Source organism: Canis lupus, chromosome 15, assembly GCF_011100685.1.
Source record: "Canis lupus familiaris isolate Mischka breed German Shepherd chromosome 15, alternate assembly UU_Cfam_GSD_1.0, whole genome shotgun sequence".
Taxonomy (NCBI): Eukaryota; Metazoa; Chordata; class Mammalia; order Carnivora; family Canidae; genus Canis; species Canis lupus.
This window is the reverse complement of record NC_049236.1, coordinates 30991173-31063261: the sequence shown is the minus strand read 5'-3', so window position 1 is coordinate 31063261 and position 72089 is coordinate 30991173. Positions and strand designations below refer to the sequence as shown.

The 72089-nt window shown below is 38.6% G+C and overlaps 1 long non-coding RNA gene across 2 annotated transcripts; it reads right to left on the bottom strand.

Annotated features, from left to right (window-relative positions):
- Nucleotides 1-26836: 26836 nt before the first annotated feature.
- LOC102154128 lies at nucleotides 26837-50611 on the bottom strand. 2 transcript variants are annotated; one of them, XR_005369950.1, is made up of 3 exons: nucleotides 50546-50611; nucleotides 28908-29049; nucleotides 26837-27842 (listed from the first exon to the last, which is right to left on the bottom strand). It is a non-coding gene; the product is annotated as an uncharacterized LOC102154128 (long non-coding RNA). The 2 variants fall into 2 exon arrangements; XR_005369951.1 differs by lacking the exon at nucleotides 50546-50611 and adding an exon at nucleotides 39043-39248.
- Between the last annotated feature and the right edge of the window lie 21478 nt (nucleotides 50612-72089).

The following is a 72089-nucleotide window of genomic DNA, read 5'->3' as shown; positions in this document are numbered from 1 at the left end:
GGAACAAAGAGAAATAAAAGAATCCCGGGGGAAAGTTCAGGATAAAAAAATCATCAAACGTGATCATTTTTCATGTGATCCAATGACTTAGTTATAAATTTAACTGGACACTAACGAAGCTTTAAACCTGATGGCAGGTCATTTTTATTCAGCCTTTAGTGATAGCTGGAGTTGTTGTTTCTCTTTTTCATTCTATGAAGTATATTCCAGATGTAAGTAAATGAGTTTTTAATTTATCTAAGCACCCTTTCAGCTTTCAAACAAACAAACAAAAAGAAATGTAGGTCTTGCTCCAATTTAATTTAATTTTAGAACCATTACAGTGTAAGTGTTACCAGTTAATAGAAAAGGCAGTCAAGATTTTTTTTTTTTTTAATGGGAGGGGGGTACTATTTGAGAAAATAGGACTTGTATGGCTATTTCTCAAGTCACTCTTTGAAATCTAGAATCTTTTCACAACTCCTACTTAGAACCCTGCCACAGTCAAAATCACAATGGTCCACGCTGCATCGTGAGACCTAACATCTTCCTGCACCAAAGGGGATGAAACTTTATCTAAGGCTGGGCTGTAAATGATACCTGCCTCCCTGACTTAGGATACAGCTTTACTGAACTGTTTTCTCTGTTTGAGTATGACACACACTGAAGGATAAAATTGATTGGTAGCTTACAGGAGAGAGATATAACTTTCAGATTGCTTGACCAAACCTCAGAAATTCTCTCTGGAAGACAAATCCCCTTTCATAGCCTCAGCTACCAATGATTAGCTGGAAAATTAAGATGGTAATAGGTTGATCCTGGAAGACCAATTAAAATGGTATTTGTTTTTCCTTTCTTGTCCATTAAGCCAAAAGATAAAAATGGTTCATTTTAGACTTTTTTTCCACAGAAAGAATCGTTATAATATTTTCAATATATTTTAAATATTTTTAAGGAAGTACCCAAAAGAATATGAATATAGCACACATACTGTATATAATATCAGATAAGTTCCATAAAGCAATACCTGTGTAATGATGTCAAAAACACACTGCGTCTTGTCCCCAAAGAGCAAATGAGAATAACCTCCAAACTTTTTAGTAGAGTTTACAACTCCCTGCTTATTTTGGCTTTAGTCTTTGCAGCTTTGTGCTTTATTTCATGCTTCATTCCTCCTCTCCCTATAAAATCCTGCCCACTGCTCTCTCATTTCTGCAACCACCTGTAACCCTCCTTTTACCCTTCTGTCTTCCTGGAATGCTCACCTTTCTTGTCTTTGAATGGTGGGTTACTCACCTCTTGGCACTCGGCTTATGTACCCCCTTCCCAGTCTTGGGCCCTTCCCAATAATTTATCGAAAGTGGGAACCTCCCTGGTTGGCTTCCATTTCGGCCTCTTGTTTCTGATTTTCTTAACACTTACCATAACACGTCGTTCTTCCATTCATCTGTTTCATCCAATGACATGCTCCACGGGAAAGGAACCCAAATGTCTTGTTCTGTACTGTAGCACAGGCATCTATCCCTGACCAGGCCCTTGGAAAATTCTGAATAAACATTTGTTCGAGGATACCGAAAAGAAGGTCATAGGAGGGAAATGATTTTTTTTTTCTTTATGTTGAGATGCCATTTCTTTTTTAACTTGAAGGCTAAATGTTAAATGGTGGCTTCTTTCATCTCCATAAAAACTAAGTCCTTCTGATACCATTCATTCCACTCATAAAGTTAGTTGAAACTCTTTCAGGGACTCCCTCTCACCAATGAAATGAAGTTTGAGTTCCTTAGACTGGCACAGGAGGCCTCCAGAACCTGTCTCCGCAGCCCTACCCAGGGCTGTTCCACTCCATCCCCTGGTCCCCAAGTCCTGCTCTGACAACAGCAGGCTGTGCCAAGCCCTGTGCCTGGGACACAATGGGTACTCCACAAATATTTAATGAATCAATTGCTGGCAGCGCCCTGCACACACCTGGCTCTTTGGGTGATGTCGGCTGAACCAGAGAGCAAGTCAGAGGTCAGACCTCAAAAGATCCCTGCGTGACATGTGGGGGATTAAAGTCTTTAAAGCAATGAGAAGCTGCAGAGGGGCCCTGAGCAAGGCAATGACATCACGGAAGGACTGCTCCAAGGACAGTGGCACAGTGTCATGCGCATCCCTCCTGTGTCAGCATGACTTCGCAAGTCTATGTGATGGGCTCGGAGGGTGACTTAGCCCACCATGGGGGTCAAAGAGCAGACTCTGGAAAATATTTCTAGTTGGCAGTTTCCACTTGACTTACATCTTATACACTTTCAGTTCTGTCTTTTATGGAGCACATAAGTTTTGAGTAACTTCCAAAGCCACCCAAGTAAAAATAAATCAAGAAGGATTGTGTTTTACACTCCACTTCCCTGCCTGTCCTTAGGCAGGAAAAAAAAAGCCAGCTTGGGGGTCTGTATTTTTCCAAGTCATTTGTCTGTGAAGCACCACTGAACTTGCAGTGCTTCTCATTAAGGTATATTTTCCAAAGGAAAATAAACATAGGAACAAACAAACAAAAACCTCCTCTTTTGGGTACAAGTAGTTCTGAACTTTCTGGTGTTTGTTGAAGTATTGTATACTGAGAGCGTATTTGCTAATGTTTGTGTTGGTAAGGGTTACATGTATTTGAAGAAGAAATGCCAGGGTAAATTTTATTATCATCATCAAAGAACACATGAAGAAACTTTTCTAAGAGTCTTTTGATAGCTTCTTGATAATATATATGCACTAAGTCAATCTTGAATTGCTTATTTCCTCCGTGGTAAGGTGTGTTACCTGACGTTTGGGCTGCTTTTTTAACAGCCCAAGTATTAAAAACTTCTTTTGCGACCGAGTGTCGGCTGGGATCAGTTTTACTCATTTGTCAAAATAATCTCAAGGTAATTTGACAGCATGAACACAGCGTGTAAAAAGAGGAAGGTACACTGTTCTTTAGAGAGATCAGGTGGCTATGCAGCAGCAAGGCATTGCTTGTTGTTGTTCCCCCCCAAAAAAAAAATAATAAATTCCTACGACTTTCATAGAATCTGAATTAAAAGTCAGAGCTTTCCAAAACTTCATGAAATAATCTGCAGGTGCTGACATGTTGATAGCCGCTGAGCCAAGGAGAACAAAGTTCACATCAAAACAGGTTACATTTCAGAATATTCTAACATCTGGGCATCCAGTTGGACGTAGTATGGGTAAACCTCAGCTCTGCACACGAAGTGCTCAGAAGCCGACCAGCATGAAAAAGAAATAGAAGCAATTAGAAGTTTGCAAGAACGGGCCAGGCACCATCTGAGCTATGTAGGAGGACTGGTGGGGGGAAAAGGAACACGATGGCATATGCTAGGAAAGTACAGATTGTAAAGGAGGGAGCAGACAAGTTACTACATTTATGTTGCAAAACAGCCCTCTAAGATTTGGGAGGAAGAAAACACTGTGGTTTCAGGTTAGCTGCCTTGCAATACTCTCTTAACACCAAGGGCTGGGGATGGGAGAGGGAATGCGCAACTATTAGAGCCCGGGAGGTACAAATAAGTGCTCACGGGTGTAAATCTCTTAACAGTTGAGTAAAAATCTTCGGGGAGGAACCATGTCTAAAATGTGTCCTGCATTCCCCATAGAAATGCAATGCTGGGCATGTGAGAGTGGCAAAAACACTGTATTTGGGACTCAACATCTGGGTTTAATTACCATCTGTGTTTTTCTAAGAAAGTCAACCTCTCAGCCCAACTTCTCATCTGCAGAAGAGAAAAGGGTGGCGGTAGGGTGGGGGTGGGGTGGTGGGGGTGGTTAATGCCAGCCCAGGCTGTTTTTTTAGTGTTTTGTGTCAGAATTCAGACTAATCTATGTGAAGATGCTGCATAGACATTAAAAAGCTGATGATGTGATACCTGGAGCGCAATGGCAGCAAATACTTGTTGATACACTGGTTTCTTGATTAGGATTTATTCATGACTCATCTATGGAAGGATTCCTTTCCATTTACTTCAGAGTTTCACAACCTCAGCACGATTGACATTTTGAACCAGATAATTCTCCGCTAAGGGGGGGGGGGTAACAAGAGTGGGAGGGTTGCCTGTGCTGATTCCCAAAGTTTATAAATGAAACATTCCATTGCCTCTACCCATTAGATGCCCTTTTTGCCCTACCCCGACCCCGCCATGAGTTGGGACGACCTCAAATGTCTCCAGTCATGGCCAAATGTCTTCGGGAATAGGGGTGGGAGGGCAAAATTGTGCCCCCCGTTGAGGACCACTGATTTAACTGAGAGACAAAAATCTGAAAATGCCAAAGGAGTGTTGTTTGAGCCACTCCTAGGCCATAGATGATAGCCAGTGGTAGTTATCTGTGATTACTCTGTAGAAGGCACTCTGTTAAGCTATTTACCTCCATTAACTCCCTTAATCCTAGAACAATGAAGTGGTTCAACCAATCTTCACTTTACAGATGAAGAAATTGAGGTTTTAAAGGGTTGAGATGACCTGCCCAGGTTCAAAGTTATATAAAGGACAGCTTTGTGTCTAGATCCTGCTCTGTAGGATTCCAGAGTCTTTGCTCTTAACCATTCCTGCTATGCTTCCTCACAAGAGATAAGATGATCAAAACAGCCTCACTCTCTGCCGAACCTTTGACAGCACTTGCCGGGCGAACCTGACTTTAGACCTCAGGAGGATTAAGCCCGCAGCCAGCTAAGGGCTATCGCTGCTTGGCGAGCATTATTTACATGAGCCACAGAGCTAGGCAAACCATAAAAGAAATCAGGCACGTCTGAAGGAAGAGAGGCAGCAAGTCCTAACGTATTCATGCTTAATCATGTAATTCCATAGAAACCAGCTTTTGTGGGGAAATTGTACTTCTTGGTAAATATTTCTGTTTTTTTACTTCAGTGATAAAGAGATGAAGCTGTCCAAAAGTAGGAGGCAAAACTGGTAGGGAGAAGTTGACTAAAGTACATATTGCTTGATAGATATGAGTACCAAAAGCTTTTCTATGGGATCAATAAGCTCAGGGCAAATGCTATTACTCATTAACCACCTACATGGTTGCGTTTTGCCAGGTGCTTCACCAAAAGTTCACAGCCAATGACTTAATATCGAGAACCCAAGCTCTTTGAAAATACAGACGCTGCTGCTATTATTCCCAAACTCTGGACCCAAAACTGTAGGCAGGGTAAGCAATACATGTCAAGTCACAGAAGTCAAGAGAGGGCAAAAGAAAACTTTAATTACAGAATGATGTATGACTCGGATCATTCCACATGTACTGTCAATCATTAATGCCCACTGAAAGAGTAGCCTGGGTAGCCAAGGGATTTAGTTTCTTAGGAGATCCAGCACTAGTGGATGATTCCTTCTCAGCTGACCGTGGACAAGATGGCAACTGCTAATTTACTATAGTGAAGCTGGATTTCAGTTCTGACTTCTACTCTGCATCCCGAACCCAATCAGAATCCGCCCCCCCTCAACTTTTACAATATGATTCACATATTTCTTTCCTCAAATAATCATCTTGAATCTTAATAATGGGAGAAGCATTTCTTTCTACCAAAAATAACATTTTGTTCCCACTGGGGGCAGCAGATCTAGCACTTAACCCATCAGAGGTTTAGTTTGCGTACAGCCCATGCAGGGCATGATTACCATCTTAGGGAAGTGCCTGGCTTGCTGCTTGCTCCCCAGAAGATGTTCTATATGTGTTAGTTTTATTGGGCCATGTTGCCAATAAACATCTGATTCAGACCAAGCTTCAGATGATGTCAAGATTTTTGCCCTTACAAAGGACAGAACCCAACTCCATTTGTTTAGGCAAAACAGAGAAGTTATTATCTTCCCTACACGAAAAAATTCAGGCATGAACAGAACTAAAATACCTTAGGATTCTGGGATTCTCTCACACCAACTATATGCTCTTCTAAGTTACAAAGAACCTTCTCATGTACCGGATTGTCTTAAAAAACAATTTTTTTGAACCCTAAGAGGTAGGCAAAACAGGTGTTCTCTTCATTTTCTGGATGCTAATTAAATGATGTCCTCAAGGTCTCTCAGCAGGACAGTTACATGGCTGATTATTAATTGACCCCAGGAATCCCGAGTCCTAAACATAGTGCATTTCCCAAAATAGCATATCTTGAAAGTAAACTACCAGCCAAGATCCTTATCCTCAAGGCACCCAATTAATAGTGAAAAGGGACCAAAAGACACTTACATCTGTAAAAGCACTTTTTTGTGAAGTATTATCTTGTGTTTTAATAGTACTACTTCATTTTCTATTTTTTAAGTATTTATTTATTTATTTATTTATTTATTTATTTATTTATTTGAGAGAGAGAGAGGTAGCACAAATCAGGAGGAGGTGGTTGGTGGGAAAGAGCAGATGGGGGAGGGAAAGAAAGGGAGAAAGAATCTCAAGCAGACTCCACGCTAAGCATAGAGCCTAACACAAGGCTCCATCCCATAACCGTGAGATCATGCCCTGAGCCAAAACCGAGTTGAATGCTTAACTGACTGAGCCACCCAGGTGCCCCGGCTTCATTTACATGAAGTAACTCTACAGGACTATTTCCTGGAACTTCTACTAAAACCTCACGCAAAGGAGAATTTGACACTTTATTTTGTCACAATCCTACTAAACAGACAAATGGACTAAGGACCATATCGTTATCACCAGTATATTGCCATCACATTGCTACCACCGGCAGTAATCACGAGTTCCTAGCCAGGTCCTGTGTGCATCTGAAGCCCTGTGTGTCTCAAAAGCAAGAACTGGCTGCATTTTGCTCACCATCATATCCCTGACACTAAGCATAATTTTGGTTGAATTAATGGAGAACAAGTCCTAATGAGTCATAAAATCTGAAGAATGAATAGAGAAAAAAATGGAATTCTGGAGACTTTTATGAGGGCCATGACCATAGATATTATTCTTTTTGAAAGTATAATGAAAATTAATCACTTCTTGAAATTCTGATTGGATATAAATGAAGATTACTAATTGATGAAGGACACATATAAGTTATCCTATTATTGTGGAGCTGTATAAAGTTTCCATAGAATTAACATGGGAAGGTACTGCTCCCATCACCTGTGCTCTGGATCCCATCCCCCCTCCCACTTCAGGGGATTTCTGCCATCAAATATCCACTCTTCACTTGCAGATTTACCCAACAGAAAATTATAGTCATCAGTCCCAGTAATAAAATAATCTCACTTCACCCTGTGTCCCTCCCATAAATAACTACTGCTGTCCTTCCTACCTCTCAAAACCCAAAGTCTAACCTCATGGTCTCCCAATTCTTTGTCCCTCATTTATTCTTCATACTGACTCCGCTTTCACCACCTCTATTTTGCTCAACTTGTCCTGATACCATATACCAATGTCAGATTCTGAAGCATTCTTTTTATTCCTTATCTTACTTGACCTCTCTCTGGCATTTGACATTATAAACTAGTCCTTCCTTAAAACTCTCCCCTCTGAAGGCCACATTCTCTGGATTTTGCCTTTTTACTCATTCTCATGTAAACTAGCTCCTTCCCTACCACTCTGCCTCCTAAACGCTATTATTCCTCAAGTTTCCATTGTCAACGATTTTTTCTATCTACATATTCTTTAAGCAAATCTATACCTATGCCTTCAATGACTATCAATGATTGAAAGTCTCCCAAATCTTTGTCTCCACATTCCTGAGGTTTAGATCAATAAATTCAGCAACAATTCCGCTGTTCCACAACCACTACGGTTTCAACATGTCCTAAACCGACTCTACTAGATTAAATCCCACCAACTTTCACATCACTTACTCCCTGTTCCCATGAAGACCAGTATTATTCTTTCCATTGCCCCAGGTTGGAAACCTTAGTCATTCCAAAGAATTCTGACAAATTCTCCCTCAATTCAACTTTCTAAATGTTTCTTGTATTCACCCCATTTTTCCCATACTCATTGACACTCTCAAAACATTTCTCTTAGTTGTTATGAAAAAACTCCTTCCTTGGTCTCTGCACAATCCTACCTGTTCTCCTGCCTCTGTTTCTCTATCACTACCATAGACTCATCTCCTAAGAAGCTGTCAGAGTCCATTCTAAAAACCATTTCTGATCAAGTAATTTCTGTGCCTAAAATGTTTCAGTGGTTCCCCATTGTCTTCAGAATGAAATTTTAACTCCACACCATGTCCCTCTTACAAGACCTTTCATCGTTTGGCTCCAGACAACTTCTCCTGTCTCATCTCACAGACACTTCAGTTTATATTTATAGCTCTAATACAAAACAGGCCTTTAACAGGCACCTACCGAATGAGTGAATGAATGAATGAATTTTGAGAAAGATGTCCTTAGATCCTATTTTTTTTTAAGGATTTTATTTATTTATTCATGAGAGACACACAGAGAGAAAGGCAGAGACACAGGCAGAGGGAGAAGCAGGCTCCATGCAGGGAGCCCGATGTGGGACTTGATCCGGGGACTCCAGGATCACGCCCTGAGCCCAAGGCAGGGTCTAAACCACTGAGCCACCCAGGGATCCCCAGATCCTAAATGTTATATGGCTTCTTTTTATTCAACAAATAGTAGCTTTTATGTAAAGATTAATTCCACAGCTCCTTTATTTTAAAGCTTAACATGTATCATCCAAAAATGAAGGTATTAAATTTGCTTCTCTTTTTAGGAAATAAATCTTCTAAAGAGAGCATTTAATAAGATATTTTAGAATACCCCCCGAATATCTGAGGAATTCCTGCACTCGTAAAAGAGCTATGTTCCAAAAATTCTTTTATAACTTGATTCTGTGAAGTTTGGAATGCATTTTCTCATAGAAATTATGTTTTATATATTTTATTTAATTTAGGCTTTAACTATTTTAAAAATGATTTAAGTAGTATATAATAAAATACACATGTCATAAGCTTTTAAAATAATGAAAGAAGGCCTATAGCCTATATGGCCTATGGAAAGTAATTATATTATAAATCCCATAAACCTACACTAACCCAAACCCAAGTAGAAATTTAACTGAGAATCCTATCAGCTAATGCAATTTAAGAGAGAAAATAATGAGAGCTTTTATCTTTTGTACCTCGTTTTTACTTTTTTTTATGCCTCTTTTTTGCTCCTCATTGTCTAATAAAATGTCATATACTAATCCAGCAGAAGTTTTTTTTTTGTACTAAACTCTCAGAAGAAATTTTTGACATAGAATCTTATATAAGGAATGTTTAATAACTAGTAGGCAGAGATGGTTTAATAGAAAAGCAAAGATATGCGTATGACCCATTCTCAAAGCAACCATTGATGAAACTGATAAGATGTTTAATTATATTTCAAAGAAGGCATTTCTATAAGTAATTCAAGTAACATATACCTATCTTTCTGATGCTCTAACTTTACATGGAATCAACACTAGTCATAACCAACACATATCACTTTGAATATGTGTGCATATGCATTATCTCATTTAGTCTTCACAAAAACTCTATGTGGTCAGTATAATTACTGTCATCTCCATTTGACAAGTAGGAAAACTGAGGCAAAGAAGTGAATGAGTTATGAAATTCACACAGCTACATTCCCCTTTTCTCTCTCAGATATTAATGATCTCAATCAGGATTTTAAAGGAAGCTGAATAGGACAAATTTTGAGTTTAAGCTTTCTGTTGACCTTAAAATAAATTGGTAAACTTACCTTTCCAATGTTATTCTACTCTATATTCCTCCTTGCTCACTGAATTTCTTTATATGCACCTAAACAACCAAATTTGTTCCCCACTTTAGGTTTTTTTTTTTTAAGATTTTATTTATTTATTCATGATAGACATAGAGAGAGAGAGAGGTAGAGACACAGGCAGAGGGAGAAGCAGGCTCCATGCCAGAAGCCCGACGCGGGATTCGATCCTGGAACTCCAGGATCGCGCCCCGGGCCAAAGGCAGGTGCTAAACCACTGAGCCACCCAGGGATCCCCACATTAGGGTTTTATACTTAGAAAAATAATAACTCTCTCAAGAAAATATTTTTCCCTTAACACTACCTAGAACACATTTCTAACTCTTTATGTGCTTTCATATATATCAGGTCTCAGCTCAAAAGTCACACAAGTGCCTCCTTGGCCACTCAATCTAGAGAAGCCTACTTAGACACTGTCACCAGATTTTATTTTTAATCATTTATCAGTAGTTCATTTATTATCTCTTCCCAACCCCTAGAATTGTTCTGTCTAATAAAAATATTATTATACATATGTAAAATTACATATGCAATTCAAAATTTTCTACTTGCCTCATGAAAAAATGTGAAAAGAAACAAAACTAACTTTATAAATTTTATTTAACTATATCTAAAATATTGCCATATCAATATGAAAACAATAAAAAATTAATGAGATATTTTATATTCCTTTTTTTTAAAGGATTTCTTTCTTTCTTTCTTTCTTTCTTTCTTTCTTTCTTTCTTTCTTTCTTTCTTTATTTGAGAGAGAGACAGAGAGCACAAGCAGTGGGGAGGAGCAAAGGGAGAAGCAGACTCCCCATCCAGCAGGGAGCCCAATGGGGGACTTGATCCTAGGACCCCAGGACCATGACCTGAGCCCAAGGCAGACGTTTAACCGACTGAGCCACCCAGAAGCCCGAGATATTTTGTATTCCATTTTTGATGTTGAGGATTCAAAATCTGGTGTATATTTTACACTGGCAACACATTACATATCCAATGAGACACATTTCAGGTGCTCAGTGGCTTTACGTGACTAGTGACTACTGTTGTATTTCCAGAACTTAGCATAACAGTGCCTGACTTTGTGTATTTGATAAACTTTTAGAATAAATGAATATTAAATGTGTCGGCTATTAAGTATTCTCTGTCTTAGATTGAAAGAAAGGCCCATATCCTATTGGTGCCAAATTGTCAATGACAAATATCACATTTTCTTGTATAATTTTAGGTGAATCAGATCAAATTTACTTACCATTTGGGTTTCTTTGACCATGGAAACAAATACGTGATGCTAGATAGCTGGAACTATCCCGCAGGTATATCCTTTACTGTGGTCCTCCAAAAGATATCCACATCCTGACCCAAAAAACCTATAAATGTTGCTTTATATAGTAGAACAAAAGAACTTTGCAGATATAAGTAAGTCTTAAGACTTAAATGAAGTCCTGAGATGAAGAAATTATCCTGAATTATTTAGCTGAACGTAAGCAAGATCATAGGTATCCTTTATAAGAGGGGAGCCAAGGGAAATTTAACCATAAAAGAGGAAAAAGTAACATGACCATGGAGGCAGAGCTCAGAGTAATGCAGCCAACAAACCAAGGAACACCAGTAGCCACCCGTTGGAAGGTGGAAGAGACTAGGAATGACTCTCTTGGAGCTTCCAGAGAAAATACAGCTCTGCTGACGTGTTGATTCAACAAGGGACCTCATTTCAGATATCTGGCCTTCAGAACTCTAAAAGAGTAAATGTCTGTTGCCTTTAAGTTTGTGGTAATTTGTTACAGCAGTCATAGGAAACAAACAGGCCCACTGATTTTTCAAACTTCCGCCATAGTAGATATAATACTCTGATAGTTTGCAAAAGTAGTCCCAATCTCCACTCCCTTCTGTATATCTGTCCCTTTGCAATGTGGATTAGCAGCTGCTCTCATGAAGAGGTTAGAGCTGGTTTCTCCACCTTATCTGTGCTTTGACCAATAGAATGCCACAGAAGCAACCCTTTGCCAGCTATTAGTCGAGACCTCAGGAAGTCTTGCATGCTTTCTCCTTACCTGGAACTCTTTGCACTGCCATATGAATAAGCCTGTTCTAGCCTGCTAGATGCACCCAGGTGTCTCCCATTGCCCAACCTGACAGTGAACCATCTGTTGGACATACCAGTGAGTCATTTTAGGCCAGCCAACTCCCAGTTCACCTGCCAGCAGCTGACTGCAGACAAATGAGCAATCTTTATATAGACCAAAGGAACTTCCTTACTGAGCCTCACCCAGATTGCCAAACTGTGGAATTGTGAGCCTGATAAATCCTTGTTGAAAGCCACTAACTAAAAAAAAAAAAAAAAAAAAAAAAAAAAAAAAAGAAAAGAAAAGAAAGAAAGCCACTAACTGTTGAGATAGCTTGTTATGCACCAATAATTAACAAATGTATTCCCCAAAAGCATATTCCTTCTGCATGTGTTCAGCTCTGCCGTACAAGTTTAGAGGAGTTTGTCAAAAAAAAGAGCCATTTGTAGTCTCACTCGGGGATAGCACCAACTACTCCATTTCCTACTGGAACTCTACAGAGCTAAAAGTTTCTTACAGAAGCAACATTTCATCATTGCAAGTATCTCAGTGAATACTTGACTAAGGTCAACTGCTCAACCTATGTCACAGTCGAGGTAATACAGGCCTAGAATTTCAAGGTAGGTATAGCTGACCTACACATTTCTTAAATACCTTGTTTCCTGCCAAATACAATTTTGAGGGACATTAAATCCTTTTTGCACAGGAAAAATGAATTACTTATAAAATATACCTCTGATAACTAGAACTGACCTGTTGAATAGGTTATTAATCTGATTAGTCTAACCTCTGAAGAACAGCTATCAAAAATCACAATTCTCATTTTGGCATACCTGATACGAAATTGCATTTTCTGGCAATAATTAACCACTCATTGTAGTTCTCAATCTTAGTCCTTAATAATAATAAAACTATGTCACCAGAATAGAGGAGTATCCCCATTTTCTAAGGCTGGGAGATATACACCCAGTCTATCAGGGTGATATTCAGATAGGCAATTAAGAGATACCAGGGCATGACTTGTATACCAATGTTTAAAACCGAAATCCAGTGAAAAACTGACACTTGACTAGCAGTCCAGGCTGCAGACTGTCCGAACGGCTTGCTAAAATACCTGTGAAGGCAAAGAAAAGACAAAAATTGATGACAACAAAAACTGTAACTGACAGCTATCCTGCCACCTGAAACAGAAAATTCCATTAACTGCAGGAATGAGGGAGATGAATTGTAAATCATAATCAGCAACCACTTTAAATAGAGAAGTTGACAGCATAAAGAATATAGGATGAGCTTTCTTTCCCTGTGTATCACACAGATCAAAGACTCACGATCGGTACTTGCCAGAATGCCAGGCAGTGGATGCTTGTCAGGACTCAAATAACCTTTGGAAAAAGAGATTGTGCTATACCCCAACCTGGCCCTCATCATTACCTTCCTTTCTTTGGAGACTGAGAATCCCAAAACACAAAAAGCAATGTCTGTGTGTGTGTGTGTGTGTGTGTGTGTGTGTGTGTGTGTGTGTGGGAAGAAGAGGAGGAGGTGGTAGTGACAATAGATACACTGCATGGTTGAAAACATAGCTTCAACAAATAAGGTACTATGGGCAGAAATGATAAGAACAATCCTGGGGGTGCCTGGATGGCCCAGCTGGTTAAGCCTCTGGCTTGTGATTTTGGCTCAGGTGATGATCTCATGGATCCCGGGATGTAGCTGCATCTAGCTCTGAGCTCTGCAGGGATTCTCTCTGCTAAAGATTCTCCCTCTGCCCCGCCCCCAACTCACACAAACTCTCTCTCTCTCTCTCAAATAAATAAATAAATCTTAAAAAAAAAAAAAAAAGAACAATCCTGTTAGTGAAATATGAGGATTCTAGTTTTGCTTTTCCTCCTTGGGTTCAGAAACAAGTATCAAACAATAGATACTTAGAGGGGCATAGAATCCATCTCAATCCAGTCAACTTGTTGAACTTAAAAGAGTCCAGAACTTGTGACCATTAATTTGCTCCCCAACTGGAAATCTAAAAAACAACTATACTGACGACCAATAAGCCATAAATCAGATAAGAAGCCAACCCAAGACCCCGTCTATTGCTGAACACCTTGTAGTAGAATGAGTAATCAGGAAAACGAACAGAGGGCATATGACATTCCTTGGCACAACTTGTCACAATGAAAGAAAAAGAAAACTTCTGGGTGTTTTCAATAAGATAACAGAAGATAAAAACCCCCACAGAAAATCCTTTGAATCAAAATTAGAATTCAAAAGGAGTGATAAAAGGAGAATTGGGATAAGGTGATATTTAAATGATACTGGAAACAAAAAGGCTGGATTTAAATAGAAAGCTGCAATAAAACTTCATTATTAGCAAAACAACGGAGACAACAAAGGTACTGACTGAATGACCCGAAGGTCAAAATTCAGAAACTTTTTTCAAAAATGAAAAGAAAAAAATGTTAAAGATAACAGTGACAAAGTCCAGAGAGTAGAAATTCAATAAATGGGTAAATTGGGATTATTGAAGAACTCTAAACCCAAAGAGCAAAATCAAAATTGAAAATGTAACAGAAGAAAATTTTAGTGACTGAACTGAAGAACTCAGTCTTAAAATTTCAAGGATTTGCTTTGTATTACAAAAATAATGAAAAAGGAACCATAACAAGACACACTGTAGCAAATTTTTATTGTAAAGATTAATAAACACCTATAATTATTCACATAAAAAGAAACAGATTTATAACAATGGAATAAAAGAATTTGGCTTCAGAGTTCTGTGCAATATTGAGATACCTTAAGACAACAGTGTGATATCCATAGTTTTGAGTGGCAAACCTTGTATCAGCCAAGGACTCATTCACATGTGGAAGTAAAGAGGAAAATCAGAAAATATAGAAGCCACATGGCTTAATATAAAAACCCCCCAAAACAGCAAACAAAAACAGAGGGTGGGGACTAGCAACGAACATTAAGTCAAATTAAACAAGGATCATTTAAATAATTATAATTATTGCATAAAATGAAAAGCAAAAACTCAAAAATAATTATTAATAGAAAACAACTTTACTGACATTTAATAATCTATGTTTTCGTTCTAAAAAAAAAACTGGGCAAGTTACAAATATATACCCAGAGATATTCACAATATTATTATTTATAAAACCAAAATATCTGAATCGACCTAATTATTCATCAGTAAATATGTGTTTAAATAAATTATAATATATCCATGTATTAAATATGAATATATTAAAAACTTTATTTTTTAAAATTGTTTGAAGATTTTATTTATTTATGCATGAGAGACATAGAGAGAGAGAGGCAGAGACACAGGCAGAGGGAGAAGCAGCCTCCATGCAGGGAGCCTGACATGGGACTCGATCCCTGGTCTCCAGAATCATGCCCTGGGCTGAAGGCGGCACTAAACTGCTGAGCCACCAGGGCTGCCCTATTAAATACTTTAAAAGAAAATACAGATTTATGTATTTATTGAAATAGAAATATGTCCATAAAATATTACATATATATGATCCATTTCTTTATTTAAAAATATGTGTGTGTGAGAACATAGGAAAATATCTTAGCATATTTATCCCTAGATGTTAACAGTATTTCTTATAGAATATGGATGATCTTTGTTTTCTCAGTCATTTTCTGCTTTATCAAAATTTTATATACTGCACAGTAAAGCCACATAGACAAAATTCTTGAAACTTTCAAGAAAACCTCTCAGAATTTCTTCAAAACTCTGTTTACCACATGATGTATTTTGTAAAATCTACTTTTACTAAACTACCAGCATTCAGAATAAAACTCTTATTTAAAATAAAAACCCACCATACTAAGAATCAATCCACAACTTTAAAAAATAAACACTTGGTAAATAACAACAATGAGAACTCACCAAATCAAAACATCAGATGCTTTCCACAATATCCCCTAAAGACAAGTTTATTACTGTAATTTATTATTTAATAAAAAGAATAAAAAATAACTATTAAGTTCAAGAAGTTAAAACATAGAAATAAGAAAAAGTCAATTAACAACAAATTCAAAGTTATTTGAAAAATAATAATAGACTAATTTCTTGAGAACATAATAAAAGAAGTACATAAACTGACAAAATTAGCAATGCAAAGGAGATACTGTAATTGCGGAAATTTTTGTAACTATATTATAGCATGTACAACTCCACAATAATTACTTGTAAAATATAGATAAAGTGAATTATTTTCAAAAAAATAATAATAAATTCCAAGACTGACCCAAGTTCATGAAGAAATCTCACCTAGAAGCAAAAGAAAAAAAAATGCTTGAGGAACAGTTGATCCTCCCAAAGACTTTGCTTGCTTCCTTGTTTTCTTTTTTAAAGAGAAAGCTATCCCCATGTTTTATAAGCTGCTTCAAATCACAGAGAAGTCTAGACCCCCTTCATCTTATGGTAGCATAACTGTCGTAATAAAGTGTCAGTTTGTGAGCTGTTACTGTGAGTTGTCAATAAATATGTATGCCCCCACTATTCCTCTCTGTTACATCACACTCTGGTCTCAAGTGATCCAAAATTGACATTCATTAATAGTTATATCAAACCTAAAGTCATTGCTGAAATTTATTATAATCCTTTTTTAAAAATAAATAAATGATATATTTGTTCTACAGCTGGATTTGGGTGACAGTTTCACAACTGTATAAATTACTAAAATTCATTGACTTATAATGAATACATTTTGTATCTCAACATAGAGTCTGCCTTAGAGAATCAGGCTAAAAAACAAACTGCTTTTTTTAAGTTTTTTATTTTAATTCCAGGATAGTTAACATATCATGTTATGTAAGTTTCAGGTATATAATCTAGTGATTTAACAATTCTATACATTGCTCAGTGCTCATCATGATAAGCGTAGTCTTTAATCCCATTTACCTACTGCACCCATCCCCCCACCCACCTCTATTCTGGTAACCATCATTTTGTTTTGTATAGTTAAAACTCTGTTTTTTGAGTTGTCTTTCTCTCTTTCCTTTGTTCATTTGCTTTGTTTCTTAAATTCCACATATAAGTGAAATCATACAATATATGTCTTTCTCCTACTTATTTCACTTGGCAGTGTACCCTCTAGATCCATTCATGTTGTTGCAAGTAGCAAGATTTCATTATTTTTTATGGCTGAATAAAATTCCATTGTGTACATATACCACATCTTTTTTATCCATTCATCTATTAATGGACACTTGGGCTGCTTCCATAATTTGGCTATTGTAGATAATGCTGCAGTAAATGTAAGAGTACTTATATCCTTTTGAATTAGTGTTTTTGTATTCTTTGGGTAAATATACAGTAATGCAGTTCCTGAATTGTAGGGTAGTTCTATTTTTAATTTTTTTGAGGAACTGCCATACTGCTTTCCACTGTGGCTGCACTAGTTGGCATTCCCACCAACAATGTGACAGGGCACCTTTTTCTCCACATCCTCACCAAAGCTTGTTGTTTCTTGTGTTTCTGATTTTAGCCATTCTGACAAGTGTGAGGTGGTTTTGATGTGCATATCCCCGATGATGAGTGATGTTGAGCATGTTTCATATGTCTGTTGACCATCTATCTGTATGTCTTCTTTGGAGAAGCATCTGTACCTGTCTTCTGCCCATTTTTTAATCAGATTATTTATTTCTTGGGTGTGGAGCTGTGTAAGTTCCTTACATGTTTTGGATATTAACCCTTTATTGGATATGTTGTTTGCAAATATCTTCTCCCATTCCATAGGTTGCCTTTTAGTTTTGTTGATAGTTTCCCTTGTACAGAAGCTTCTTATTTTGATATAATCCTAATAGTTTATTTTTCCTTTATTTCCCTTGCCTCAGGAGACTGTGTGTTTGTTTGTTTGTTTGTTTAATGAAAATTTTCACATGTCTGAGTATGTTATTCTATTCAGGTGCCATAACAAAATACTTCAGATAAGTGGTTACACACACAGTGGTTTATGGTTTACATAAGTGGTTATATTTTCTCTCAATTCTGCAGGCTATCAGATAACCAGCATCAAGTGTGACAGGGTTCGTTTCTGGTGGGACCACTTTTCCCAGTTTGCAGATCGCCAGTCATCTCCTGGCAGTGTCCTCACATGTCCTTCCCTCTGTGTGCATTTGAAGAGAGAGCAAGCTCTGTCTCTTCCTCTTCTTATAAGGCTACAGATCCTACCAGATGAGGCCCCAGCCGCATGACCTCATGTAACCTCCTTCAATACTCCATCTCCAAGTACAGTCACACTCAGTGTTAGAGTTTCAACATATGAATTTGGCAGCGGGGGATCCCTGGGTGGCGCAGCGGTTTGGTGCCTGCCTTTGGCCCAGGGCGCGATCCTGGTAGACCCGGGATTGAATCCCACATCGGGCTCCCGGTGCATGGAGCCTGCTTCTCCCTCTGCCTGTGTCTCTGCGCCTCTCTCTCTCTCTCTGTGCCTATCATAAATAAATAAAAAAATAAAAATTTAAAAAATTTAAAAAAAAAACTGAATTTGGCAGCAGGAGAGACACTGTTCAGTTTATAACACTGAGTAACTTGCTCAAATTATGATTTTGCATAATAGTCTTTTCTGCCTTCTCAGTGTTCTTTACCAAACTAAGAGATGATGATGGATGGTCTCAGTAAACCCTGAGGCAGCTCAGACTCCTGGCTATGATTTCATAGTACTTGCTTAGCAGGGAGTACTCTCCCCAAAAGTTATTATGAGTAACACATTACTCCTGTTTGCAAAGAGTGACTTCGAATGAGCCCCTCCTGCCATCTTCTCAGTTCCTTAACTCTTATCAGCCCAGTAATGGGTAGTTTATATCAAGCAATGTTCTATTAAAGAAGAAGAGTAAAGAGAAATGGGACTAACATCACATATGTTTTCTGTACTAAAAAATGAAGATAATTAAGGGATTCTTTATTAAATAATAACATCGACCCTGTTGATATGTACCAAGGACCTTAAGATTCATTAATTCTGAGGGCAACTGGGTGGTGCAGTCAGTTAAGCATACAACTCTTGGTTTCAGCTCAGGTCATGAACTCAAGGTCATGAGATCAACCTCCATATCAGCTCTGTGCGCAGCACAGAGTCTGTTTCAGATTCTCTCTGTCTCCTTCTGCCTTTCCCCCGACTCATGCTCACTCTCTCTCTAAAAAATAAATAAATCTTTTTTAAAAATTCATTAATTTTGTAATTCTGCTTTCCAAAATTTATACTAAGGACGTCATGGGAAATTTGGCCATAAATGCATGTAAAGCTGTCCATGTAGCATTATATGTAACAACAAAAATATCAGTAATTTAAATAAGGGAATGACTAAGTAAATTGTGATATTGTCCAAACTTAAGTACTATATACCCATGAAATGTAATGATTGCCTGAGAACTTTATATGAAACAAGACCATATTCATAAACAGTGTATGGTGGTAGTTGATTAACCAATTCATGATTCTGAGAATTAATAAAGGAGAATACATTTTCCTGCATTTTTTTTTTTTTTTGCATTTCCTATCCTAAATATATTTTTGGAAAACTAAATATTGGTGAAGGAAAGTTCTTCATAAAAGAAGTCTACCTAACAAATGTGAAAGGAATGATGGAATCAGAAAATCACCATTTTGTAATTACTGGAGCACCAGTCTGGCTCAGTCAGTAGAGCATGTGACTCTTGATCTTGGGGCCATGAGTTCAAGCCCCAGGTTGGGTACAGAGATTAATTTAAAAAAAAAAAAAAGGCTTGCTCTCATTTTGCAACTACTAAAAAAAAAAGTTCATAATGGTTGATGAAACCATTAAGGGAGCTTTAAAACTAGCAGTTCAGGCTAATGTCATGAAAAGAACTGATCAAGCTCAGCATCATTGAAGAAGGACAATCAGACATGTGACTCATGCAGTAATGTAATAGGGGTCACACACTGCCACTTATGAGGTATTTCATCAAAAATAAATAATAATAACTCAAGTTGGACTCAAATCCCATCAAGTTTCTAGATCCACCTACCAATTATAAGAAAATATGGGAAATAAAGGAACAGTTAAATGACATGATGAAGAAGCAATCAGTCAAATTCAGATTGTCAAATAGTCTACAAAACTAATGGCAGGTTTTTCCTCAAACAAATGGCATTTTTAAAAAGGAAGGAGGGGAGCACCTGGGTGGCTCAGTCGGTAAAGCGTCAGGGTCCTCGGATCGAGCCTCGCATTGAGCTTTCTACTCCCTCTACTCCTTCCCCTGCTCTGCTGTCTCTCTCTCCCAAATAAATAAAATCAAGAAAGAAAAGAGAGAAGAGGAGAAGAGAAGAGAAGAGAAGAAGAGAAGATAGAGAAGAGAATAGAAAGAAGAACCAATATAACAGAAAGAAAGAAGAGAGATACTAACGTAAGAAACTATCTCTTTGCTTTTTTTCTTTTCTGTTCTTTGCTTTTCTGTTCTTCTCTTCCTTCTCTTCTCTTCTCTTCTCTTCTCTTCTCTTCTCTCTCCCTCTCCTCCTCTCCTCTCCTCTCCTCTCCCTCCTCCCCCCTCTCCCTCCCTCAAGAGGGGAAACTATTGTTGACTAAACTAGACTTATAAGAATTACTGACCAAATGTAATATGTGGACTTTGCTCAGATCTTGATTAACCAACCCCGCAGAAAAAATAATCTTTCATGTCAATTATACCTCAATGAGAAAATGTTTAATATAAAAAGTAATCTTGGCACTTTGGTGGCTCAGTAAGTTGAGATCTGACTCTTGGTTTCGGCTCAGTTGGTGATCTCAGGGTTGTGAGATCGAGCCCTGCATCAAGCTCCGTGGTCAATGGGGAGTCTGCTGGAGATTCTGTATCTTGGTCTCCCTCTATCCCTCCCCCCATTCATGCACGCAGTCTCTCTCTCTGTCAAATAAAAATAAATAAATCTTTCTTAAAAAGTAATTTTTGAGATAGCTAGGGAATTTTAAATATAAATTGATACAAGATGATATTTAAAAATTGCTATTTTAATTTTGGTAAAGCTGATAATAACAACTTCATATTTTGAAAATATATAGTGAAGTATTTGAATAAACTTATATAATGTTTGGAATTTTTTATAAAATACCGTAGCAAAAAAATAAAATAAAATAAATGTGGGAATGACTAGATAGAGGAGTGAGATATAAATGAAATATAAGGGCCAAATGCTAATAATTATGCAAGATTGACAATAGGTACATAGAGATTCATTCCAGTCTTCTACCTTCTTTTAGGTATGTTTGAAATTTTCTTTTAATAGAAAGCTTCTTGATGCACATTTATCATGAAATATGACTGAGTAAAATAAACCTAAAATATTAATAGTGATTAAGAGTAGATGATGTCTCTGAATTGTGGAATGACTGATGAATATTGTTTCCTTCTTTACACTTTTCTCTAACTTAATTTTCCACAAATATCACAGTTATTTCCTTAGGTGCAAAAAGCAGGGAATTAAAAAAATAATTGCTGGCCTCTTGATTAGGGATGTTGGCTAAATCTTTTCTATTCATCCAGGCATCCCATTGTCTGGCATTTAACAATATTACATCATAAGGAACTATATTACTTTTCTTAGACTCAGTCATCATCCCTGAATTAGTGGCTCAGAGGAAAACCATCTTCCAAGTTCAGACGTTTCTGAGATTAGAGTTTACCAAAAGTATTACTACCTCTAGCATAGAAATGTCCTGCAATGCCTATGTGAATTAATAAGTACCTAAAATATAAATATCAAGGGACTAAGGAAATAGGATCAGTTATCCAAAGACTATGATGAATGTTTTAAATAGAGCAGAGGACAAATAAGCACATTCTGAATAGGCTAGTCTTACTAGTTAGCTGAGTTAAAATTGAGACAAATAATTCATTATGGGATATTTCAGGGAACTCAAAAAATATCCTCCTGACATTAACAGAATTTTATGAAACTGATCTGTCTTTACAGCTCTGTTATTAAGTATCTGGATTTGTTTAAGTGTCCAAAATACTGGAGTGTGAAGGAATCAATTATTTACAGCCCAAGTCTCTTAGAAATAGATGATGTTAAGGAAGGGGCTTGGGAGGACAGGTGAAATAGGTAAAGGAAATTAAGAGGTACAAACTTCCAGTTATAAAATAAGTCATAGAGATGCAAAGTACTGCATAGGGAATATAAGATTGTAATAATTTTGTATGGGAACAGATGGTAACTACACTTATGGTGAGTGTTACATAATGTATATAACTGTCGAATTACTATGGTATATACTTGAAACTAATATTGTATTATATGCAACTATACCTCAATTAAATTTTTTAATAAACACTGGCCAAAGCACTTCCAATTAAATATGGTAAATAACAGATAAGATTTACCTCTTTTTAACTCCTAAACTTCCCTAAAGGGGGTAAATCTATAAGAACAAAGCAGGATAGCAACAACAAAGTTTTAATAACTGAAGCAGATGAATAAGTAGTTATTGACTTAGAAGACTAGAAAAATCCAGCAATATATACTTCGGGATCCCAGAAGGACTCAGAAATGGAGGCACATGATATTTCAGAAAAAGAGGATGTAAGTGGTACCTGGGTGGCTCAGTGGTTGAGAGTCTGCCTTTGGCTCAGGTCATGATCCCTGGGTCCTGAGATCAAGTCCCATATCCGGTTCCCCACAGGGGCCTGCTTCTCCCTCTGCCTGTGTCTTTACCTCTCTCTGTGTCTCTCATGAATGAATACATAAAATCTTTAAAAAAAAAAAAAAAAGAGGATGTAGATAGGACTGAAAAGAAAATTGGTTGAAAATTTGTATAAGATGCATATCTTCTCCCCAACTCCAGCTATCCACAGAACCACCCCTCCCTCCAGGAGGGGTGATAAATTTATTTATTTATCTCCTGACTCCAGGAGATAAATATAGTTTTATTCTTTAAAGAAATTAATTAGAAAAACCGAAGTTTGGGGGTGGGTAGAGAACCAGGTACACTTGAGGACTGGGAAACAAGGAATTGAATAAAAGTGTAATTACCAAATATGAGATTAGAATTTGACACCCAGCTAAACTATCATTCAAATGAAAATGTAGAACCAAGAAATGTAAGGTCTTCTCAAATCTGTTGATCTCAAAAAGCAACTGGAGGAATTGCTTCACCAAAAGGAAGGAATAAACCAAGAAAACTGAAAATTTAAGATCCAGGAATGCAGCACACCTTGCTGTTCTGTGGGAGCATCGGCACCCAAGCTGATGAGAGAGAACTAGGAGAGAGAACTACAGATGAAAGCTATGGAGCATGCCTATTCCAGACTAGAGTACAAGGTCTACAGGCTTGAGAAAAGATGTCTTACCCAGAAAGGGGAGGGGGGGGAAGGAAATTAAACACTGATCTGATATGTTCTAAAGTCTTAAGGAAAATGTATACTTGTGGCAGAGAATTTGTGAATAAATTAACAAAGAAGTAAGTAGAAAACTAAGCAAAAGGAAAAGTAAAATAATTATTACCCCTAGGGAAGATAGTCAATGATGTTGTAATAGCATTCATCATATGGTGACACAGGGTAGGTACACTTGTGGTGAGTATAGCATAGCATGTAGAACAATGTGTTGGTCCCTAGCATATTTGCCCTCACATTCACTCCTCACCTTTCCTTTCTTCTGCTCTGCCCTGTATGCAGAGGGTCTAACTGACAGGCTATTTTTCCCAGACTCCTTTGTTGGAATTGACCAATGAGAAGTGTTTGTCAGAGACACAGAAAGAGAGAAGGGAGGGTATTTCCTTCCTACCTTGGGGATCATTTCTTACAGCAACCATATGTCCTCCTTGACTCCAGCTACCACTATAAAAGTCCATCCTGGTTCCAGCTTCCCTCTGGTAACCCTGGTCACTGGGCTCTGATAACATCACCTCCTTCTTCAGTCCCTCCAGCAGTTGCTAATCTCCTACATGACGATTTTTGTTTTCTTGATTGGACTCTGACTGATAAAATCATTGCAGAAATTCTTTTGTGTTGATATGCAGTTCTCCTTGGAGCAAGAGATAGTTGATACTTGGCCTGTGCATCTTCTGAGTAATCAACTTTAATAATGATTTTAAAATTTAAATTTATTAATTTTTCCTAGGGTGATAGTACAGAATGGACAAGGAGTTCATTTGAGGTGTGAAAAAGAATTTTTCATCAAGATGATAAAAGGCCTCTGTAAGTACTTAATCAAAAGATAGAAGCCAGCCAGCCACCCTCCTCTGTTTAGAACAGTGGTCCTCAACCTGGTTCTCCATCAGAATCATCTGGAGAGGGACACCTGGGTGGCTTAGTGGTTGAGCATCTGAGCCTTTGGCTCAGGTTGTCATCCTGGGGTCCTGGGATACAGTTCTGCATCTGGCTCCCCACAGGGAGCCTGCTTCTCTCTCTGCCTATGTCTCTGCCTCTCTCTCTTTGTCTCTCATGAATAAATAAATAAAATCTTAAAAAAAAATAATCATCTGGGGAGTCTTAAAAATCATCCTCGCCATGGAGATTCTGATTTAAATAGTTTAGATGAATATTTTTCAGAGCAGTGGTTGCCAGACCAGTAGCATCAGTATCACCTGTGAACTAGTTAGAAATGCAAATTTTGGGGACTCATTCTAGAATTACTGAATCAGAAATGTGAAATGGGTTCAGACCTATCAGATAATCTGATGTACCCTGAACTTTAAGAACTGCTATTTCAAAATGACCCAGGCTAGTCTAACATACAGCCAAGTTTGAGAACCACTAGTTTAGGCATAGACTATTGATAAAATCATAAGTTTAATTAAATATATATTTATTAAATACCTACTATGGTCTTGAATTTCTGGTTACTCAACAAAAGACAAAAGTTGAGATTATTAATAAAATTTGAAACTATGCAGAAAGATGTTATAGTAAAAAAAATATTTAAAAACCACAAATCTTTGACCATGCAGAACAGAAAAAGGAAAATGAATCAAGAAAGTTCCTCTTTCTGAATTAAAAATAGCTAATTAGATAGTCAATGTACTTCAACAATAAGGCTGAGATCCATTGCAGGATGCCCGTCAGTTATCTCACATTTCTCCAACTTGCCTTCAATTATACTGCCTATTACCAGTAATAAGACAAAATCGTTATTGTCAGAAATGACCTTACATATCATGTAATCCAGCATTCTGCAATCAGTAATTCATAGACTCTAGGGCTCACAGAGGTTTTCTGCAGTGTAGCAATTAGGACCATTTCAGATGCAATCACAGCAACTCCAACTCGAACTAGCATAGACAATCAAATATATTTTGTATTCATTTAAGGTCCACAAGTAGTGATAGCTTCAGGAGTAGTGATAGCTTCAGGAGTAGTTTGATCCTGTGGGTTCCAAATCCATTTCCCTATTACTTTTTTTTTTTTTAATTTATTTACCCTCCTCCTTGCATCAACTTTGACTTCAGACTTGATATCTCTCATTGCAGCAAAATGGCTACAGCAATATCAAGCATCACATCAACATCCCATACTATCCAGAGAAAATGTCTCTCCAGACAAATCCTGAGGAAAAAACAAGGATTTTGTTTCCTTTTCAGAAATCTGAAAAAGATATATCCTGGTTTGTGTTTAGACCAGGCTGGTTCATGGGACCTAATCCTGGTGCTCAGAAGGATTCCCTGGGCTTTGGTCAATGGGGGCCCATCCCTAAAGCTAGGGATGAAGTTGTTTTCTCCCGAGACAAATGGAAAACTAGGATACTGTTGCCATGGAAGAGTGCAGTAAATGCCAAGAAGCCTAAAATGGCAAATGTCTGCTATGCATGGGAGGAGTGTTTTGAAATTGATAAGTAAAATAATTGTCCAGATGTTTTGCCTTAATTAGAAGCATCTTAGAGCCTCAAAGAGTTTACTAAATGAACATTCATGGCAGTCAATGGGGATCAGATGGATAGTCTCATGACTCATTCTGTCAGTTTACTATCCAGATTAATACTACTAGTTGAATGTTTTACTTGTTTTTCAGCTTAAATTATTTCTATTCTTAATCATTTATTACATATTTAAACACCCATAAAGGACCACTGATTAAAGACAGAAAGACATAACATGTTAACATATATTGTTCGTGTTTACCCAGTACCTTCTGAGGATAGCACCACAATTTCTTAAAGGAGAACATCAGCACCTCTTTCCTAGTGGGTACAATTTAAGTGGGACTGTCAATCAAGATGTGTCTCTCTCCGAGAGTCAAGCAGGGAGCATGTGACCCAGAACAGGCCAATCTCATTCCCTTTCCTCAGACTTTGAATCTCACCTGAGCGACCAAGAACAGGAGAGAATTCATCTTTATGATGGCACATTGATGACAGGACTATTAAAAAGCTACGGCTCACAAGATTGAAGAGCATCAACCATTCTTGCTCTTTCTCATACCTGGCCCTTGAGCCTTCTCTGATGTTTGAGTCATCCCAGAGGCTTCCAGTTAATTCTCTCTCTGCCTGAGTCTTCATGAATACATTTCTTTTGCTCGCAACATACAATCCTGATAAGAAGTATTAAAATGATAATTCTGAAATTTTTCTTCAAGATGATCAACACTGAATTCATAAATTGCATGTCTGATCAAAGTTTTTAGATGCACATCAACATACCTCTAGTACTCTGAAAACCATTATTGAAAAGGGAAAATATGATATCGTATCCAATTCGACTTACAATTTGTTAGGAATAAAAGACCTTCTAAACTCTCAATGTGTTATTTGTGGGTAAGTGCTTGGAAATTGCAGCTTGAAGTTTTTTCTTTTAATCCTATCATTTAGAAACAGGCAAAAATTACAAAAATAAACTATCTCTTTTTTGAAGTGAAACATAAGAATTCTAAGGATACACACAAAAGCAATTTTTTTAAAGATTTAATTTATTTATTCATGAGAGACAGAGAGAGAGAGAGAGAGAGAGAGAGGCAGAGACACAGGCAGAGGGAGAAGCAGGCTCCATGCAGGGAGCCTGACGTGGGACTTGATCCCGGGTGTCCAGGATCAGGCCCTGGGCTGAAGAGGGCACTAAATTGCTGAGCCACCCGGGCTGCCCACAAAAGCAATTTTTGGTCAAGATTTCATGCATCATGGGCAGTTGACTTTTATGCTATGTTTTAATGTTCATTCACTTCCAAATAAAACATTACAATTTTTTTGTTGGTTGTCAATAGGTTATGCCTTTTCCCATACAATAAAATTCATGAAAATTCAAGAAAATTAAGCATTTTCTAAGTCAAAAGATGTATTTAAATATACAGTGATTAATCCACAATTTATATAAAAACAATACCTAGGAAAGGAATAGGAATTTATACAGTAATCTTAAAGACCCGATCTGAAAATTTTACATGCCTTTCAAATCATTTATCCGATAGGCCACAAATAACATATATATTTTTAATTTCTAAGGAACTTTGGTAGATTATATTTTTAACTGAAAAGTGCTTGAATTAAAAAAAAAAACAAAAACCTGGGAAACACTGATACACCTCTTTACTTGACAGAAACCAGAGAGGTCACACAGATAACCCTGAGAGGTGAGACCGAAGCAGAGTTCCTGAGAGTCTCGATGCCCATCAGACATTCTTGCTTCCTGCCATCACACATGCACTTCGGTATTATGACAAATGAATTATCAGTTTCTAGACAATCAGTTATGATATTCATCCTCAAACCATACATTTCTATGTCATTATATCTCTGATTGCTTAGGTGCCTCCAAATCAGTCTTAAATTGGACACATTTTGAAGCTAAGATTTAAAACAGTGACCCAGGACCCACTGACTGTAAATTAGCTTTGGACAATCTCAATGTTGAACGATTTTGCTAAATTAAGATTTCATTGATCTGAGTTTACAGAGGTTGAGTATCTAATCTTCAATAGACATGGAATGCTGACTCCCCTTCTCTAATTCTCTGCTAAGAGTTTTCTGTCACACTGAGGCAGAGAGAATGGCCAGATACTAACTTTCATTGTGTTCCTTGGGTTGTTTCTGTTGTCCCAACTCATCACTTTTGAACAACTCTGCTATCCCCAGCTGTCTCTGACGCAACTGATGAATAAACTTCCAAGAACTCAGGATCCCATGACATGGAAAGTCTGTAAGTAACAAAGAATAATTCAAAATCCCTGGACAAAATTGTTCTCTTTGTTAAATGGGCTGCCCTGATAAGCAGGCGAGGAATAGCATTAGAAGGTTGCAGAAAGTATACTATCAAACCTTTAAAATACTTTGTAAAAGTTTTATGTTCGCTTGAACTAGGGCTTTATCTGACTCCCAAACATGATAAATGTCATGTGGTTAAGAAAATCTCATTCTAGACAAAGAGTTTCCACATTCCTTTAAATAACCCAAGAAGGGACGCCTGAGTGGCTCAGCTGATGAGTGTCTGCCTTCGGCTCAGGGCATGATCCCAGGATCCAGAATCAAGTCCCACATCTGGCCCCTTGAGGGGCACCTGCTTCTCCCTCTGCCTGTGTCTCTGCCTCTCTCTCTGTCTCCCATGAATAAATAAATAAAATCTTTAAAAAATAATAATAATAAATAACCCAAGAATCCGAAGATCTGCAGCCACAAAAATTAATTGAACAAGGAAGCTAGGGCAGGCCCGGTGGCGCAGCGGTTTAGCGCCGCCTGCAGCCCGGGGTGTGATCCTGGAGACCCGGAATCGAGTCCCGCATCGGGCTTCCTGCATGGAGCCTGCTTCTCCCTCTGCCTGTGACTCTGCCTCTCTCTTCGCTCTCTCTGAATGAATAAATAAATAAATCTTAAAAAAAAAAAAAACAAGGAAGCTAGTAAATAGGGAAAGAGCTTTAACCACTGTGATATCTGCCAATGTGCTCCACCCAATTGGTTGGAAGCCCTGATGTCTGTTATTTCTGAAATTATGGCCAAAAGACACACTTTTCTTGAGCTCTCTGCAGCTGGGCCTAGTGTTCAAGTGAGTTTCTCTAAGCCCATGTGCCATCCTGCAATTCAGGAGTCAGGCCTAATGTCTGTCTCTACCTCCTCCTCTTCTGATCAATAATACCTTTCATTTAAATTCCAGAGCACTGCAGTGGACAGTTTTTCACCCCTCAACAATTTTGTCTTTGTTCTTATGTCAGCACGCAGTTCACGAAAAGCCACCAACATCCCCCTTTTGTGACTTATCGATGTCTTACCTGACAGGTCCTTATGGCATCTCACAAAAATCTGCTTAAAGGATAATATCCCCGAACTGTGGTATTAAGACCAGCACGCCTCTCCATGCAGAGTTCTAGTTCAAGAGGCCAGTTTCACATCTTCTTTGGCTACCGTGGAAGCCTGAAATTCAAAATCTTTATGAAAATATGCCTTATCATCAGGCTTACTCTATAGGTTACTGTCTCTCCATTGCGTAGTAAATACCATGGAATAGTAAAATCTCCCAAGATTGTCTTGCCAAATGAACTCTGCTTCTTTATGTTCCCCAAGACCACCAAAGCCATGACCATTAAAAGAAGTAGGAATGGGTATGGTCACCCTGATATTTGCCACTCATAGGGGTTCATCCTTTGGTATTCCTATCTTGATGACATAGGCGTGAATTTTATATATTATTTGAACCCACCTTAATCAGGGGAGGCCCATGCTTCCTTTTTCAACTCTAAACTTACCTCTTAGGATCCCTGGGTGGCTCAGGGGTTTAGCACCTGCCTTCTGCCCAGGGTGTGATCTTGGAGTCCCCAGGATTGAGTCCCACATCAGGCTCCCTGCATGAAGCCTGCTTCTCCCTCTGCCTGTGTCTCTACCTCTCTCTCTGTCTGTTTCTCATGAATAAATAAATAAAATCTTTAAAAAAAAATTTTTTTTTAAATAAACTTAACTCTTTGATCTTTGAAGTTAGAGTTTTGTTAGAGAAAGCAATAGGACTGACTAAGATTATTCATAAATATCGTGAAATGTCTGGAAGGCTGGGGGGAGTATAGGTAATGCAAACACCATTCTGGAAGTAAAGCCACAGTTATGGAAAAAAGGGAGATTTCAGGGAGCAGAGACTCCCCATAATACAGAAACTACAGAAAACAGAGCTAGAATATGCTTCAGATGTCTGTGAATAGCAAAGTTAATGTCTGTGTATTAGCAGACATTTAAAATTACAGAATAATCATTTTTAGACTTCTACTTTGTCCAGTTTTTCTTCCTTCTTTTCTTTTCCTTCCTTCTTTTCTATAATACAGGATTAGATAAGATAATTTTTTGTTGACTTTCATCATTTTAGGTCTGTTCATGTTTCCTTTTCCTTGATTCCATGGGCAGCAAAATGGATTGCCTTTCTGATCACTAAATGGAAACTTTTTTCATAAATGCAGAAACCTTTTGAGGCTTTCATGAAGTCCAAAGTAAATGAGTTCTTTTATTCCCCTAAAGGCACTTAATAAAATAAAATAAAGTGCCTTTGAAAAATCCTAACATATATTTTGAAATTATACTTCTGTGCAATGGAATATCATTTTTAATCAAAAATTTTAAGGGGCACCTGCGTGGCTCAATCAGTTAAACATCTGCCTTCAACTCAGGTCATGACCCCAGGGTCCTGGGATGGAGCTGCACATCAGGCCCCTTGCTCCCTGCCCCCTGCTTCTTGCTCGACTGGGAATCTGCTTATACCTCTCCCTCTGCCTGCCACTCTCCCTCTCTCTGTCAAGTAAATAAGTAAATAAAATCTTAAAGAAAAAACACATAAAATTTTTCAGGATAATTGTTTTGAATTTGCTATATTGCATACTCTTAAAGCAACACGATTGCCAAATAAATAAAATTATTTACCCAGGCATTTTCAATTTACAAAGAGAAAAACAAGATACACCTTGGATACAGTTGCTGGTAAATCGCTCTGGATACTCTACATTGTCAGTCCATTCTAGCTGGTCAGCGGCTGGCTGATGGAAGGTCTATCTCTCTCAGACAACCAGAGAGGCACCATGGAAAGGCACTGCACTGGGAGCCAGAAGATCAAATATCAGCTCTGCTGTGTCCCTGGGAAAATCTCTCAGCCTTTCTAACTCTCAGTTTTTTCATCTGTAAAATAGGATAAAAATATCCTCTGGCCTGTCCTGCTGGATTATTAGAAGAGTCAGAGAAGACAATGCGTGGGAAAGCATTTTGTAAATGCAAAGCATTAGTAATATAATTTTACTTAACTGTATTTAATATTCTCCTGCTTCAAAGCCACTTTTTCAGAAACTAAGGCAATTAGTTATGACAGTTCACATATATCCGAAAGCTAGATTTGACACAAAAATATCAAGTTCAAAGGCCCAAACCATGTGTCCTGTCCTTAGGCCTCAAAATTATTCAATAATTCCTAATGCTGGGGTCGGCCCTTCAGTGCCTCAGGATGGTGGCAGCAGTATGCCAGTGACACTCAACTCTGTCTGGGGACCAGTTTTCCCCTGACCTCAATCTCACAGTGTTGCAACTGTCATGTGCTAAAAGCTGGTTGATAAGAAAAATGAGGCAGGGTACAAAGACCCGGGGCTCAGATACTCTAGTCAGGTTAAGTCACTGTTGGGAGTTGAGAAACATTTTCAGCTATGGTTCTCATGTTTATTTAAATTGATTTTAGCCTTAAGGTAAACCATTAACCTACTTTAGGAGCAACCAAGTTAGAGCAGCAATGTAGTTTCTCAATTCAGTTATCAGCTGGGCCCACTATGTATCTAGCACACGAATGAATATGTTATCACTTTGTCACCTAGGCATTCAATCTGGGCAGAAGTTATTTTGCAGAAGGTCATAGCCTCATCTTATGTTTGTCTCATCTTTGATGGATGAAGGGGTACAGCCCTATGAGAACATGACTGATTGAATGGAACCAGCTTGAATGTTAGCATCATGACAGCCCTCTCATTTTGGGTGCTTAAAATTTCAGCTCTCAATTTTCAGATATCGAAACATCAGTTTTCTATACATGAACTGATACTTTTCCCTGCCCTTGCCACTTCACAGCCACATTATATCTAGAAGTGACGATATGGGCACAGGACTTTCGGTGTTTCCATTAGCAGGTTGGTTTGCACCTCTAGATAAAGATGTCTGGGGGAGTCCAAATCTCATTTACCATGAGGCTCCTTTTTTTTTTTTCCACTTGCCTTCTATATTGTATAACACAACACAGTTAGACTGCATAGATTCCCAGGCCGAGAGCAAGCAATATACTAGACCAAGTCTACAAGAAGTCAAGCAGTAGAGAAGCAGACGTTTTAATAAAACCTAGGGAACAGGGGTAAAAAAAAAAAAAAAAAAACCAACTATGTTTTAATTAGTTCTACCTCTTTCAGCCTCCTGATATTTCTACCTCATTACCAAGAGCTTTTTCCAGTAAAAGAATTCATAAAATATTAGACTGCCACTCCCAACAACTTAAAAAACGTATCTGCAAGCAGAATTGCTACACCTATTTATTCAGCCATTTTAAAAAGGTAGGATAATGTTATTAGCAAATTGAGACCTAGTGAAGCTGTGACTTGTCCAAGCACTTTCCTAATCTCTAAATCAGAGATGAGTCATTTCGAGGGTCCCTTGAAGAATATTCTATGCTTCTACCTCAAATGGTAAATGGAAACATACAGCTCTTAATTTAATTGGGGCAAAATCAGTATACCTCTTATAACGGATAATTCTAAAAACTAATTTTATCAGTTCATTTCTCCTAAATGTTTTCTCTTATTCCTAATTATTCTTCTCCTAAATGTTTTCTCTTACTCCTAATTATTCTTTGTAACTGACCAAACGGCAAAGAAAAATCAAATAGATGGCATAGACAAAAAGAGATGTGGGCAGTTAGAAGAAGAAGTTCTGAGGCTCTAATGTACAACGTGGTGATTATAGTTAACAATGCAGCATTGTGTACTTGAAAGTTGCTGAGAGTAGATCTTAACCACTCTCACCACCCCTTAAAAGAGTTAACTATGTGAGGTGAGGGATGTGTTCATTATCTTGATGTTGAGAATCATTCCACAATATATATGTATGTCAAATCATCACATTATATACTTCAAGTATACACAGTTATATTTGTCCATTATTCATCAGTAAAATGACGGGAGGGGGCAATATAGGCTACCTCTCAATATTAAAGCACTGGCCATAATCACAACTCCACACAGTTGCGTATAGAATCTACTGAAAAATTGTCCTATATCTATCTTAAATGCATTGGGCCTTAAAACATTCTGAGTGAGATCCCAGATGTTGTGTGCCTTCTAATTAATGAGTTTATTTAACATCTTTGATGGCTGTTGATGGTTTTTTCAATTCACAGAGTAAGGGAAACACAGCAGTGACACTTTTGTTCCAGAACATTGCGCTACTAGTTGGCCTCAATCCTGACCTAGACAGAACATCTTCAGAGCTGAAAATTAATTTAGAGTCTATTCCAGGTCGGTCCTTGGCATCTTTGCTGAGAAGACCTATTAATGCCAACATCAACAGAAATAAACACAAGCCCATTAAGAATTGGACTAAGACCATCAGTCATTTAACATAAGACAAATAGCAAAGCCTATCAAATCACGAACCTACCAACTCAAAACTGAGTACAAGTAGCAAATCCAAAATGTCACAGTAGGACACAGTGGATTGTTATCCGTTAAAAGGTATGGGGTTTACCCATTACCAACAAACAAGTTAATATGCTATTAAAGAAACAGACTAGGAAACTCTAAAAGTAGTGATTTTATGATACGATTTGAACCAAAAATGCTTCAAAGTAACATATTGTAATTTAGGGCATTTCACTAAAAACTATCCTCTGTACTTGGCACAATTTAAGATACTCACAGAGATACATTTCTGGGTTGTGTGAAAATGTTATTATCCTAAAACAACAGTAAACCAAAAACATTAAAACATGACTAGTAATCTACCAGCTTAGTTTTTTAAATACTTTCAAAGATATACATAGATGGAGACACATATAAGAGTATCTAGTAAGTACAGGATTTTCTTGACAATAAATTCTAGCAGAATGGAGCTCATTTATACTCATTTTTCAATATCTAAAGCAACCATCAATTTAAATTAGCAAACTAAATTATAGAACCATAATGAAAGCATGTCCTTGGTGGTTTATAAATAAATATTTTAGATACATCTTTGAATCCACAGGAGAAGTGGATTCAAAGACTACTTTTCTGGGGTCTGTCCCACCTTCAGAAGGGGCAGGTCCAGACTAAAAGTCTGTCTCATGCAGCTTACAGATAGGGAGGTTAGGGTTTTCACCTAGGCAAGCATTGCTTCTGCTGCAAGGCATACTGGTGTTTCAACGTGTGAGTAAATGATAAGAGGAATGAGGCCAGGACTGGGCAGGGGAAAAGGGAGAAACTGACCCAGCTATAGGACTGGTGCCCAAGGAGGTAGTCGACAGCCAAATGACCAGTCCAGAAGAGCACAGTGATCCTCGCACTTGGCTATAGCAGTCATCAGTATCTGAGATCCACTGAGCAGGTAAAGTCTGGCAAAATGAGGTTTTGAGCACTAGGTGATCTGCTGAAATGGTTGGGTCTGTCACCATAGAACCTACATGAGTCAGGGTCCAGGAGGAATCATCCGTCCTGCTCAGGATGATTCAAGAAGGTTTGATAAAGGAACTATATTCTAAAGGTTAGGACCAAACCACACGGGAAAATGCAGCTAGGCTGTAACCATCAGAGGCCAGAAGGACTGAGGAGTGGGAGCAGTTCCTATAATTTAGAAGCAGATTACCACCTAGAGAAGGTCTCTGACCTTCAGTAGAAGGAGGTAGACAGCTAGAGGTCACCCCAGCAGGAAGGAACTGATAATATGACTGCCCCCATCTTATCTAGTCACTCCCTGGGATCTCCTACCAGGGCTCCCCCTTTGGCCAAACCCAGCGAGAAATTGGAAGACCAGGGTTGGTAAGTCTACATAGGTCAGTATGGATGCAGGGGAGGGGGAGAGATTCAAAGTGAAAAAGAGTGAAGAAGAATCTGGCAGGGCACACAGGAGAATGACAGCACATCTGGGAGAATATTCTATTTCAAACAGCATCCTCCAAAATACGTGGGAGTCTGGGGATGAGGGTCCAGAATTCTGAAGAAAGAGGCCAGCAGAGTGAAACAGGATACTGGAGCCTTAGTCAAAAAAAACTTTTTTAAAAAAGAAAGAAAGAAGAGGGAAAAAAGGTCAGGGGAGGACTCCACCCCCATAGGCAGTCAGGATGCTAAGCAGAAAACCAAGTCAGAAGTGTGCTGGCACGAGTTATACCGGGGATGTGGGAGTAAGGAAAAGTCTCCAGGCATGCTGAAGGACTGGCTACAGAGCAGAAAGGCTCATTCTAGATCAAATTCACTGATGTCTTTGGCACTGAATGTCCATCCTGCCTGGGTCAGGATGGACATAAGGACAAGTCAGGACTGAGTCTATGAAAGCCCAGTGGTATCTACACCTGAGAGAACATGGGAGTTGTGGTTGGAGAGATGTCCTGACCTTCCGTTGAGGCACTGCCCCTGTCCTAGGGGAGGAAAACTACAGGGAGGAGACCCAGGGGACATGTCCCTAGACCTCACCCTCCAACCTTTTCTAATCTGCAGGATTTCCCATTGGGCAAACCCAGCCGGAAAGCAGAGGACCAAGTTGGCACAGTTCACAGTGGTCAATTTCGTAGGCCATCCAGCAGGATGGAGAAGAGTAAGACAGGATGCAACAGGGTGGACAGGAGATATCCAGCACAGACTTCTAATGTAATCTTGGTGAATAATGATGAGGGCCTCCCCAGGAGATACTTATTAAATACACACACAAAAAAAATTAGTAATTTCACAGTAGAGAAACTAGCAGACTCCTCCTTGGAAAGGTAATCAAGTTGAAATCACTGGTAATGGGGCAAACTGACAGCAGGTGCCTCCCTCCATGATTTGCGGCAAAGAACACACGTGACATCCCTGTATGCCTGCCAGAAATGCATACCTGAATCTGATCGTGAAGAACCTTCAGACTAACCCAAACTGAGGGACAGTCTACAAAATAATTGGCCTGCCCCCTTCAAAAATCTAAATGTCATGAAAGACAAAGAAAGACTGAGGAATTGTCCTGGTGAAGATCGGCTAGAGACAGAGGACATCTGTGTGCTGTAGGTGATACAGGATTTTCTTCTGCTATGAGCATATTAGAGGACAAACTGGTGAAATCTGAACTAGGTATTTAACCGGGTAACAGTATTATATTGATGATAATGTCCCGATTTGGATTCTTGTACTGTGGTTCTGTAATAAAAAGCTTTCGTTTTTAAAAAACATACCATGAGGTATTGAGGGGTAAAGATGCCTCCTGTCTGCTTTCAAACAGTTCAGAAAAAAAATATATAGAAAGAAAAAATATCATAAAACATTAACATTTGGGGAATGTGGGTGAAGGGGATGTGGGAGTTCTTTTACTATTTTTTGCAATTTTTCTTTAAGTCTGAATTATGTCAAAATAAAAGAAAAAATAAAAAATGATGAGAGCTGCAACTAAACCAATAGCAGTGGGGCTAGAAAGAGAGGGCCATACACAAGAATACATGGGAGGTAAATGGAATAAGATTGAAGTGCTGAGTTATATGTGAGGTGTCCACAATGACCTTGAGACTTACGGCTTTGACCACTGCATAGGGCAGATATCACAATTTTGATACTATTAATGTACCTTGGCCAAACAGTCCAAATATCTATCTCTATAACTTATTTATTATATTTCTATTGCATTGACATTGGATTGTCATGGCCAATTAACGATTAGTAGATCCGAAACAAGATCCTAAATTTCTCCATCATCAGTAGTGATATTGAGATTCATTCCTTTCCGCAGAGAAGCCAGCAATGGTGGATTTACCCAGCACAGAAAGAAAGAATGCCCCCAGCAAACGAGTCTTTCTTCTCCAGTCTTCCTTGGGGTATAGGAGTCAGAGATCTTTCAAAATAGCATATGAGTATTTTGAATCCAAATGTAGCTCAGAGCTGTAAGAGAGTGGTTAGCTGGAACTGATGGGGAAAGCAAGCTGTGAGAGAGAACATTCCAAAGTCTTCTACCCTCATGCAAAACATTTTCTTCCAGTCTAGAGTTGAAAAAGAAAATCACATGTCTTACAGGCGTCCATCAATCACGAACAGTCATCGACACAAGCAATTAGCACCATGTCTTTGATCCTTGCATGTGTCCTATTGCAGCACATAAAGCCCAGTTGTTTAAGGCATGATCCACTCAACAAACACACACTGAACACTACCATTGACTTTAGCCTTATAATCAGCGTCAGATAATCCACCCTCCGCAGGAAATCGTGACTTAAGCATATAGCATTACTGCCATATTTCTTAAAATGGCCTAAGTTTTGTGGGACTAATTGTGAATACGGATTTAAGTGTTTAATGAATGTGAGTTCTATCACAGCTGTTTTTGTTACTCACAGCCCTGGTAAGATGTTAATTATAACTGGAATATCCAAATACTGGTGGATTCTATTGAACAGCTAGCAACTATGCCTAGGAAGCTTAGCTGCACCCAGTCGGCACCCAGGCTGAGAAGGGAACAATATTGAGGTGAGTTGAACTAGGCAACTGGTTACTAACTGATATTTTGAAAAGCTCCAAGAAGGCATCATTACCCATAAATCCTGCAGTGTCACCATTAAAAATCCCTGCCTTTGAAATAACCACACTTACCAAGGTTTCCATTAAAGTGTAACCACCCTTAGGTATGTTGATAACACAGGGTAAATCAGTGTTAATATTTTCTATTTATTCTATTTAATATTTTATTTAATCTTTAGCCAATATTAAGTATTGTTAAGGAGGGGGGTAACACAGAGTATTTTGGGGTCTGGCAGTAGAAGAGTTTGAGATGAAGGAGAGAGCCAAGAATAGGGAAGTGCAAACTCCTAGGAGAAAGGAAATCTGCCTACTTCATAGCTTTCGCTAGGGCCAGCCCTGGAACTAAAGTCATGAGTGTATGGGTGTGTTTTCTTTAACTTTGTCCAGCATTTTTTTTTTCCCAAGGCCACAATCTACATCCCCAAACTTGACACAAACACATTGCAGCAGAAGGAGAATTGAGGAACCAGAATGCAGAGACTCAAATAATTACTAAAAAACTCAGAGCACATGCCCACTGACATCATCGTTTAAATGTGGAAAATAGCACCTAAATCATTAAGTAACCCAGGATATTTGCTTACCTTCCCTATTTGCTTACCTCCCTATGACCTGCCATTTCCAGCATTCTCTATCAAAAAACAAAGGGTTTTTTTCTGACTACATAAAAGAACATCACTGAAGTCCGCTGCAGTTTGTAAGAACATCTCTAAGCGTGGGGCTGAAGTCTTCAATTAATTTTCAAAGGACATTTTCTTCCATGGAGATGTGTTTGGGATTTCAGGACTCAAAGCCCTGTACCTTAAGCCTCATTTTCAAGCTGAGCATTCTCCTTTAATTTCTCTCATCACACAGCGTGTGCATATGACAGACAGCTCCCTGGGACCTGTATCTGATCACAGCCCACAGTTCAGCAGGAGGGATCTTCCAAGCCAAGATCCAAAGGTAAACTGTGCATATTCTCATGAACACCACTCTGGAAAAAAACTTATATTTAATCACTTTCAAGTGCTGCATCTCTTTCTCTCTGATAACTTCCAGTTTAATTTTTTCTTTAGTGATCAAAAAAGAGCAAAGAAAAACTTATCATCAGTTTTTCCTAGTACTTTGCCATTGGAACTACATTTCTAAACTTTTCCCACCCTGACTGTTTCCTGAAAGCCGATAAATCCTTAGAAATATAAAGCATATCTGAAACTAATATAACGTTGTATGTCTATTATACCTTAATAAAAAATGTTTTAACTTTAAAAAATAAAAAAAGGGAAATGTAAATTTTTGTAAAATCCAACAGAGTCCATTTCTGGCCAGGTCCCACATATTTAAAATGGTGTGACACCTTCTATCTCATAGGATCAGGGTATAGGTGAAATTATATCACACATATTGATTATCTTGCACATAGCAGATAACTTAGTAAATGGAAACTGTTATTTTCTAAGACTGACATTTTTAAACTTGGCAATTCAAAAGCAGGATAGAGCCTGATGCTGCTGCTGCTGAAAGACGTCACTGATAACAGACTGTCTATGCCACTTTACAATGTACAATGCATTTTTATACATGTGACCACACAACACCCCTGTGAAGTAGCTGGAATAGTATTGTTGTATTACTTTCCTAATGCTGCATAACAAACTGCCGCAAATTTAGTGAGTTAAACAATGGAAATTTATCATCTCACAGTTCTGTAGGGCAGAAATCCAACGAGGGTTTCATCAGGCTAAATCAAGGTGTCGGCAGGGCTGCATTTCTTCCTGGAGGCTCTGGGGGAGACTCGGTTTCCTTGCTTATTCAGGTTGTTGGAAGAATTTAGTTCCTTGCAGTTGCAGGACTAAGGTCCCCATTTCCTTGCTGGCTGTCATCTGAGAGCTGTGCCAGCTTCTGCCGGCTGCCCCATTCCTTCACTCATGCCTCCCCCCTCCACCACAGCTAGCAACATTAGGGTGAGTCCTTCTCAGATATCCTGCTGCTTCATCTGTCATTTTTCTGATTTCAGCCAGGAAAAGTTTTCTGCTTTAAGAGTTTACGTGATTAGATTGAGCCCACTTGAATAACCCAGGAGCATCTGCCCATCTCAAGGTGCGTATCTTTAATCACATCTGCAAAGCCCTTATTATCATGTAAGGTAAAATACATACAGGTTCCAGGGATTTAGGACACAGACATCATGGGCAGGGGGTGTCATTAATTTGCCTTCCACAGTTCCCATTACCCACATTTTATAGAGAAGAATGAAGATCAAAGATTTAGATAAGAGACTTGCAAAGACACAGTAATTAGCAAAGAATGGCTCAAATCCCAAAATCATTTTCACTCCAAACCCAAGTCAGTGTTCTTCCAATAGACTATTTTGTTCTGAAAGGTAACTCAGCATTGACCCTCTTGCATTTTCTCCCCCTTCCCCACCCACATGTAAACCCACACTTCCATTAATTGGATTTTAGGCTGGCATTCTTGAGGATTTAATGCACTTTCCAAAGCTTTGTGGAGAAGCCAAAGTTCAGATGCATTCCTACTCATTTTGTTGTGATTTCTTTCCAAGGCTTATACCATGTTGAAAGGATTATTTGCCAGCAATTGGTTTCCTCTACAACTGTAAAATGTTTCCTGATTGGTTGAGTGCTAAAGGAAGGTTATATCATGGTACGTGTGGGTCATTTCACAACAATTTTTCTCAAAAGTTGTACTTAGAAATTCGATACCTAAGTGTTTAATACTCATTTAGAACAGTTCCAGTCACTTTGCATTTCCTAGAAAATAATATCTCTAGCCTTTTTTCTTGTTAGTGGAGTTTAGAAGCATAATTTAAATTTATTTTAGGGACACCTGGGTGGCTCAGTCAGTAAAGCCTCCAACTGTTGATTTTGGCTCATGTCATGATCTTGGGGTCCTGAGACCGAGTCCCAAATCAGGCTCCATGCTCAGTGTGGAGTCTGCTTGTCTCTCTCATTCCCCCTTTTCCATTCATGCTCTCTCTCTCTCTCTCTCTCTCTCAATCTCTCTCTAAAAAATAAATAAAAAAATAAATAATTTTTAAATAATAAATAAATTTATTTTAGTGTGATTTTAGTCAACTAGTAAATATTTATTAAGCACATTACTAAATACAGAATGTCAGTCAGTAACCAATTCAAGGGAGTATATGATTAAGTGGCAAACTGTGGGGCCTGGATTATACTTTGAGAACAATCATGTTTCTGAAATACAAGAAGACTCTCCTGTTTAGAAACAAGAAGGTGTTCCTTAAAGAAAGATGGACAATAAGTTCAAGTTGGTTGTATGTAGAACTTAAAGGACTCTTAAAGCCTGGACATGATCATATGTATACAAGAATAATCATAAAATGAATGTTTTTATCAAAAAAAAAATCCTGAGAAGTAAAAGTCATTAGCTTAATGCATTTTGAAATAAAGTATACACATTTATGAATTCCAGAATAAAACCAGTAAAACCCCCTTTTTTTTAAAAGGACCAGGCCTCAGAGTAGATGCAGGACAAAGAGACTTTAAGATTTTTGAGATTTTGAAGAGGAATGTGGGATTTAAGAAAAATTAGTCTAACAAAATACCTAGTCTGAGCTGTAAGGATAAGAAAGTAAGAACAGGTAAGCAGCTAGATGCTTTCCAGCTATCTAAGTCTGTGATAATGAAGGCAGTGTAATCTTACAGTTGATGAGCTCTGGGAGCAGACAGATGTTGGTTTAAATCCTAGCTCTGCCACTGTTTGCATTTGGGCAAGACATTTGATTACTCTAAGACTCAATTTTCTCAACTGTAAAACGGGGATGATAATCCACCTCAAGGAATTGTCATGAAAATTAGTTAATATGATATCTAAGAAGCATCTGGCACATAGAAAACGCTCAGTTTTCTTGTAGCTGTCGTGATCATCTTGACGGTAAGAAGGATAGCAATGGAAATGGAAAGAGAAGGGACAGGGGTCATTTTGAATGCAGTGTGATGAGGACACGGTAAAGGACTCCAGACTTTCTGACCACAGCTGAATTATTTAGGAAGTTGGTGGAGCCTAAAACCTGGCTCCATCTAGACCTTCACTCCAAATCATCAGCACCAATCAGTTCTATCCACATAAGGCAAAATATAGTGAGGACCATACTCAGAAGACTTTGGATTTCACAGCATTGTCCAATAGAACTTTCTACAGTGAAAGAAATATCTTTTTTCTTTTTTTCTTTTTTTTAGAAATAGTCTTTATCTAAACTGTCCAATATGGTAGACACTAGCCACACTAGCCACATGTGGCTATAGAGCCCTGGAAGTGTGGCTAGTGCAACTGAGAAACTTATTTTTTAATTTTAATTTCATCTGATTTGATTAACAAATCTAATTGTAATTCTATTTAAATGGCCACAGGTGGCTAGTGGCTACCTCCCCAGGCACTAGCATACCTACTATCACATCGCACATGGTTAGTATTCAGGATTTAAGGAATCCTGAAGTGCAGGGATGCTGGGTATCATTGGCTAGTGGCTATGAGTACAGAAGATAGGTTTGAAGGAGCTTTTCAAAAGTAGGAGTAGATCAGAACAAAAGCTGAGTTTATGATCATCTCGGGACTAGAAATTTCAACTCCTCATTTTACAATTCAAAGGTAACTACTGAATATGCCCACATTACCCAATAGTTTACCTACATTTGAAGGATAGGTAGAGGAAAGGAACTGAGGTAGGTGATAAGAAATTATATGGGAGACTGCGAAGACAAGAGACCACCTTCCAATCAGAAGACATTTGGGTCCATCCGCTCGTCTCAGTCTCTGGGTACAAATAGCGCTAATGGTGAAGGAAAGGGGAAGTAGTTTGATTCCACTTCTTCTTTTTACCTTCCCAATCTATTCTACTTCACCTCCAAATTTAACACTTTGACTCATTGCTTCCCTTCACCTTCCACAGTGGTGATAACACAGAGAGAAACATAGGCATTCTGGGAAACTTCTTTTGTCTTTTGTAAGTAGAAGAAGCAGAACTGGACAGATAGAGAAATTGAACTATGGTTGGCAGTTGACACAAAGGCTTCAGCTGATGTTTGGGAATGAGCCCTGAAGCCAGAATGGCCCTGCAGAGTTGTCCTGAATTGAGGCAGAGAGGCTGGTCCTCTGAATTCCCTCTGGCCCCAACATCAAGTAAGTCACTGAACACAGGCTGTCCCTAGGAAGGAGTGATGGACTTGGACAAGGCAGCTGCCTTGGGCAGGGGACATGCCCAGAGAAAGAGGGAATTCCTGGAGAAGAAACTGGCTGTTTGTCTCAGTAACCAACGCTCCCACCCCCCAAGAGACAGAATGAGACCATAGGGTGGGCTGGGGAGGGGGGTCCATCCGGGAAGTGCACCACGGTGGTTGCTGAGGGTCTATCCCTGGTTTTGCCATCAGCAAGGGAACATGAATAATCCACTGAGCTTTCTTAAGCTCTCATTTCCTTATCTGAATGCAAAGGAAGACGCAGAGCCGAGCTCTAACTGATATATTTGGCACTCTGGCTTTTTATTTTAAGATTTATTCTGATTTTCTATTTTATTTACAAATTTGCAGTTTTTAAAATGATATTTTCAAGGCAGGGCAGAGAGGGGAGATTTATATGGAAATTTTTCTGATTTTCATAGAAACAGATGGTTCTATCAATGTACTGCTTCATTTAAAATAACCTCAAAGTCAGTACTTAGTTTCCATAAACTGAGGATTTCTGACTTTGTTTCATCACTCTGCGTCTTCACAAGTTATCTGAGTTTCACTCAGCTACCTAGCTTTGTCACTGTACTGTGGAATCCACCAATTCACCTTTAAACAGTGCATGCACATGCACACATGTACACACAAGGACCAACTTTCACCGACAAAGCTAAAAAGGACTTAAGGATACAATCTTATCAATGCCACTGTGATTGGGTAGGACTGCTTTTATTTTTTTTTTATTTTTATTTTTTTAATTTTTATTTATTTATGATAGTCACGCAGAGAGAGAGAGAGAGGCAGAGACACAGGCAGAGGAAGAAGCAGGCTCCACGCACCGGGAGCCTGATGTGGGATTCGATCCCGGGTCTCCAGGATCGCCCCCTGGGCCAAAGGCAGGCGCTAAACCACTGCGCCACCCAGGGATCCCTAGGACTGCTTTTAAACCATCCCATCCTTAGATGTCTCCAAGGAGCTCTTTAAGATTGTGCTCTATCCTTTATTTAGTGATCAACAGTCCTCACAGCAAGGAAGTTCTTTTTGATATCTAACCCAAATCTCTTCTACTGCAATTTCAAACCATTTCCTTTTCCATCCTTACTGAGTTAGGAAAAGAGCTGGTAATCATTGTCACCTGCTTCTTATAATTTTCATATGTTTAACTTCATTAGAATTTATTTATACCCAAACATTCTCCCCATATGACATTTTATCCCACTTAGCTAATGTCTGCTTTTTTAACTCTTAAGAAAAATCATTTAGTCTTTTTTAGTGTATTTTCTAGCTGCTTTATATATTCCATAAACTATGGAAACTAAATTTAATGAGTCTTTAAAACACCATGAATGATGAAGTCTTTGTTATTTGGGGGGTTTGGCATTGTTACAATCTAACCTGGGTTAGCTTTCACATTGCCTTACACTATCCCTACATTAAAAATGTATATCAGATTGTTTAACCTCAAGGAAGAAGCAATTTTCCCACAAGACCTATTTATAAAGTAGGGTAGTATCTTCCCTTATATGGGAAGCTAACGTAAACTATTAATGACATGTATCAGGTGCAAAATGTTCTCAGTGCTCTTTCCAAATCATGTTTAAAATAACAAGACTTGTTTTGTCTATTAGAATTCAGTTCTGAAAGATAAACATTTTTAAGTATTATTAGTTCAACAACAGAAGTAACTGTTTTCTCTGAATGCAGTCTTCATGACATCGTTGGCTACTGTGGATCTCTTAACATTGTTCCTTGCATGCCACAGTCCGGTACATGTAACATCTTTCCTGATGTCTACAGAATCAGAAGGAACAATGTAGAGAGCTGCTTAACAGATTTTTTTTTTTACCATATGAAGTTAAAAAAGAATTACTCACACAAAGGTCAAACAAATCTCAAAGTTTATATATATATATATATATTTTTTTTTTTTTTTTTTAAGATTTTATTTATTCATGAGAGACACACACAGAAAGAGAGGCAGAGACACAGGCAGAGGGAGAAGCAGGCTCCATGCAGGGAGCCCAATGTGAGACTCAATCCCGGGACTCCAGGATCACGCCCTGGGCCGAAGGCAGACACTTAACTGCTGAGCCACCCAGGTGTCCCCAAAGCTTATAGTTCTTTAAAATATTTATATTTCAAAGAACATATGAAGAAAGTATAAACAAATTATAATTTACTTTCTACCTGATATGTCAAATGTAGAGACAGGAGAAACATTTACAGTGGTTTTCAGATTTTATATGAAGTATAAATTGTACAGTCACATAGAAAGTAAGTATATCATATATACTTGGGTTTTAGGATACAGCCTCCTTTTTTTTAAGATTTTATTTATTCATGACAGACAAAGAGGGAGAGAGAGAGAGAGAGAGAGGCAGAGACACAGGCAGAGGGAGAAGCAGGCTCCATGCAGGGAGCCCCACACGGGACTCGATCCCGGGACCCCAGGACCACGCCCCAGGCCAAAGGCAGGCGCTGAACCACTGAGCCACTCAGGGATCCTCTACAGCCCCCTTTTATACATATCTGCTTAGTAACTTTATCACCTCTTTCTAAAAGCTGGCTACCAACAAATGCATGTCAACCTGAGGATCTCATGACAGTGTAATTCAGGTAACCTCTGGTCAGTAGGTATGGTAACTAGCACCTCTGTCTCTAGAATTCATATGGCCTGACCTTCTCCCAATTCTGACTGATGAGCACTGGGCTGACACATCTGATGCTGCTGTTAGAAGTATTCCACATATGCCCTGCTCCATATACTGGCTGAAAAGGGCAGCTAAACGGTTATGCAAAATCCCTTTGCACAAAAATATCATCCCCATTTCCAACCAGTTGTACACTCAGATATGTGAAGAATGCTTTATACTATGGTGGTAGGTGTTTATATGCATTAACTGATTTAATTACATGAGAAACTTTCGATGTAAGTACTATTGTCACTCTTCTACATCTTAGAAAATTAATTTCAGAGAGCCACACAACCGGTAAGGGGCCGGTAAGGGGCAGACACAGAATTTAAATAGGTATTTCTGACTCCAGTGTACAAGTGTCTCCCATAATTCTCTGAATATCTCCCCACCACCATGTTTAGGGAGGATAGTTTGGTAGTTCAGAGTAAGGACTGCAGAGTTAAACTGTCTTGGTTCAAAACCACTTCTCAGTTCATGCCCTACTTAGCATTTCTAAGCTTCAGTTCATTTATAAAATGGATCTAATGATAGTATATTAGAGAGTTGATAGAAGGACTATATGCACTAATAAATGTGAAGTGTTTAGCATAATGCTTGCCATGTAGTAAATGCCATTAAATTAGCTATTATTATTATTATTATTATTATTATTATTATTATTTTTAGCATGCAACAAAAAGATGCTACTGAAAAGCAAATGAAATACAGGGAAGAAGAGGGATAGTAATACATTAATTCAATAGTCCAATGTGCAGTCTCAAAATTGGTAACTAGTCACTCAGGAGATCACAGGGAAATGGAAACACTGAGCAAATGTGTTTGACTATTGGACAAGGGAGATGGAAAAGTGCTACCGTGGACAATCACTGCAGCGCAAAGCACACCAGAAGCCTAGGGAAGGTTGAATCGACAAGAAGAAAGCACACAGGTTCTGCTTTAAATTTTTGCTGGAAGTCAGTTCTACTTGTATTTTATAGTATGCTGTTGTTGGCAGATTTGTAGCATCATTTTGGTCCACTCTGTTTTAGATATAACAATTGTCTTATGTTGACTCACTAGTCTCCCAGAATGCCTATTTAGTAAAAAAAAAAAAAAAAAAAAAAATCCTCTTTAACTCAGGCATACTAACAGAATTTTGAACATCACCATTGATTTGTATTTAACATTAAATATGTGGGGGAAATAATTATAAGACTACTTGGAGTTATAAATGAGACCTCTATTAAATCTAGGCCTTAAATACTCACTAGTTCATAATTTGGGTCAAGATCTGGTGTCTAATAAAGTCTGTACTATGTTTGACAGCATTCCAGATATCCTTTATTCTTCTTGATTTGCCTCTCGACTTCTTTATTTAACATTCTACTTCTTTGTCAGTGAGTGCCTCAGAGGACAGTATTCCGCCTAAGTAGCAGACTTCATGGCAGCTTTCAACTCTGTACTATGCCTGCTACTAAGATCTTAGAACACTCGAATGATCTTGTCACATTTTTAAAATTAAAGTGTTGGTAGCATGATCAAAGGCTGGGATACCACTGAGAACTCTACCCAGGATTGAATCTGACTCCGACTCTCTGTACATACTAGTCACAAACATATAACAAATTTTATCAGTTTGCCATTCACCTCTATGTCGGGAATTGTATTATGCAGAGGAAAGGGTCATGAAAGTTACTATTTATTTATTTATCTGAGTAAAGATGAATTCATTTATACCTTCACTCCTCTGATTATTACCCAGAGAAATTCAGATTTCCCACTACCAGTCCAACCAACCAACTACTATATCAGAACACTAGGAACCTGCATGCCTACTTCACAGCACAAGGCCGACGGGAGTACACCATGTTATCATAAATGCTTTGGTGAATTCTAAATGGCGTCTAATATTCACCCCTTTGCATCCTTCTAGTAAAATAAACCCTAATACTGAGTATGCTATAATTACACGTGTGTTTGTTAATTTATTAAAGATATAATATTAATTTAATCCAATTTTTGGAGTTTATAGTAAGCCCCACTCAGTGGTTATCATTGTGCTAGCACTTTGGTAGATACAAAGAAATAAAAATTAAGATATTCCAAGTGTGTATGGCTATCACCATTTACAAAGTATTGACAGTGAAAAAGTTTCATTTGTCATACATAATAATCCTGTGTGCTAGTTTGAGTAGGATCAATGTTATTTTCCTCATTTTGGAGATTAGAAATCAAAACCGACTAACCAAGGGGGGAAATGTTGCAATAATTTGCCTAGAATCTTAATAAGTTGTAGAACTGAGACCCAAACTTTGGTCTTCTGTCTCAAAAAATAACATATTTTCTGCTCTAAATTGACCTATAGGCTCATCACTGTGGTAAGAGGTTCACAGAAATGTTCCTTAAAACCTCTTGAAACAAGACAGACAGTAAATAGAACATAGTTGCCTGAATGAAAAGATAAGACAACAGACTTTCATCAAATTAGTAAGAAAAATCCTCGTGGCTTCTTTTAGTGGAAAGGAACACTTTCCTAAGAGTTGGACTTTTCATGGGTTCAAGGGCTTCATGTGTCCCTAACATGTGTAGAGGCAGATGAGGAAAAGCCTGGATTCCATGTGTGGCCAGCACAGATGAAATCATACCATTTAGGCATTGCCTTCTGGATAGGAGACACCGACCAGGCTGCCATGCCAGGGGGGTAGAAGGCACATATTGGAGAGTAAGGTAGTAGTGGTAGACAAAGCAGAAGAGATGAAAAGGTTTCAGGAGCTTTATGTCAGGCAAGAAGTTTGGCCCAGATCCAGCAAATCACACTGAATTGGAATAAAGGAAAAGATAACCCAGCAACATGGTGTCAGATGTATTAGAAGAGCCAACAACATAAGGTAGGCACAGTGAAGCTTCACATTAGAGATAACACTGAGTCATTGATAAAGAACCCAAAGACTGTTTGGTACATGGTGATCCGTATGTGCTGAGTGCAAAAAACAAAGACAAATGTGGTCCCAATGATTGTAGTTACTTGTATCAATGATGGTACCATTGACTAAATAGGAAAGCTAGTTTGTAGAGCTTTTTTTTTTTTTTTTTTTTTTTTTGTAGAGCTACTTTTGAGTGTACTTGGGAGCAAAGGGAAGTGCACTGATAATGTTTGTAAAATGGTTTTCCTTTTACTGAAAACAGGCTATCTCTTGTTTCCAAGAGTTTCTTTGAATTGAAGATGGAGAAATGATTGAGCCCTGATTAATTTGAATTTTTACGAGACATTGTACTCCCTACTATATCCTTAAGAGACAACCCTGAGGCATATTTTGAAAGTTTTAAAATTTGCAAATGACAATGGTTTCAAGAACATAGGGACCTGACCAAGTACCCAGAGGCTCTGGATGGAACTATGTATCTAAGGATTTCTTCTTGCAGAAGAAAGAAGGAAATAAAGTCACAGATACAGGGACTAATATGCACAAGCATGATATATGCAGGCCATCTGAATTTGTCTTCCTTTCCACAGCCCTAGGGAGCCCTTATAATCACCATCAAAAGGATGTTAATGGTGTGGAAATGGAACCTCAAAGAGGCTGAGTAAAGTCAGTGTGGATGGCAGAGTGTGGATTCAAACCTCAGTCCTCTGCTTTATTTATTTATTTTTAAATTTTTTTTTGTATTTGGAAAAGAGTATGGTTCTTCCTTAAATACATGATGAAAAAAGGAAAAGGACCTGCTATAGAGAGTCCTTGTAAAAGAGAAAAGGAAGAAAAGGTACAAGATAGACCACTGTCTCTGAAGAGCAAAATCATATGTAGAAAATGGGAGTAATTTTAAGGTAAAATAATAAAATATAAGCTGGATGCATTTACACTGAAAGGATATAAGAGAAAGATGCGTTCAGTTGTGTAAATTGTTTTTAATCTCTTATGTGCTGACACAGAATCTAAAAATGATCTCATATCCTGTGATAACATTTAGAGTACTTCCTGAGGTCAAAAAAAAAAAGATGAAAATAAGTGATAAAATGTCTTAATCTGAAATTTTAGTATTTTCCATATTATTTGGAAATTGGGGACGATTTTTTCTGTGTCTGAGTGTCAGATGCCATAGTCTGCCTCTCTACCTCAGCAGACGTGGTCTTTGCCAGCACTTACCTGAGGGCAGGGCCATCATCAACTCTAAGCCTTGTCAGGAAATTCAAAGACAGAAACTCAAGGATCTGTCCACACAAATGAGCACGCTTGACCCGCACAATGCTGATATGGGAAGGAGTTAGGGATAGTTGGGGCTAGGCAGGGAAAGATAAGGGAAAGGCCCAGAGTTGGGCTCCCATAAATCTGTGGGCTCCCATAAACCCCAAGGACACCAAATGGTCCAGCGTCAGGCTCCTATCCAACCCAACCCAAGGGTTTCCAACAACCCAAGGCTGTTTCCAACCCAAGGAAACAGAGATAAGACAATAAAAACAGAGAAGAAAGTAAACTAGGCTCCTAGCTCTGAGGTGTTAGGGAGTATCTCCCCTTGGTGATTACCAGACAATCCTAGAGATGAGATTCACCAGACCCCCCAACCAGCCATTTGTCAATCACTTGAGGCAGCACAATCTCAAGGCCTTGGGGTCCCTGGTTAGGTTCCAATAAAAGGCCAGTCAAAAAAGCCCTCAGTGGCAACCCTGTCAGAATCCCTCTCACTCCTGAGAGCTTTCTCCGTACCTTTGCTTAATAAACTTCTATCGTTTTACTGACTCTCCTGTGTCCCCAAGATTCATTCTTCAACTCCGTGAGACAAGAACCAAGCTCTCCTGTATCAGCACCACGGAAGACAAAATGGTTCTTTGCAATGGATGAATCACAACATCATAGGAACCTTACCACCAAAGAGCCTGACTCTTCTTCAACTTGCAATTCTAAAGTAATCTCAGAAGCACAAAAGATTTCAGTGAATGTGGGAATTAGAAGAAATCCTTTCCGATAAATTCCCTCACTGGAACTTCACTTGATTTCAGCAGCCCTCCACCTTGGCCATGCATCCGAATCACCTGTGAAACCTTATTCAAAACAAAACAAAACAAAACACACACACACACAAAAAAAAACCCTTGCTGAATCAGAAACTCTGAAAGTCCAGTCCGGCCTTCTTTGCTTGGGTGGTGGGGAAGAGCACCCCAAGTGATTCTAATACACAAGCAAGATTGAGAATTCTGATATAAGCGATACGAAAATGGTTCGTGGTTGAGCTTTCTCCGAAAAGAATTAGTTAGGATATTGCCCTACAAACTTTAAAAAAAAAAAGTGCCCCCTGATAAGGAGAACTGACCACTAAGAAGGGTTACCTCGGTTTCCTTGCTCCACGAAACAGCTGTCGCTCCACATTGTGCACACCTCCGGGCTATTCCCCTTTCAGCAGCTGCAGTAAATTCCAAGCATATTTCCACTGCAAACCAACCCAACCTTTGAATCTAAATCCCTCCAAGTCTCTCCTAAAGTTTAACTGTAAATGCTCACTTTGGTTTAACTTTCCATTTGCCTTATATTAGTCAGCTGGTATGGTTTAAACATTTGTAGATAGAAAAGTTCAGATAGGATCCATATTTTATTGCAGTCAGACGTTAACTGGGTTGCTCATGCTATCAAGTATTTGACCACTGTGGACAGTTGAAAGTAATTGCTGTTGGTAGATCTTGGCTTCTTTTCCTTTGAAAAATGACCGGGGCACATAGTCAATATTTTTTGGGACTCTACTGTTGCTGGACACTGTGATATGCACTGGTGATACAATAACACCCTTCATTTGCTCATATTCTTTTTTTATTTTTAAAGATTTTATTTATTTATTCATGAGAGACACGGAGAGAGAGAAGCACAGACACAGGTAGAGGGAGAAGCAGGCTCCATGCAGGAAGCCTGACATGGGACTCGATCCCAGGTCTCCAGGATCGGGCCCTGGGCTGAAAACGGCGCTAAATCGCTGAGCCACCGGGGCTGCCCAATTTGCTCATCTTCTAACAGGAAAGCATTCGTTTGACAAATGTTTATTGAATGGGAGCAAAGTTGAATAGGATGAAATCTCTGCCTTCTGGGACACCATGGTCTACCTGAAGAGGCGGACATAGGCAAAAACTTTCCCTATGATGCATTTCATGTCATGATAGAAGTAGTTACAAAGTGGTGTGTGATCCCAAAGGAAATGCAACCTATATGGGGAAAATTAGTACAGGTCTTTCAGAGAAAGTCACATCTAAACTGGAAGAATGTATGGAATTTTCCAAGCAGAGAAGAGGAGGAAGAGGATTCCAAACAAAAAGAGCGTGTGCAAGTATCAGAAACAACACCATGGCACATTCAAGAAAGAATGAAAACTTCATGAAATATTTAGCACAAGACTCACAGACTCGCTCTCCGTCACCACCCTTGACACCACTCTTGATACCTCACCAGACTTGTAGCTATCTGTCCTCTCGCCTGGCCTCTAGGCAATTCACTGCCAATCACCATACAAAAGGGCAGAGTGAGAGAGAATTTGCTCTCTGCCTGCCTGTCTTCCCACTAGAACCTCAGGTCTTCCCTTGGGCTCTGATTGAACTTCCCCCTTCAGCTCTCACAGGTTCTTAGGCCTTGAGACGTGAACTGGGACCACACCATCAGTTCTCCTGGGTCTCCAGCTTGCTCTGCCGATCTTGGACTTAGCCTCCAGAACTGTGTAAGCCAGTTTCTTATAATAAATGTATATACACATATACACATGTGTGTGCCTGTCCTATCGATTATATTTCTGTACCAGACCCAGAGTAGTAACACAGTAAGCAATCAATAAACAAAACGGATGAGTGAAAAATGCTATGTGCAGCTAAAATAGGGCAGGGGAATTAGAATATGAAACTGAAGAGAGATCAATAATAATAAGAGTTAAACATCCTCTACCTTAATTATATGCAGAATTCTCTGTCAAACACTTTAAATGGACCATCTCATTTAATCCTCCTAACCCTGTGGGGTGAGTACTTTTATTATTGTCATTCTACAGAGAAAGTCACTGAAGCTCAGAGAAATTAGGTAACTTTCTAAAGTCACATTATAAATGCTTTGTTTTAATTCATTTCCCAAATAGAAATATCTTTTTCATTATTTCTGTTCATTCAAATCAATCAATTAAGCAACAAGAATATACTGAGATTGCTACCATGTGCCCTAGGTGATTTCCTCTAAGAAAATGAAGACCCTGATGGTGTGAGCACAGGCATCTTCCTGGCTTCAAGAAACACTAGGTCAAAAACATTCCAAACACATGATGCCTTTGGATAACCATTCCATTCTTTGGTTCTGTAACAAGTTATTAGCAATTGAAAAAAGTAATTATAAAAGCAAAGTAACTACTAATTACAAGCAACTGTAAATAAGAAAAACAGAGTTCAATGAAGCATTTTAAACCATGTGTTCCAGTTCAGAAATGTGGAGTCCAGGTCATTAGTAATGTGGGAATTGTGTTTTACACCAAAAACTAAAAAAACCTGTCCCTGGTAGACTTAATTTAAAATATATATATATATTTTTTCCCCTTCACATCAACAATTTGGCAAACTTTTCCTATAAAAAGCCACATAGTAAATATTTTAGGCTTTGTAGGTTGTATAGTCTCTGTCACAACTGTTCAGCTCTGCTGCTGTGGCATGAAAATAGCCATAGATGGTAAGTAAATGAATGGATGTGCTGGGATCCAATAAAACTGTGTTTCCATAAACAGCTGGTGGGCTGGATTTGGCCTGAGGGTTGTGGTTGCTCAACCCCTGATCCAGAATCTTAGGTATCATATTCCCAGATTAGAAAACATAAGCAGAGAAAGATAATCTACTTGCTCTGATGCAAATTACTTTTTGATCAAGTCTCACTTGGTGAATACCAGTACTTATAAAGGATAGGTGGAGAAAGGTGAATGGTAGCCCTAAATACAAGACTGGGTCCTGACTGAAATCTGTCATAAATAAACTACTGCAAAAGAACCTATGCCATTTCAGAATCGGAGTAATTACCACTTTAAGACAGGAATCCACCATTTTGCTTATCACCATCCTTCATCAGCAGACTCTTAAACATTATTGTTTCCCTCACATAAATTCCATTTTGCTACAGATATCTACCTGCCCTAAACAAAGCAGATCTGTTACATCCTCGACAATTATGGTGACTAGTAAGCTGAGGCATAGATACCATTAGATAAAACCACCTGCTAATTACTTTGTAGGTTATTTCTGATTATTTACCCAATTCCTAACCAAAATAATCCTTTCAATGGGAAATTTTCACAGTCAAAAATCTCAAACTCATTGATCCGAATTGAGTTTCAAATCATAATAAATGACTTTGGGAGATCTACAGTGCAAATCTGTGAGATTTTCCCAGTACCAATTTCTTTCTTTTAAGATCTTATTTATTTATTCATGAGAGACAGAGACATAGGCAGAGGGAGAAACAGGCTCAATGCGGGGAGCCCAATGTGGGACTTGATCCCAGCACCCCAGGATCACAGCCTGAGCCAAAGGCAGGTGCTCAACTCCTGAGCCACCCTGGTGCCCTCCCAGTAGCAATTTCTGAGAACTGACCTCCACCCGCCTACCTGATTCCCATGTTGCTATATAATCCCACCCCAAGCCACCATTAAATGGTTTTGTTTTAGTTTGCTAGGGCTGCTGTGACAAAGCAGCACAAAATGGATGGCTTAAATGACAGAGCTTTATTGTCTTATAATTCTGGGGCCTAAAAGTTTAAGATAAATGTTATCAGCAGGGTTGGTTCCTCCTGAGGCTGTGACAGAGAATCTTTTGCATGCCTCTCTCTCTCAGTGGTTTGCTGGCAATCTTTGGCATTCCTTGGCTTACAGACACCTCACTCCATCTCTGCTTTCATGTTCATCTAGTGCTCTCCCCATGTGCCCATTTTCTTCTGTATCCACATCTCCCCTTTTTATAAGGACACAAGTCCTATTGGATTAAGATCCATCGTGATGGCCTCATCTTACCTTGATTATCTACAAAGGCCTTATTTCCACATTCACAAGTACTGGGGATAAGGACTTCAACATCTTTTGTGTGGGCACAATTCAACCCATAACAGGTCCCAACATCTCCCAAGCTGGACCAACAAGAGTCCTTTCTGGGGATTTTCAGAAATAGAATTCAGACAGTCCAGGCAGCTGAAGTGAAGGGGTCATTTGTAAAACCCAAGAGCAATTGGCAAATATGTTTTCTACCACACAGAAAAATCTCAGCTTCAGCAAGAGATAATAAAACTAACATGCACAAGGGGTGCCTGCGTGGCTCAGTTGGTTAAGCAGGCAGTTCTTGATTTAGTCTCAGGTCATGGCTCAGGGTTGTGAGAGAGAGCCCCCTGTCCTGCTCTGAGCTGGATGCGGAGCCTGCTTAAGATTCTTTCTCTCCCTCTCCCTCTGCTCCTCCCCACCCCACCCCCCTCTCTCACTTGTATGCTCTCTCTTTCTAAAAACAAAACACAACACAACCAACCAAACAAACAAACAAAAAAAAACCTAACCTGCACAGGAAATGGAAAACATGGAGTTGTCATACTGTTTAAATCCCTAGGGCCAGCTGTGTCTATGGTTCAACTTCAAATCCATCTACCTGGATATCTATATAGGTTCTGGGGATGCAGATTCTTGTTCTCAATTTGGAACTTTTATATTTCATGTGTCAATATATTTTAATAGAGCTCCAGGCTTCAATATTAAGGATTTTCATCCCAGGATTTAGGTGTATCTGGACATACCTGGAGAACTTGTAGGGCAGAAATTCTAGAGGATTATTTATTTGAGAAGTGAGAAGTCTTCAGGAAAAGAATTCATCCCAAGGGCAGAGAAACTCAAAGACCAATCAGATAGTAGCGTTCACTAACACTTTTCCTTCAGGACAGCCCCAGAGAGTCCTGAATACGGTGAAGGGTAAAAACTAAAAAGAAGAGACATTTCATTAAGTGAAATCTCTACAGGTCATTGAGATACTGATCAACCTCATTATCGTTGTTGGTGGCTTTGGCAATAACAGGACAACACAGCCATCAGCTATCCTCATTGAACATCAACATTGAACAACCAAAACAGGAAAACAAGATATGAGTAGGGGTGACATAATTGCCACTTTTGGTGTCGTTATCACAGTGAGCCCTGAGGAGAGGAAATGGAGTACCCCACATGGTAGTCAGGAGGACTAGTTCCCATTTACATGTGAAAACATTTCCTAGGGATCCCAAGGACTATTTAAAGAAATATAGGAGAACTAGAATTCTCCAAAGAATAAAGGAAAAAAATCCCAGAGCATTCTTGCTTTCTGATTGTTATTTTCATATCACTCTTGTCCCCTGGGTTGGTTTGATGGGGAAAAAAATGCATATTTTTCTAAGAAATATATTTTTTTTATATTTTCAACTAATCTAGAGCATTTATGCCTTTACAAGTTCCTTATATTTTTTGATTGTATAGTAAAATCATTTTGGCATCTAATTATAAAAAAAGTCACATCGCTTCTCGGCCTTTTGGCTAAGATCAAGTGTAAAAAAAAAGTCAACAATATGTGTTAATATTTCTTCGAATGGTACCATAGATTTCAAAGGTAAGATCTAGACATCAGAAAAATCTGCAATAGCAAGTTTTGACCTTTTGATGGTTTTCATTACAAAAGACTACAAAAGAATGCTTTTAAAAATTATAATCAAAACATGAGTCATAAACTCAATAAATAGTTAGGTTTTAATAAAATATTCTTTCAATTTAAAATGTCACTTTAAACCATACAATAAAATGTCATATAACTAAAACTCATCATTTTAATTCCCCTTAAAATTGCACTTACATTAGTAAACAACATAGTTATTTTTTTTTATTTTACACGTTTATTTTTTATACATGTATAAAATCTATAATATTTTATTAACATTTCAGGTTGAATATGAGATCTTGTTAACACGTTATACTAGAGTTTTATTGTTATAAGAATTGAAGGAACCTTCAAAAGCTATCTGGTTTAGGACTTAACCTCCAATATAGAGTCATTAAGTTTTAATTTCCCAAGTGTATTTGTAGAATACAAGTGCCACTATTTCTTTTAAAACACGTGTTTTGTGTTGTTTTGATTTATTCAATAAGAGGAATAATTTCCAGGGTCAACTAAATTTGGAAAAGTCTTGTTTAATCCTAAACAGACTTCAAAGCTGATCTTCAGATAATCTATTCTTCTGAAATATAATTTATTCTATTTGCCCGAATTTCTAGCTGCAGAAGGTTTACGTAGGGAATGGGTTAACATTTGGAAGAAAGTAACATTCCTTGTCTGGAAAAACCACATACCAGATGTAGGGCCAAGGATGTCCCTATAAAGCAGAGTAAACATCTCCTGCAGCTCTTTCTTTCTGAACTACTAAGAGATCGATAAGCAGGTGCAGCAGGTACTGCCGATACAGAAGACCTATTTCCATCCCTACACATAAGCCTCAGGCTCATTCCTAACTTTGTTTCAGAGATTGAATTTAAAATCATAGCAATCAATAAAATTATGTTTATCAACTTGAAACTATGCCATAGACTATAGTACTATTATTATTTTGAGTTATAAATTATTCAGGAAAGAATTCCTGGAAACTGTGGGATTTTTTAAAATAATAGTTAAAATACACTGGGGCAAAAGAAAAGAAAGAATAGAAAAAAGAAAAGAAAAGATATCTTTATTTAAATTACAAAGTGGATCATTAAAATGATCTTTGAACAACCAAAGGGCTATTTGTGGGGCAGGTAAACACATTAGAGAAAAATCTATTTGTGTGGTTTTTTTTTTTAACTATATATATATTTTAAAGATTTTATTTATTTATTCATGAGAGACACAGAGAGAGAGACAGGCAGAGGGAGAAGCAGGCTCCATGCACCGGGAGCCCGATGTGGGACTCGATCCTGGGTCTCCAGGATCGCGCCCTGGGCCAAAGGCAGGCACCAAACCGCTGTGCCACCCAGGGATCCCTCTATTTGTGTTTCTTGCCATAGGAACTTGATGTTTGGAAAGTTAAATATGTATTTTCTCAAATGTCTTAATCATTTTCATACTTCATAAGGGTGACTTCTGTACATAACAACACTTGTCAGTTGATTATCAAGAACTGCTTACATGAAACCACTATGTAAAAATGTGGTTAGAAATTATCAAGAAGACATGCAAAAAAAAAAAAAAAACCTTCCTATTTTTCAGTTGTATAGAAAGAGAGTGTGATTAATTAATAAAATAATGTGTCTTAAAATGACCAGTTGAGACAACTAAGTTCAGTTGTTGTTCACCAGTGGTTGTTTGAGACTATATTATATTTTTAAATAAAGATCTTCTAAAACCAGATATTTTATTACATGAAGAGTTGAACCTTTGGTATTGTATGTCATAATTTAAAATTGCCTTCTAATTTCTGTAGCCCTCTCTCTATCTAGAAGAGTAGGAGGGACAGATCAACTAGAAGGAAAGAGTAGAGACTGATCAATTGGAAGAGGCAAACTGAAAAAATAGGAATTTCAGAGAGAAATTTTAAGCAGATTTTTTAAAAGAAGGAAGGCTTCTAGAAAGAAGGGAATAGAAAACGAGGAAGAAAAAGAAAGATCAGAGAATAAAAGTAAAGAGATTAAAAATAGATTTTTATCAAACATATGTTGCCTTAACTCTTTTTACTTCCAAAAAAAAAAAAAAAAGCAAAAGAAACTATTTTGAAGAAAAAGTTGGCTACATTATGTAAAACCAAACTGTAACCCCTCAAGAATTATAGAACTGAAACTTTTCTGTCACCAAAGTAACCCTTCTGCTTCACAGTAACTTGCCCTGTGCAGCGTTTCTGGAACATGGTGATCACTCTATCTGCTATCTGATCTGCTATGTGATCCCATGGCTCACTTCCTGCTTCTTCCATCATGTCATGACCCATGTCCACAGGGGAATGTACTAGACATAATGGTCTCCCAGTACTGGAAATAAAGCCTCGGGAGTAGAAGATTCCAGGTCTAGAGGTAGCATAGATAGAAAATGGGAGTTCGGTAGCCATCAGTGCAATAACTAATCAGTGGTGGTTGCTAAAGCCCCGGTCTCTAATACTCCACAGATAAATTACTAATTAAAAAGGAGAAAGTTCAGGTCCCTGGGTGGCTTAGTTGGTTAAGTGTCTGCCTTTGGCTCAGGTCATAATCCCAGGGTCCTGGGATTGAGTCCTGTGTGGGGCTCCAGGCTCAGCAGGAAGCCTGCTTCTCTCTGTCCCTCTGCCTGCCACACCCCCTGCTTGTGCTTGTGTTTGTTCTGTCTGTCAAACAAATAAAATCTTTTAAAAAGGAGAAAGTACATATTTACTAAGGAGAAATTTGGCAGTAGCTGTGTAAGTTGAATAATCAAATGAAGCATCTCCAACAGTGGAGCAACCTGACTTTCACTTCTGTACCATTCCTGCCCAAAATATTTTAACCTAAATACGGTTGTGAGGAAACAATTAAACAAATAGAGAATTTGGGACACCCTGCGTGACAAGTGGCCTGACTTTTCAGAGACGATAATGACATGAAAAACAAAAAGTGGGAAAACTGTCCTGTGCAAAGAGATGAAGGATCCAAAACTCAAATGTTAGGCATGATCCCTAGATCCGCTTCTCGATAGAAAAAAAAAAAAAGAGCCATAAAAATTTTGGGGAGCAGTTACAGAAATGTAAATATAGATGCTATGGTAGATGATGTTATTTCTTAGATGTGAAAGATTTGTTATGTAGGAGAGTGTCCTTACCGTTAAGAAATGTAGGTTTGATACATTTGGAGGTGGCAGGATGTCTGCGATTTACTTTCAAAATAGGTCACCAAAAACTGTGTGTATATACGAGTGCGTGTGTTTAAGACATAAATCAAATGTGGCAAAGTAACAATGAGTAGACTAGGTAAAGGATATACAAGTGTTCATTGCATTTATTCTAAAATTCTTGGAGGTTTAGGAATGTTCTATGTAAACAGTTGGACAGCAGGGGTATTGGGAAGTTGTAGGCCTTGAAGTCAGAGAGCCTAAAATCTCAGGCTGGTGTTTTCACCTTAGGCAAGCCATCTTGGGTATGAGAAGGATAGACTCACTGATGTGCCTTAGGAGATAGTTATAAGGATGAATAAGATACACGAAAGGGTGTTCGTAAACTCGAAAGCATTTCAGGGGTCTTACCCTGGAGTCCAAGGATAGAAGACAAGGTTCCATGAATTTGGAATGGAGAACAAAACTACACCTCTGCTTTCAGTAGGCTCCAACTGAAATGTAATGTTTCCTCCGATTACACACAGAAGCACGAGTGAACATGTCACATACCTAATGCATGGTAAGAACTCAACGAACATTAGCTCTGTTATCATGATGGTTAATTTTTCTGAAGTTGCACAAATGAGGGTCATGAGAAGTATGAGTCATTCACAGAGCTCTTACAATCCTGCATCCACTTTTTCCTTCCACATCCAAAAAGACACACCTACTCTGAGCCAATACTATGGGACAGATGCTATCTCACTGACTCATGCTTTCCATGGCTCTCATTTGTGCAACTTAAAAAAATAAGTTGTAATGATAACAGAGCTAACTCAGTGTATCCAAAATGGAACTGCTGGTCTCCTTACCAGGACTAAAAAAAAAAAAAAAAAAAAAAAAAATCTGCTCACTCAAAGCCTGTCCCATAATCGTGTTCTATCTGTCCAGGTGCTCAGGTTAAACACTTTGGAGCCATCCTTGACTCCTGTTTTCTCCACTCCACCTCTGCTCCTGCAGGTAATTCTGTTGGCTCTCGCTTTAAGATACATCAGAAAATCTAGCCACTTCCCCCCATTCCTCTTCTACTGCTACTACTCTGGTTGCAGCCACCATCACCTCCCACCCAGACACTAATGCAACAGCTCCCTAGCAGGTCTCCTTGCATCGCCTCTGCCCCCTTGCATCTGTTCTCTGTAGAGTTATCCTTTAAATATGTTACCTCATGTGATTCCTCTCCTTAAAATCTTGCAGTGGTTCCTATTTCCCTCAAAGCAAAAACCAGTCTTTCAAATGGTCTCAAGAACATATATGATCAGATGTTCCCTCACTTCCATGACCTCAACTCCTGCCACTCTCTCCCACCACCCCTGCCCACTCACGCTGTCCTAGCTACCCTGGCTTCCTCATGTCCCTTCAATATACCAGGTGTGCTCCCACTTTGGGACTTTTGCATTGGCTGTTCCCACTGCCCTGGAATACTTTTTCCCCGGGTATTCATGTGGCTAATTCCATCATCTCTATGTCTCTGCTCAAGTCACTTTTTTAGTAAAGCCTATTCTGATGAACCTACTTAAAATAGCAACCCACCTCATGTTGCCTAAGCCCCCTTACCCTGTTCTACTTTTTGTATCTATAGTGCTTATCACCTTCTAACATATGAATAATTTAGTAATATGTTGTCCAGCTCTCCCGGCTGGATTATAAGCTCCAGAGAGGCAGAGATTATTGTTGTTGTTGTTTACTCATGTATTTTTTAAAGTTATGTTTTCATTTTTTAATTTTTGTTGGGTTTTTTAAAATTTCACTGTGATAAATCCACATAACACACAGCTCACCCTCTTAACCATTTTTTATAAAGTTTTTCATGTTAGAAATGCAGTTTCCTTTTTTTTTAAGATTTTATTTATTTATTCATGAGAGACACACACACACACACACACAGAGGCAGAGATACAGTCACAGGAAGAAGCAGGCTCCATGCAGGGAGCCCGATGTGGGACTTAATCCTGGAACTCCAGGATCACACTCTGCGCCAAAGGCAGGCACTAAACCGCTGAGCCAGCCAGGGATCCCCTCTCTTAACCATTTTTAAACGCAGAGTTCAGTCCTAGTAAGTACCTTCGTATTGTTACACAACCATGGCTAAACTAAAATAGGAAAAAGTCAAAAAGTTTAAAATCCATCCTGTGATACCTGTTCATAGTAGTGAGGAAGAAAACAGTTTAGAAAGACATAGGATTAAAAAACAAAACAAAAAAATAAAAAAAAAAAAAGAAAGACATAGGATTATGTCATTCAAATTTACTTTCTTCCAATCTCTAGGAAACGCTCCAGATTCTTTGGCAGAACTGCTCCTAAGCCAGAAGTCAGGCTACACTGGGGTTCAGCACAGAGCTATGAGCAGTAGTGAGGAGGGGCCCCTCCACGCCTCCGAGAACAGAAGCCTAGCAGCTGGAGGAGGGGAGAGGTAGAAGGGCCATGCCAGTTGGCAAGAGGAGCTGCAACAGAAGCAAATGTCAAACAGCACAGCTACTGAGGAAGAGGGATGAGCCAGGAGAAGTGGGAAGGTTGAGAGGTCCAGGAGCTTACATAGGTGAACTTTTAAGTTAGACCCTGGGAGCCTTTATTTATCCCTCGTGCTCTCCAGAGCCATTATTCCATGGAAAGAGGAAGCACAATTAGATCAACCCAATGAATCATCTCTATTTTGAATTTAAGTGCCAGCCACAAAATGGGTCCAAGAAGGTCTATGTTTCCTAACTCATAGAAATTCTGTCTTCCAAAATCTCACACGGGTTGAATCTTTCATCTCATGTGGGCTAAGTCTCACCATACGATTAGATCTGAAAAGTTCAAACATTTCCAACGGCTGTTGAACAAAGTGATACCGTTTCCTTCATGTCCCAGACCCTTATTCCTCGTCCAGTGTTTCTATTTTTAAAAGCTTCTCTTGTGACACCTAGATGAAAAGCTGCAGGATTTTGGAGGGTAAAAGACTAGGAGATGATGTGATGAGAAAAATGTTTCTGCTCTCATAGGCTCTTTCAACCGGCCACAGCCCAAAATCACAAGCAGCGTGCAAAGATTCAGAACCTGAACACCTTGGAGCTCAGAGAATTCAGCTAGTATCCCCTTCTTTCAACTGCTTCAAACCCTCTGAAAGATTGATATCTCTTCTTGCCTAGAATGTGCTAGCATATCTTCTAATTGCTTACCGATATCTCTGGAAGACACTTGTCTCTAGAGTTTCTCTCTTATCTTTGAGGACGGCAGCCTACGCTCTACAATTATGTGGCTTAGTAGGTTTTAGACTTTGAGCAACTCAGAGAACTTCTCTAAGATTTAACATAGTAATCTGTAAAATGAGGAAATTCGACCAGGTCATTGTTTACCGTATTGTATGCTAAGGAAAGGGTGGTTTCAGAGATGATTAACAAAGATATTTCACAAAGCAAGATTTCACAGTAAATGAAACTCAGTATATATTTTACACTTACAGCACATCAGTTTGGACCAGCCTCAGTAGTAGCCCTAGTGTTCCTTAGCTGCTTCCCATATTGAATAGAGCAACTCTAGAGCAAATCACAATCTATTGCCTGGGGCAGAGCACATTGCCACCCCAATCAAATCAGGTTTTGCTAAGAAGTGAGAAGAGAGGTTGGAATGAATATGAATAGAGGCAACTAGCAATGACTATTAAATCAGTGCAACTACTGAAATTATTATTGATCATCTTGAATTGTCAAATAAAAGTGAAATTATGTGGTTTCTTTTTAAGAATGCAGGGAAGTCCACAAGCTATTGTAAAAGTTTTCTGTACAATTAAACTAAAAAGCATTTTGTGTTTTTCAGAAAATTCAGCATAAAAGTTGAACTCATGTCCCCAGACTATATTCAGTTAACAAATGTTTAATGATAGCCTTATGGTATTTTTGCAATTCCTTCAATGCCCTTTCTCTGTGACCCCTGGGTCTTTGCACATGCTATCCACTCTGAATGGAATATTCTCCCCTCTAGTCCCACTTTCCCATCTCTAAATCTGGCTGACTCTAACTCATCTTTCAGGTTTCAGAGTAAATGTTATTGCCTCAGGAAAACCTTTTTCTAACCCCATGTAATTATATTATATATTTTCATGGCAGCCTGTCATCCACCTATCATTATGCTCATTGTACATTACTATAATTATTTCTTTTATTGTCCATCTCCCTCACTATATTATATGTCCCGCAATGTCTAAGATCATGTCTGCTTTTGCATAGCAGAATCTAGCACACTGCATGCCCCATGTTTTATATATATATATATATATTTTTTTTTCAAATGGATAAATGGAATACTGTGTATGCTGTGAGAAAAGGAAACTGAAGACAGGCCTAACACAAATGAGTAATACTACAAGTGTGGCTAAAGATACTACAGAAGCATGAATAAGACACTAAGGAATACAAAATGGTGAGTTTAGCCTGAGTTTTTAAAAATGTGTTCACCAGGTAGTCAAGGTGGGTAAAAGCATTTCAGGCAGAAGGAAAAAACAAAAAACTAATAAAATATTGAATCAAGACAATTGGAGTAGAAGAGGATGATTGGAAATTCAAGATATACTTTGAAAGTAGAATTAAGATTTGTTGAGAAATAGGTTATGAATGTAGAGGAAGCAGAAGGTGTTCGAGATGATTTCTACAACTAGGTTGGTGATAATACCATTTATTAAGTAGAGATTAAAAGAGAAGTAAACATTTCAGAAGACTAGATGGTTAGCTAAGCTTAGTAGAAACAGTTTTAGGATTGGGAAACTTTTGGGTATAGGGGTATTGGGGGTAAGAACCCAGAAGTTTGGGGTAGAAGACATTTTTGAGAGAATATATGGAACATAGAAGATGGTTGAAAACATGGGCACAAATGAAATCAGGCTCAACTTAATGAACATCTGCAAGAACAGGGCATGACTATAAAGTAATACAATTGCTTCTTCAAAAAACCCAGCATCACTTAAACATCCAAATGAATGATGCTTCTTTCAAATGAGTCACCTCAGGAGGCCCTGCACTCATGCTGGCTCCGCTTCTACTATTGCTAAAAATATTTTCAACATTCCTTTTTTGGGCCATCCTTTAAAAAGTGAACAAGATATTCTTTTGAATATCCTCAGTATTGGCAAGTCTTCAGTGTTTCAGGATAAATTTGTTGGGGGGAGCAAAACAAAATCCGGGGCCAAGTCTGATGAATAAGGGGAATGAATGATCATATTATATAAAATCACTTTGGCTCAAAAGAGAAGAGTAGCAAGGAGCAAGAAAGATTCTAATATGACTTATAGCTGTACCCTAAAGCAATTTTGATTCAACAAATATTTCCTGCAGTGTCTGGGTCAGGCGCTGTGCTTTGACTTGCACAGTAGCAAAAAGGAAGCTCTGGATGTGTTTTAGGCAACAGCACATTTGAATAAGCATCATTTGAATAAGTATTCAGTTTCCACAGTTGAGAAACATATTACTTAAGGAGGTGTTCTATCTTCCTGTGTCTCCAAAGCTCCACTTGCATATCTCTTCGGTAGTGTATTCATGTGATGCTGTTCGTAGGTCTGCATGCCTATTTGCCTCACAAGACACTAGGATTATCCTATTCAGCACCTAGCACAGTGCCTGACAGGAACTACTGGTTAATCATTGCCTGTTCATTGAATAGGTGGATGGATGAATGAGTGAGTGAGTGAATGCATAATTTTGAGACTTCAAATTTTTGCTCAAATGAACTGTTCTCAGAGAGGCCCCTCCTAATCAGCCTACTGAAATATCCACACATACCTACACCTGTCAGTCTCTGTTTTTTTTATTCTGTTTTATTTTTTCTCCATAGTGTGTGTATGTGTGTGTGTGTGTATATCTGAAATTATGTATGTACTTACCTGTTCATGTTTTATTGTATGTCTCCCTCAGTAGAGTGTAACCTTTGTGAGAGGAGCAGCCTTGCCTACCTAGGTTGTTCACAGATACATCCCACCGTGCCTAGAACAGGTGCTGGTATAATAGCTTCTTTTTAAATAAATAAACACATGCTTCAGCTATACCTTGCTATGTAATAAATTACCCCAAAACTGAAGTGCCTAAAACAACAATCATTTTATTATGATTTTGTGATTTCGTGGCTCAGAAATTAGGGCAGGCCTCAGCTGGGAGATTCTTCTGGCAACTGAGGAGCTTCAGTGATATTCAGCTGGTGGTTGGGGCTGGTCTGGAGTATCCAAGACAGCTTTTCTTACACTTCTGACTCCTTGGCAGGGATGACTGGGAGATTGGACTTATATTGGGCATGATGACTAGAATGCTTACACATGACCTCTCCAACATGGAGATGCCAAGGCAGTCAGGCTTCTTACATGGTAGGTGAGAGGTTCCAAAGTGAGCACTCAAAGAAGTACATGCAAAAGATGCAAGACTTCCTATTACTTAGTTTCAAAAGTCCCACCCTGTCATATTCTATTCATCAAGCGTGTCGCTAAGTCTCACCTATGTTCAAGAGAAGGAGAATTAGACCCCATCTCTCAAAAAGAAGCCTAGCAAGGAATTTATGGCCATATTTTAATCTTCTACATTGCATGAAGGAAAAAAATTAACACGTAAAATTGGGTAGGGATCTAAAACAAAACACTGATTGCTAAATGAACCAGACATAAGTAGCCAAGAAGAGAAGAAATTACAACCCAGACTTCTTTTCTCTACCCACATAAAGAACAAACTCCTAGAAAATAATATCTACTAAACTCTACAATGTATTGACCGCTCTGCTGAGTATTTTATATATATTCTTATTTAGCCCACACAAACACACTACTGAGTGGATATTATCCTAATCATACCATTTTTATGGATAAAGAAACTGAGACACAGAGACATAAAGTAATTGGTCAAAATTACACAATTAGTGAGTGACAGGAACCCAGGTAGTTCAACTCTTAGCCCTGAACTTATAGGGCTCTTACAGTAGACATCATAATATATTGCAAGGCTGACACTTCTCCCAAAGAATGAGCAGAAGGAAACTATTTTAAGAAAGTAAAAGGGATGTTAGCTTTAGAATCAGCCATGTCATAACCCTATCTCTTCCTAGTGATAACTGTACAACTCTGGGCAAGTTATTTAACCCTAATTACTCATCTGTAAAATAGGACTGATGATATCTAGTTTGTTGGATACAGTGAAGATGAAAGTGAATATTTTAAAGTACCTAGAATAGAGCCATCACTTAGACTTCAAAAGTGTTAGTTCCTTTCTCAGCTACATACCGAGTGCCCTACTTATAGGGGAATCAATCCCATCATGTGTCGCAATTTTTCAGAATTTCTCCTGGCATAATTAAATATTTATACAGAGAGGGGAAAAAAGGGGAGATATTCCAGAAATTTAGATTTATCTATCTCCCTTAGCCAGTGCAGTCTCTCTCCTATCTGATGCGGACAACAGATCCAATTCTAACAAAAGCAAGGTTACCACTGACAAAGTAGTAGGGAGCTGTCAACACAATTTTTCATTGGCAATAGAAACAGTTTTAGAAAAGGCTTACTTTTTAGTTAAAATTAGAATTAGAATGGCCTACAAAATAATATTGGAAAGAATAATGCTCTAGATTTAGTATTCAGTTCCATGTTCTACTAAGTATCACAGGGGGAGAAATGGTGACATTAAGGGCATCACCATTTCTAACTTTTGCAATCTTACCACAAGGGTTAGCATGAATGTCTTTTAATACCAACAGTATATAGTCACAGTTTTATAAGAAAATCTTCTTCTCTCCAGCTAAAAGCACAAGATTGGCCCTCAGCCACTTATAAATGTTATGTATAATAATTTATACTACTGTTTTAAGGCTTACATTAGCTACTTGCCTGTCAAATAACAAAGAAAATTGATTGCATTTACCATGCTCAAATTCTGTATTCTCTGAAAAATGTTGAGAAATAAGCTTGAGTGCGAGCACACAGTCCAAGTATACAGAACATAAGTGCACCAGTAGAATAAGGAAGAAGCAGGACAACTTACAGTAACCTGTGGATACAGCTTGTAACTACTAGAAGGAGGAGGGGAAAGTAGTTGGAGGTCGAGTGCAGAATAGTTTAGCATAGATCCTTCACAAGTACAAACACATAGGAGGAAAACATTCTTGAACTCTAATAAAGCTATATTTACAAGACCCTCATTTGAAGATCAAACTACTCTCTAGCCTATATTTTATAATGGCCTAAATTACAAAATTAGAGTTTTGAATCTTGGCGTTGGAGGATCACTCTAAAGCAGGAAGATACAATAATTGTAGAAGAGAAATGGGTAGGAAACGAAATCTGATTATTCTAATCTTCTTGAAAATTCCAAACCTTTTTTTTTTTTTTTTTAACCAATGAGGAGACCAGCAGAAGCACTGGAATCTTGAAGAGAACAGATCTCAGACAAAACCTGGAGAGAATACATGGATGATCAAGGACACTGCTTAGACTCTGAGAATGCAATCCCCCAAGGTGAAACTGCTGCTGAAACAGCAATAGGATGGGTGATGGGCAATTAGGAAACTAAGCCTGCTATGGCCAGTGACTTACAAAGGTGGCACAGTTCTCTGTTAATTATACAATCAGTGCATTTCTAGAAGCCTCCTATGAATTAACCAGTGGAGACCAATTAAAGGGATAATGGTTTTTACTCTTTGCCCATTAAGTCACTATCACTAAGTTTGGCAGCCAAAAGAGAAAATAAAAATCAAAGGAAAGTGGACTTTTCTCAGGGATGGTATTCACATGCGCTAGAACCCTGTGGCTCTTTACAGTCATGGAAAATTTTACAAACTATTGTACTAAGAATTCTTGTGATTAGCATACCCACTAAATGAGATACAGTGGGAAAGTGACAGGGGAAAGTCTGAAAGTCACATGGGGATCCATACCCTGAGTCATCATTGCGGCAAGAGTGTAAACCAGCTTATTGCTACACATCCTGGTGGGGTTATGCTTTTGTTGTTTTTCTTCTTTTTACGCGGCAAGGAGAGTGACACATGTTCGCATCAGGGCAAATAATGAATGGCAACTCAGGTGGAATATTCTATAAGGCAATTTGGAAAAGAAAGCGTCATGAATGTGTTCTATGATTTGAGACCCAACCAAAGGGGTGTGCGCTTTTCTGACCAAAATCGTCGCCTACTCACTGAGGTGTGTACAGTTCACACCATCACTTATCCCTTTAGGTCTACAGATGGAAAGGAAGAGCCTAGTGCTGTTGGTAAATGAAGCCAGGGTGGAGCACCAGGGAGGAGTCTGGGCAGCACAAAAGTGCTTTGTCTGCAAGAGATGATACAGAAAGGTCAGCAGGCAGGAGCAGGAAGGCACCCAAAATAGTTCTTCTAATATTGTCCAAGAATTTGGTCCAAAGGGAATAAGAGTTTGATTTCTTCTTCTTCTTCTTCTTCTTCTTCTTCTTCTTCTTCTTCTTCTTCTTCTTCTTCTTCTTCTTCTTCTTCTTCTTCTTCTTCTTCTTCTTCTTCTTCTTCTTCTTCTTCTTCTTCTTCTTCTTCTTCTTCTTTTTCTTCTTCTTCTCCTTCTTCTCCCCCTCCTCCTCCTCCTCCTGCTCCTCCTCTTCCTGCTCCTCCTTCTTTTTGAGGCAAATTTATTTTATCTTCTTCCTTTTGAGGCAAATTTATTTTTTCTTCTTCCTCTTCTCTTCCTCCTCCTCCTCCTGCTTCTGCTGCTTTTTGAGGCAAATTTATTTTATCTTATTTATTTATTTATTTATTTATTTATTTATTTATTTATTTATTTTTATCCATCCCAGGAGTTTGATATTTTTGGTCTTTTTATCTTAATTCCTGAATTGGGCCATTTTGGCCTCAATTATTTGTACCGCCAGAGAGTTGTGTTTCATGTATTTATTGTGAAAGCTTTGTTTCTTTTTTGAAAGTAATTTTGCAGTTTGGCTCCTTTCCAGATCAATTCTTTCTAATCACCATTAATGGCTATTGACTGTGACAACTTTCAGCTTTAGATGGAGTAAATGCTTTAATCTACAGAGATTTATATCAAATCCACAATATATTTTTACCTAAATCTTTGGAGCTTGGTTCACATAGAGTGATTATTAGAACCATATGTATATACTGTAGAAACTTTTATATATGTAGAACTTTCAAATTTGTTTTATGTATCTATGTATATGTGTGTGAGACATAGAGATAGAGACAAAGACATGCATAGGCACATTTCAAAATTTAATTTAACATCTTAGGATAGTCAGCCTAGATGGCTACTCTTGTCTAGATGAGCACTTACATCTACAGGATTATTGAAACATCCCTATGGGCCTGTATAAGTTACTAAAGAAACATGGGAAAACACATAGATTTTATTTTTAGAGAAATTATCCATTTAACATGATTCTCTGATACTTTAACTTTTTTTCTAGCAATACAAATGTAAATAGGACTTTTCTTAGAGTTATAAGGGTCCTGAGAGATCATGGAATTCCAAATATCCACTGAGTGCCAAAGACATAATCATGCAGATTTTGCTTGAAGGAATTCTCATTTCCAGAGATAAGGAACTCACTGTTTTGTAAGCATATGCATTCCAAGCCTAACTGGGAATGAGTTTGTTTGTTTTTTAAAGATTTTATTTATTTATTCATAAGAGACATACACACACAGAGGCAGAGACACAGGCAGAGGGAGAAGCAGGCTCCATGCAGGGAGCCCGATGTGGGACTCCATCCCAGGACCCCGGATCACACCCTGAGTCAAAGGCAGACACTCAACCGCTGAGCCCCCCAGGTGTCCCTGGAAATGCATTTGAATCCTTCCTCTTTGTTATTTTTCTCCCCCCTCCAATTCAATTGATTGTAGAGTCCTATAGAGTCCAACTCCTTGATCTTTCCCCTCATCTCCATTCCCATCACCACTTCGCTGTTTGTGTTCTCCTCACTTCCACTTGTGTTCCTGAAATGGCCGAGCCTTCTGGGAGAGTTGTCCCCACTTCTGGCAATCATTAATTCATAATGCTGTCAGAATAACTTCTTAAAACCTAAATCTGATCCTGTCACCCACTGCTTAAGACCAGACTTCTTGGCATCATATGGAAAGCTCTGATCCCAGCCAACCTCATTCTCCCTCACTCTCATTCCCATATCCAAGTTTCCACTATATCCTGTGCCCTAGCCATTATGAATAACCTGTCATTTGTAAAGAGCTAGCATTTCCTCACTTTTCCCCCATCTTTGTATGTTATTCCTACTACCTGGAAAGCCTCTCCCCTTGTTCCTGTTGGGCAGGCAGGATCAAGGGGGATGGGGAGGCACCAACAAAATGGTGGAGGCCAAAATGGCCTCCCTCTTGTCACCCTCGCCTTGGAACTTTCCCACCACCAGCAGACCGCCCAAGGACACATCATCAGGGGGAGACAGGGCCTATGCAGGGAACCTGAACTGCACCTCACCCAACCCCCATATAAAGGCATAAGCAGTTATCACCCCATACCGATTCCTCCAGTAATATGCCCTAATACCTCTCACCCCATACAGACACAATCCCTTATCCCCCTCCCCCTTAAAAAAGCCCACTTGTACTCCCCTGGGCATGACTTCCCCCCTGCCCCACAACTTCCCCAGCTTCACTCCCTTGTGGGGCCACAGAACCTCACCTGAGAGCGCATCCATTAAAAGCCTGCCTTGACCAACTTTTGCCTCGCCTCTCTATTTTATTTCACTATCAACCAGATTAAACCTGACACTTCCCCTGGCCAAGCTAATTTTTAAAAATTCAACTTGGGCTTGGTTTCTTCTGCAAAGCTCCCACAGCACACATTCATCCCTGTACATACCACACTGATTTCAAATCATCTTCTTTTTTTGTTTTCCCACTAGACTGTGAGCCTTACATCCCCACTATCCACTGTTCTGGTAGAGTGCTTGCAATATAACTAGGTACTCAATGTTGAATGTACATGAGGGATACTTCTATTACCCAAAAAAGCAAAAAAACAAAACACCTATGCATGGGGCTCCTACCTTTTCCAGATAATAACCCTAATATTCGAAGATAGTTGTTATGTATCTTCTTCTGAATGTATCTTCTTATTCTCAACCTCTCCAGTAATCCACATCCTGATCATCATCCTGAACATCTTTGCCTTGGTAAAACTCCTTTTTCCAACAGATTTCCTATCTAATCCCATCTTGCTTTCTGACCTTGCACTTGCAAAAATTCTTAACATAGCATCTAAAAAATCTATCCAGCTCATTTCTGAAGAGTAGTACTAGACAACTTCTGAACAACTCACTTCCTCAGTCATCTCTTACTCCTAAAGCTATTCCCTCCAAGAAAAAATGCTGATGTTACATTTTACCAAGTCATGAAATCTTTGCCTCAGAGCCTTCTTCCAAGCTACATCCTAAGTGTAACAAAACACTTAGGTCAACTGACTCCAGCAGTGGTAGAGGGACAAGGGGAAGAGCTTACCATGGTGTCTTATCAAGGGAGTGTCTGGCTTGGGTAAGCTTTAAGAGGATATTTGTAAAATTCTAAATTCTGTGTCTTAGCTCAGAAAGTTAAGATTGCCAGAAAATCTGGCAAAAGCTAGTAAACTTTCTCTTTGTTTTCCTTTAATTAGTTTTTCTTGCAAATTACTAATTCTTGCAAAGGTCTTTTGTTGCTACTTAGGATTATTTAGGAAGGCATTTGGAGGATCTAGAGAGGAAATCAACTATTTGACCAAAGTATGCACTCCTATATGAGAGATGGATTTGTTCTTCCATCTAGAAAGTAATTTTCTGGTAGAATCTGTATGGAACAGTAAGATCAGATACGTATACCTGCTTTTTAAAGAAGTCCAATAAGTCGACCCTGTGAACAAGGTTGCCATCAGATTTCCTTTGCCTCCCCAGTTGAAAAGTAGAGATGGTGCCGAGGTATACATGGTATTATTTTCTATACATATCTGTATGCTTAAAATTTTCACAATCCAAAATGAAAATTAAAAATAACTTTGAAAAGAGATGCAGAAAATTTCCCTCACATTGACCCACAGCTTTACTTAATTCATTGGCTATCCATTAAATTT